The sequence below is a fragment of the Symphodus melops genome (genome assembly GCF_947650265.1).
Source record: "Symphodus melops genome assembly, chromosome: 7".
Classification (NCBI taxonomy): Eukaryota; Metazoa; Chordata; class Actinopteri; order Labriformes; family Labridae; genus Symphodus; species Symphodus melops.
Genome location: NC_136697.1, coordinates 17,926,645 through 17,987,592, shown reverse-complemented (window position 1 = coordinate 17,987,592; position 60,948 = coordinate 17,926,645). Strand labels below are relative to the sequence as shown.

The 60,948-nt window shown below is 39.6% G+C and overlaps 2 protein-coding genes across 3 annotated transcripts; one reads left to right on the top strand and one right to left on the bottom strand.

Moving 5' to 3' along the window:
• Positions 1 to 2,334: 2,334 nt before the first annotated feature.
• Positions 2,335 to 11,460, bottom strand: LOC306826748 (desmoglein-2-like protein). The gene is made up of 14 exons (XM_079348261.1): positions 11,280 to 11,460; positions 10,425 to 10,541; positions 9,839 to 9,994; positions 9,495 to 9,636; positions 9,220 to 9,383; positions 8,774 to 8,908; positions 8,470 to 8,655; positions 8,103 to 8,383; positions 7,848 to 7,990; positions 7,541 to 7,762; positions 6,285 to 6,515; positions 5,984 to 6,111; positions 5,528 to 5,872; positions 2,335 to 4,994 (listed from the first exon to the last, which is right to left on the bottom strand). The coding sequence occupies exons 1-14, from the start codon at positions 11,331 to 11,333 to the stop codon at positions 4,002 to 4,004; spliced, it is 3,297 nt and encodes a 1,098-aa protein (XP_079204387.1). The 5' UTR covers positions 11,334 to 11,460; the 3' UTR covers positions 2,335 to 4,001.
• A 3,282-nt stretch (positions 11,461 to 14,742) lies between these two features.
• Positions 14,743 to 23,157, top strand: dsc2l (desmocollin 2 like). Of its 2 annotated transcripts, none has more exons than XM_079347750.1 (16): positions 14,743 to 15,106; positions 15,313 to 15,403; positions 15,530 to 15,738; positions 15,825 to 15,926; positions 16,267 to 16,422; positions 16,765 to 16,909; positions 16,991 to 17,145; positions 17,274 to 17,408; positions 17,588 to 17,773; positions 17,909 to 18,156; positions 18,322 to 18,464; positions 19,107 to 19,328; positions 19,954 to 20,175; positions 20,455 to 20,570; positions 20,706 to 21,020; positions 21,394 to 23,157. In XM_079347750.1, exons 1-16 carry the CDS (start codon positions 15,065 to 15,067, stop codon positions 21,589 to 21,591), a joined length of 2,685 nt encoding a protein of 894 aa, XP_079203876.1. In that variant the 5' UTR covers positions 14,743 to 15,064; the 3' UTR covers positions 21,592 to 23,157. The 2 variants fall into 2 exon arrangements, with proteins under 2 accessions (XP_079203876.1, XP_079203875.1); XM_079347749.1 differs by having other exon boundaries at positions 15,822 to 15,926.
• The last annotated feature ends 37,791 nt before the right edge of the window (positions 23,158 to 60,948 follow it).

The window sequence follows — 60,948 nt, the reverse complement described above, 5'->3', positions numbered from 1 at the left end:
CTCGATGAGCAAAATCCTAAAACATTCTTTTTCCACAGAGAGGGAACATGGTGCAGCACGTTTGCCCTGAGGCACGACTGTCTTTTTGGGGGATTTCATTAAAGGTAAAAAGGAAAGAAAAGAATGTTTCTAACTCACCTCCTGTACATTTGGAAATATTCGATGCAAAAACAAATAACAGCAGACAAAATGTTGCCATAAGATGTTTCCCATGTAACAGTTCTACTGTCAACTGTGTTGGAAAAGAAAAGGTATATGTTCATAGGATGACATAATATGTGAAGGACCTGGTATAGTCTCTCAAAAGTTTTCATTACCATCAAATGAATGGCAAGATAAAAACTTTGCAGAGGGGTTAAGCCACATAAACTACTGTGTATAGAAAAATGAGTATAGCAATACTTGAGGGAAAAAAACCCCCACATCTATTGCAAAGATTTTGCTCGGACACAAACGGATACTAAAAATACAAACTGGCAAATAAAAAGAACGCATAAAGTAAATCTTCATCAGTGTAAGATGACAGTTCAAACTATGAATCTTCTAATACTCTTTCAATATGTCCTGAGAACAACAGTCCTTGCTTGTTTCATGAAGTTTCATTGTTAACTTTCCCTGACACTAAAGAGAACTCCTTCTTGCCGTGCGTGATACTTTGTATTCATGGCTGACCCGCATGAAGGCCTCAGGAACAGTGTTAGATAACTACTGCCTTGACCTGTACTGATAAAATATTCAAATCAAACAGCCTTTATGACACACTTTCTGTGGATATTATTAACAAGACACATTGGAGTCCTGCAGTAAGCAGTGAAATTCATACTGATCTCTACTGACAGAACGAATCAGCTCAACCTGGGAACATACCCCCATCCCTTACTTTCTCTCCCTCTCTGGTTGAATGCGTCTGAATAGTATCTGAAATACTTGTAAAACACGTTTTTTTCCCTTTACTTTCGTGAATCCTCCTCCAAGTAAAATCTTTCTTGTGCTATTGTGACGTTAAGATCATTCTTTCACAGAAAAAGCAGGTCTTTGAACTGTGTCTCCATTTAAATGTTAAAGATTAAAGATCTGTCTTTTGTCCAGATCAGCTAAAACCAGTCTGAGGCCCCTCTTGGACTGTACCTGCATTGACTTGTGCACTAATCCAACAGGGAAACCTGATATTCTACTTTCTCTTTTTTGTTTACGTGAAGCCTGGATGCATCTTTTTCAGTCAACAGCACAGGAACCAGTTCTATGGACAGAGGAATGTGTTTTTTAGGAAAAGTTTGAAGCAAAAGCCTCTTGTCCTTTTAACCTTACCAAAGAAGGACATTTTTAACTGACAGGGAGTGTAATGAAGGTTTTCGACAGGACTAGATTATATGTTTTCAACCCATCACACACTTCATCGCCTGTTTGTCTAAATGGTTACCATATGAAATATATTTTGCACTTTTTTTTTTCGTCATTTAATAAATTACATAGAGATCATCTGACAACAGAGGTTGCAAATAAATATGCTTTCTCATCAGAGTTTGACCTAATTCACAATCATGCTGATGGCTACGCCTTCAGGAAATGTTTGGGGATTCTGTTTCACGCTGAAGGACACAAAGACATCCAATAGCCTGTCAACTTCAAAGTGAATAACTCGCTTGTCTCCATGTGGCTGGCACCGAAACACATTTTTACATTCAACTCAGCTCCACTAGTTTGACACATCAATTCAATCCAATGTCACTTGTATGTAAAAAAAAGTTCCACTGGGGTCTCCAGATGAAGTTGAAATCAGCTGATGTCATCTGAGTTAGTGTTGGTTGGGTTTAAATAATTCAACAACAAAATCTGGAACAGATCTGGTACAGAAGGAGGCTTGCAAAACCTCTGGAGCCTGCTCCTCATCTCGTCTCTTGGCAAGCAGCTGGAGTCGACAAACTGCTCTTAACAAACAGCTGAATGAAGCATTGCACTTCTGTTGTGATTGGCACAATGTTTCAGAGAATAGATGTCTCTTGTTTTTCTGCATCAATTTTTGATCCCCATGTTTAATTGTGAAATGAGTTCCAGGCAGCTTGTACTGGATTTTCATATACTTTTACTAAACTGTATCCAGTTTAGATTTACTTAAAAATACCTTTAGCTTAACTTTACTGGGCAATAAAATCAGAGCTTTTTCGTAGAGAATTTTGACAAGCACTTTAAAGCACCATAATAATTTCATTAACCTTTTGAAAAGTGTTTGCAAAATATGTAGTGTATAAATCAGATAGTGGGTCATATGCATTTCTGTGTTTTTATCTCTAAATTGTTAGAATTGTAAAAACAGATTTATGGGTCATGACAGTGTTGTTGTTTGTTTTTTTACATTTGATTTTATTATATCAGCAGGTGCAAAACAAAACCAAAAAATCCTTATCATTACCATGGCAAATACTGATATTTTAGTGCACAATCCGTCTGCTCTAAGGCCATACTGTACATGTTGTCTTTAGTTCATACTGAAAAGTAGAGGGCAAAAAAACAGATATATGGCAAGAACAGCAGTTTCAACCTACTCAAATGATCATTAATTTACACAAGCACAAGATAACACACAAGGAAAGCAAGGTATCTGCAGTTTATCTGGTAATTAAAATTTACATTGGTAAAAAAAAAAAGCATAATTTTATACTTTACATAATTGTACATATTTGGCACTTTAATCTTTTGGAGTTAATAGTTGGATTATTTAAAGCAAGATATTAAAAACCAACAAATAATGAGTACAAATAATAAAAGGAGTGCAAAAATATAGCAAAGAATTGTGTTCTCTGTTTCTAAGCTCTTATTTGGTTAACGGGGTGTAATGACTATATTGTCTACTGATAAAAACAAGTTGAGTCCAATCTCAATGATTTAAATCTTTTCGAGACAGTGGATTTGGTTCTTTTGAAAAGGGGCCCTTTCATTGGCTTTACAGTATAAACAGCATTTATCTCCAATCCAAGCCGTTTCCAAGGAAGCAGCGGCCACCCATAAAACAGCTCCTAATTAGTTACCCTTAAACTTGGTTCAACAATCTCAGAGTCAGCAGGACAGCTTGGCTAGTGTGAAAAATATAAAACAAAGCAAGCCAAGCATCTAAGAATTACAACAATGATAATAATAATAATAAAAAACACAGCACAGACCGCTTAATCTAGTGTTCAACATGGAGAAATGTAAACTACATATCGTTGTTTTTTTGTTTTTTTTGCTTCAGTCACTTGCAAAACCACCATCATATAACTACAGTATACATATATTTTAACAGGACTTAAGGTGAAATACTTGGATTATGGAAGAAAAAAACAGCAGTAAACCGGGTTTTAACAGAATGGTAGAATCATTTTAGGGGTTTAATAGTAGTGTTTTCCGTAACAATCAGAGCAGCCTCTGTCTTTTTCTCCTGCCAGGGGAATTCTCTCACGGAATCCTTATCTTGCCACTACATGATAAAATTCTTCTTTGCATTTTACATTATCCAGCATCCCTTTATCCAGGAAATTAAGTCAGTGGTTTGTAATTTTTGTTTGTTGGGCAGATAAACGCTGTAGGAAGAACAGAATTCCCTTCTGTTATGTTTACCTGGCTCTTCCCGTCTTTGATGAATGCTTATTATGTACCAGCAATAATTACAATGCTTTAAGGACTGACATGTAGTGCCTAACTGATCATTGTTGAACCACAGAAGGATCATTCTTTTTTTTCCTTCCTTACTTGGGTGTAACTACAGAAGTCTTTTAAGGCCTATAAAAATCTGTTAACTTTCAATGTGTTAACCTTTCTAAGTGGTCACTTGACAATATGTTTTGCATTGCAATTTTACAGACTCGACTCTCCTTTTACCATTTTTTCCCCCGTTCATTGCAATCCCTCCATCTTTATCAACATGTTGGTTTTGAAACTCTGTCGTGTACTCTTTTATACTTGAGCATTTGTTGCTTTATCACTAGAAAATAACTTTTTTTTCTCTATGCGTATCACATATTGCACTATGCTCTTGTACTTGACTCAACATTCCTCTCAGTCACTGATACCTTCTTATGCTGCACAACCACTCGATGGCTCCCCTGAACCTTTGGTGTTGCCGCCATAAGAACGTCCTCATGAGACCCACTAGAACCACGAGAACCCAATGAAAAAGTCTGAGTGTCAACCTGCATACCTTGACCTCTGAGCTCCATACCGTGCTCTGCAGAACCATTTCCTGTCTGAATATAGCCCTGCGCTAAGTGTGCACCTTGCTGACCTGATGACCCGCTCTCTACCACCAGAACCTTTCTGGACCTGGATGTTGTTCCTTGTGTATGGCCTTGTGCTACATGCCCCGTGACTCCTCCCATTCCTACTTGCCTATCTACAAGGACCACACCCTGAGAACTTTGGATACCACCAACCTGCACCAGACCCTGACCAAGCCCTACAGAGCCCATTTGACCCACTGCCTGCTGAGTGCCTGACACCAGCACCATTTGCGGCTTCTGTTCGACCACATACATGGGTGTAGTGGCGTAGTACATGGCTGGCTGCTGTACGAGCACTGTCTGACTGGGAATCACATACTGGTCCTGGACATGAACCCTGGGAGTTGTGGCTGAATTCTCGGTGATTCGCTCATCCCGGATGAAGGTGGAAGATCCAGATGCTACATTGGAGGTGTTAAGGGTGTTGATGTTGACATGGTCCCTGTCCCTGAATGTTTCTGTGTGGGTGTGGGTGTGTGTGGAGGGCCTGACAGGTGATACTGGTCTGAGAGGAGGGACAGAAACCCTTACATCAAGCGACTCGGTCACCAATGTTGAACCCTTGCAAATCTCAGCCAGGGTTTTAAATTTAGGCCCAAGGTCATCAAGAAAGGCAAGGTCATTGTCGTTTTCAAGAAGGCTGCAGCAACCTACAGATCCTGCTAGGGACTCCCGCCCCTCGTAGTCATAGATCAGCAGAGCATCCTTCTCGTGGGATTGGTTTGCAGCATGGTTGGATTTCTGCGAATGAAGAACAAAATTATCAAGTAAATAGTGTTGGTTTTATAATTAAAGTGTTCATTTATCCGTCAAAACATTTATGGTTATTGGTTATTTTAACTTTTTTGACTATATACGGATGCATTGCAAGAAATAGATCTGTTGTTTGATGGATATTATTTATGATAACATTACTGCTGTTTCTGTTTTTGTGTGTTTTTATTGAATGAGTCTTTTTTCTGTTTGATGCTTTGTTGTGAAGCCAACAAACATTTAAATCTGATTGATAAATTTACTGATTGATTGGTTGATAACGGCTCAGCTGTGACAGAATGAAACAGTTTTGTCCTCAAACAATGCTCAATCAAACTCCCTGATGTTATGTCTTTCAGTCACACTGTTTAAGGGACAGTCTGGGCAAATTATTTTTAAGCTATATAAACTCCAGACGTTTCGGCTAATGCTTGCTGTTATAATGGACTTATCCTAAGAATTTAAAGGAAACAAACAAGAAATACAAAATCACACTTCAAACTGTCACTTTAAATACGTACACTTGAATAATACTCTCCGAGGAACTCTGCAGAAAGAGCCATCCCATCGTAGACCCCTTCACTGTGTCTGGAGTGAAGATGTTCTTGTCCAGTCATCATTCCAGCACCCATGTAATCCATCTCCATTTGCCCACTGTACTGGTTGTATTGATTGTACGTATGCATGTTCTCAGTTGTCCGGATGGAGCCACCTAAGGCTACTCTTCCACCGGCTGCTCCTCCACCGGCTGCACCTCCCAGTTCAACAAGACCTCCTAGGTACCCCTTTCCCCCAAAAGTGTTGACGTTCTTGGCATTTATTGTGCCACCATCAACCTCCACGGGGGCAGGGAGAAGAGGAACTTCCTGCCAGAAAAATGTGAGATCCCGTCAGAGATGCAGCAAATAAAAGCAAATTTGAATACAATAGTCAACATATTGTACAAGAGCCCTTCCCATCAGGACTAATCAAAGTACCTTGTCTTCTCCCTGTCCTTCAGTGTGATATGAGATCAGCTGTTGCTTTGTATCAAATGGAATAGCTTTGAAATTCCCTGCAGCTGCAGCTCCTCCACACAGGCAGAACAACAGCAGAAGGGGAACCACTAAAAAAATCAACATATATGACGCCATGTCTTAAGAAATTACTTTCATTCAAAGAGAGATTAAACTCATGGCAAGAAAAGTAACTAATTATTGTGCGACTTTGAAGGAGAATGTTATTGATTTATATAAAACAAACAAAAACAAGCAGAAAGTAATATCACACTCTACTCACGCAGTAGGAGCAGCAGTCCAAGGAGCAGAAGCAGGACACCTGATGCTCCAAAACCAGAAGTCTTTGTTGAGCGTCCTGCACACAATTTAGTGTCGGCAGTGCAAGTACACACAATAACGTCCATGACTTGAACATCAGTACAGGACTTTCCCTGCTGGTCCTTGACCTTCACTGCAACTTTGTAATTTCCTGGCCACAGGTTGGCTTCGTCTCGCAGAATGGCTGCAGTTTCTGAAGAACGATAAGGCAAACACTATTTTCAAATGTGTTGCACAACAAGAAAAGTATCACATTTAACTGAACGCACAGATAAGGCCAATACAACTGATTGATTAGTTAACACACAATAGAAATCGCTTGAAACTGGAACACTAGATGACTAATGACAAAAGTCATTTCTAAAAATATTTTTTAATAACATATATAATGCACAGAACTATGCAGTGGAAAAGAGATATAAAAAATAATACAAGTATTAGGTGCATTATATGCATAAAACCCTTGAGGTTATAATGAAACTATCTTTGCAGAGACCCTTATAATTCAAAAACGTTTGTGTTATTCATAAAGATTTTGTAACATCAGAAGAAAATAAAATTAACAATTTCAAAAGATTCAAAGTAGGGGACTCAAACCTACTATGAGGAGTTTTTAAGAGGTAACTAAACAGGCTAAACTTATGTACCTGAGGCTCGACGACTGACAATGTCTATTGTGTTTTTAATCATCCATCATCGCTGTCAACGGTCTGATTACAACAGGGTGACTAACAACATGCTAAGTTTAACTGGTATGGTTTCACATAAGTAGTGTGTAAGCCAGTGAAGACAGAAGAATTCTTAAGAAAATATAGTACACACAGATATACAGGACACAATCAGCCAAGGATTTATGACGTACGACTCATCTGAGGGGATAAAATGAACACAAAATTGACATAAATCTAGCTGTTTAAAAATGACGCATAATCAATTTGTCAAAATCTACCTCTTTAATTGAAATTCGTACATTTTCCTTTTTTTATATATATATATTTGACATTTTTAAATTCTATTTTATATATTTGAAATATGCTTCTTATATTGTTTTTCATTTAATCTCTTGTAAGTTTTGTTTTATTTCCTTTGTTAAATATTTTGCACCAATACACCCAGTCATATTCCTTGTATGTGTAAATGTACTTGGCAACAAAACCCAATACGGATTCTGATAAAAAATAAAACACTTAAGAGCAATACCTTTTTGAATAATCTTACCATTAAGAGGCTCAACATTCCATTTCCCCTGGCTTCTCTCATGATTCACAGTAAAATCAAATGGCGCTGAATTCGGGAAGTCATCTTCATCTACGGCTGAGATATAGATGACATTCTCGTCAACGCACATGGTGTGAGTTGTAGCGGTCAATTTGGGACAGTGATCATTAAAATCCTCCACCTGAATGGCAATTGTTCCTGTGGCCGTCTTTGAGGGACTGTCTGCAACCCAGACCAAAGAGAGATCAATATTTAACCAGTCTGGAGAAAATTGGAGAATAATAACTCTGATATTTCCAGAACTCACCAGTAGTGATGCATATAATTTTGGCATAATATGTTCCATTGATCAAGAAATGTGACTCTCTGTCTGGCAGTTTGTTCAGCCTGATATCTGCTGTCTTTTCATCAATAATCAACCAGTTGTCTTCATCGTGGAGCTTGGCATATCTGTTGTTATAAAATCCATGTTTAATCTGACAAAAGCTCGCTGTGCTTGTAAATTTCATCTATTCAGAAACAAAACCCATTTGCATATGATTTTTAAAATTCGTGGCCGTACCTTACGTTGGTGGCTGTTTGTAGTGTGTCGCTGTCGATAGCAGCATATGTGGTGATGATTTGGTTAAGGGACACAGATGTGTGGTCTTCTGAGATTGTCACCACTTTGACACTCGGTTGGAAACGGGGGCCTTCCTTTTGATTGACCACATTTATTTTAACAGGGTAGTTTTTAGAGGTTATTGACCCTCCTGATACGGAGCTGCTGCCAAAATTATATGCTGCTTTGTTGGAAACTGCCACCTTCAAGTCAAGTGTCTTTATTTCCTCGTAGTCTAAAGCCTGTAGATTTAGGATATGGAGATGACATTAGCCTTCAATATGTACAAAAATCATATCCATTCATTTTCAGTCTCTCTTTTTTTTACCTTGTTGATCATGATAATTCCTTCATTGGTCTTTGAATCAGTAGAGATGCTGAAGTAGCCGCCTTCATTTCCTGAGATGATTTCGAAGACAGCCAGCCAGTTCTCAGTGTAAATTAGATCCATGTCCAGAGCTTTGATCCTCATCACTTCAACACCGGCTGTGTTCTCCTCCACACTTCCTTCATACTGCAGGTAGAACATGCAGCAAATGTTTCTTTTAAAATGCTTTCTAAAATCTATGAAGCTGATTTTTTTTTTTTTTTTGATGAAGAAGTTTTGTTTGGTGAAATTGTGTCACACTTACTGATTCTTTTTCCAGGGTCGGGATGTTGTCATTTATGTCCAGAATTTTTATCTCGATTTCTCCTGTTCCTGTGTTTCCTCCTGGTAGTCCATTCAGGTCTGAGGCCCTTATGGTCAATCTATACGTATCTTGTCTCTGAGAAAACAGATTATACAATGCAGTGATTAATACAATGTAGTTCTATGGTTTATGCTAAAACATGTTTTGAGGTCTTTGACTGGGTGAATTCTGTTAACGATGAAAACAAGAAAGTTTACAAAATGAGAGGAGTATAGACTTATCCATAAACTAAAAGCCAAGGTTATCAAAGCAAAGTAAGACCGAATGGAATATGTACACAGGGTGATTACTGTCCAAAAAGATTTTACTTTTTAAAAGGTTTTTCCAACAGCAAGTAGTTGTGACTTATTGCAAAAGAATCATTTCAGGTAAGTGAAGTGCCTCACCTCCCTGTCCAGAGTGTTTTGTCGAACCATGACTTCTCCAGTCTGAGAGTTTATGAGGAACATCCCGGCAGCGGTACTCTGCCCCACGATTTTGTAACTGATTCTAGAGTGTATTGTGTTCTCTTCATCAGCATCAGTGGCTATCACTTTCATCACAACAGTACCTAAAAAAAACACCAGAGCAATGAAACAATACATCAATTTATTGATTACAGGATTAAATGGAATACTCTCAAATGTTACAAGTTTACAAGAACACTAGGAGCACAAAGTACCTGCTGAACTTGATTCATTCACATATCCAATTTGTTGTACTGCAATGATTGGGGGGCAGTCATTCTCGTCCACAACGGTAATTTTAAGGTCAAGATCCTTTTCAGCTATAGTCCCGTCCTTATATTTAGCCAAGCCTTTTAACTACAAAAATAAACATCATAGTTCTTAATATCACTCAAGTGTTTAGCTTCATGCTAGGTCATACAGCTGTGGAAGAAATTAACAGACCATTCAACATTGGCAATCTGGCAATAAAATTCCCCTAAATTTCATTTTAGTTGGAAGTTTTTCCAGAGCTGTATGTCCTTAAGATGTTTTAAATCGAATGGGTGTTTGTTCTTACATAATAGAAAGGGATCTTTTCTCGGTCCAGGATGGAATAGATCCTAACAAAACCAGTCTTACGATCAACCTGAAAGACACCTTCAGGGGCCTGGTCAACACCAGGGCCAGTGAGATAATACATTATTTCTGTAAAGTTCTCCTTATCAGAGCGGATCTGAAAAATAAATGGAAAAACACAACACATAAAAACTTAATTGGATATCTAAGACATGATACATATATTGTAAGTTGAAATGCAGTTACATCAGTTTAAGAAAACATTCCCTTGCTTGTTTTCTATCAAAGCCAATAGTTGGATTGGATCCTACATACCTAAAATCACCTGCGCTATGACTATAGATAAAGAACATAAAACAAAGATGTCATGTTTCGCAATAAGAACAAAGACGTATTCATTGTCATGAATACTACATTTTGACTCATTTTGAATGTGTAAGTTCCCCAGTATCTGTGCAGCTGTTCCAAGTAAAGTTACTCCCTCCTAAATATGATGCCATAAGACAAAGTATTTGGACTTACTTTAAAGCGTTCTTATATTGTTCTGAATTAAGTATGGTTTAAAGTTTAAACAGAAAAGTACACACTCTGGCAATGCTCTGAAGTCCAGTGTAATCATGGTTCTCCTTCAGCTTTCTGGGAGCAACGATCCACTCTCTCTTCTGTCTGTGGAACCCATGTCCTTCTACGCTCACCAAAACAAGCTGCAAAGAAACAAAGGGGAAGAGACCATTTTAATCAGTATCAAAAACAAAGTTATCCAGCTTTACACATTCCTTTTGCATATTTACCTGCATAAAATGAGTTTGACACATTGAGAATCCAAGGGTTTTGTATATTTCCTTATAAATGTAATCATGGAGCAAATTCATTCTCTTTCTGTATTTATTAAAAAAGTGAACATGTCTTGTAATAATAATGAAATAATAAAATACAAAAATAATGATAAATGTACTGTATTCTTCAGTTATTTGTATTAACTATTCAAAGGGGAAAAATGACTTTTATTCCTTAAAAAAACACAATTGGAAACATCTTAGGCTACGTCATCAATAATGTTAAAAACGACATGATAGTGGCCTCAAACTTCTTTTCGTGCCTCTTCATTTTTTTCCAACATCCGCTAATCCGGGAAACAATTAGGAAAAGCTGCTTTGATGGAGACGATACAAAGAAAGAGTTGTTCCGTCACCTTTCAATACAATACATGAGTGTCCATGTAAACAGAGACTGCGCATTAACTTTTCATTTCGTTCCCGTGCTGCATGAACTGTGGTTCAAATGTTACTTCAAGCAACAACAAAAAAAGAAAGAAAAAAAAGAAAGCACATCTGGGCTAAATATCCTCCATGGAAGAACCACACCTGTTTAACATCGCTTACAATACAAACAATAAAGTCGTCTACATACGTCTACAATATGAAGCGGAGACGTTTGCTCACCGTTATGAAGGACGCGAGGAGAATAAAAAGGCAGCCTTTGAGCAGTGGAGTCATACCGGCTTGAAGAAAAATAAAATAGTTAACCCTCCTGTTGAAGTGAAATGGCGTGAAGTTCACACTAACTGTCGTCTACCGTTGGTTTCGTACAGACTTTGACCCTATGGCTGGGTTGGGACTTTTACTGCAAGGCGGATCCCTCCCTCCCTCTGTTTGATTGCTCACAGGCGACTGCTGATAACAGGAGAGAAGGCAGGCATTATGTCCTGTGCTGCATAGCTGTAATACTTGTGTTCAGCAGCCTATTGTCTCTTAGGAGGATACAAAAAACAGACAAGACAGTGGGGGAAAGTTACTCTGAACTTGCAGCAAAAAACATGAAAAGCACATTGACATGATTTATTGGAAATCCATTGGTGCAAATGTGTGAACTGGTATTTTATGAAAAACCGTTTACAAACATTATAATGTATAAGCAAATGAACTTTTGAAAGTTGGGTTAAGATAAAAATAAAAATGAATATGTGGACTATTGGCATCTCTTTGGATCATCTTTCTCCCTCACCTGTTAAACTTTACACGTTGCCTCCAAATTCCAGTTTCTTGGTTCGTCAAGACTCTGAAACACAGCTGCTGAACATTTTGCTGCACACTAGACTGTGTGAGTGTGTTTTGTGTGTACGTGTGTTTGTGTGCCTATAGGCATTGAGAGTTAGTTTAACAGAAAATAGGTCTATATTGGCAGAGAAAAAAGGTTTGTGTTGCCAAGTAACATGCAACGTTTACTCCCAGTGTCGAGGTGGATCAGGATGTCAGTGTAGTATCAGTTTTATCTCTTCTGATGAGGCTATTATTTATATTAGAGGAAGTTTTATGGATTTATGTCAGTATATCAAATTCACCTCTATTCTTGTGTGTTTTTCACTCCCAGTGAGAGGGATTTTTACGAGAGTAATAAAAACATTGTTTCTCAATGTTATCAGTATCTAACAGTAAAAGCTGCACAAAGGTGAATGGGTGGTTTCAATGACACATTATGATAGACAAGATGATAATATTGCACTCTGGAAAGATGCATATGTTATAAACATGCAGAAACTAACACTTGATGTACTGATGGGCTCAAAAATATAGATATATCAGATTAGGTTGTAAAAAAACCTGTCTCGACCAGCACAGGCTGAGTGTTTCATTCATTATGAAAATGCAACAGAGCAAGCCTGTTACCATAGGCATGTTACCTGAGTTGGGTGTGTCAAATTTCTGTCCAGTTTAAGTGACCAAACAGCTTTTGTAGGATGCGTTATCTGTCAACACAGCTCTATGCCAACCTGCAACTGGTGGGACCAGTGGAACAGTGGTCAGGCAACACTACAGTAAAACAACTTTAAGACCACTTTAAGACAACGAGTGAGGATAGATAGAGAACAAGACCATCAAGATTGAGACTGAAGTGGGCCTACTCTATTTTTTTAAATTGAAATTCCTAATCTGAATCAGTTCACTATAACAGCTCCCTCACCTTCATTAGGGTTATAATGGCTGGTTTAGTATGATCTTTTTTTATGAGTTTTAACAACTTTATGGCTGTTTCTGGAAACTGTCATTTGGAATCATGTCAAATCTAATTGTGTAACACTGAGAGGTGTATCTGATGTCTTGTCCACATGAACTACGTCGGTAAATAAACTCTTCTCACTACTGCAGTATAATTCCAAAGGAAAAAAAATAGCCATGAAGTTGTGTGAAGAAATCATATGCAAGAATGTAAATGAGATTGGCTGTCTCCAGACATACTTGAAAATGACATATTTATTGCTGGATTTTTGTGGTTGCGTGCTCCAGATAGAAGTGCCAACTCAAACCAGAAACACACCTGGTAACTGGAACACTTCCCAATGTTTGGTATCAGTGCATCTCAGTATGCCCATGTGTTGAAGAATTACGCACCAATGACCACATAGCTATTAGTCACATGATTTTCTAAACAGACACCAGTGAGCAATTTGTCTCACCCGAATACGAGCCCTCACGCATGACGTGAATGCCCCTCCCTGCTTCTCGCTGGCGTTAATTCAACAGGAGTGGAGAGAAGGGTGGAGTAGTTGAATCAAGGGCACTCAAAACACTTTCTAACCCCCCCTGGGTTGTGCAGTTCATGTCACTGTCATAAAATGAACTGGAAGTGTCTTCTGTCACATGTTGTTAACGCATTGTTTGAAAACATTTGTCATGAGCCCTGTGGCAATTCCTGTCAGCACAAAGGAGACGCTATCGTCATGCAGCCAATTTACATACATTTGATCAGATTTCACAACATGATACACCTGTTGTTAGACAGGAAATATATAGATTTGTCAAATTACAAAGCTAACATCTATTCCAGTTAAAGCTGAATACTATGAAGACATAGAGTAGTGACGCATGGACAACTTTTGGATGTGACAAAATTATGTGTCAAGAGTCTTCCTGAGAACTTAATCACATCTGATTTTCTCCAAACTTTACCACTAAAGCAGAACAGTTACAAAGAAAAGCTTTTGTTAAATCAGAACACCTCTGTTGTAACTTCTGTAACCACAACAAATGGAAAGTGTGGGAGGGTAAAGTCAGACTTAGTGTTGCATTGAGAATAACTAGAAACCTATAGGCTAATCTGTTTAAACCTATACTATGTCCAAACATGAATCCTAAAAGATCATTTATTATTATTTCATCTTGGGAGAGACTTCAGTGTTTTCACTGTTAAGACTCCCAGACTGAAGACTTTTCATTATGCTCACACCCCTGACTCACAGCAGCTCAGTCTTCCTGTCATTTTGCACCTTTCCTGTTGCAGGCAGACTTCCTATGAATGTATAAACAACATCTACTCCATTTCAGTCCATCCAAACTGGACGTCATGTGCTAACAGACAGGGGCCAAGAGTTAGTGGCTCTGACAGCCCTCACTTTTTTTATCAGTATTTTATAGAGATAGTGAATGCTTCACTGTGGGAGCAGAGCCTCCCCCACAGCCAGGCTTTATTCAACACACATTCCAGTGGCGTTAAGTGAGGAGCCCAATTCTGTTCCTCTGAGCAGAATGCTTCAGTGAAGCCGCAGAGGAGAGAGGGAGGAGCAGGCAGGGGTCAATCTCTTGGGAGAGGCTTCTCAGAAAGATACTTCTGACAAAGACTGACAAACCAGTGACTATCTTATGGATGGACAGAGGCATTGCAACATTTTGCATGCCTTTAAAAAACAATAGTCAGCAGAAATAAGAAGGCTATACTGTCCCTGAAATACATATTTCTGCCGTTAAATCTCAGATGGTCCAAAAAATGTCTATTGCAAGGAAAATTATATGGTGTCAAGCTTTTGTTTTAGTGCTTTGCAACAGTCTGAAAGTGATTAAATTATCTGGAAGAATGCTTCCCCCTGCTGGCGGATAGCCTATTTACCAACATCTAGGAATGTCCTTGTTCAGCACAACAGCAGCACACAACACGTAGTGAGCCCTGCCCTGAAGGTGCTTTGCCTGCTGATCCTTCCCATGCAGGGAGGTTCACAGGCTTGGGTGTGGTATCAAAGGTGTGTCTTTCTTTTTTATTGACTCACTGTCGGGAGCGACTGACACTGACACTCTGAGCAAAGTCCGCTTGACAGAAGGCGCGAGTGGACGAAGAGGCGAGGACCTTCAGTTTTGGGACTTTTAACGGCGACACCAATCAATCTCCTGTCACTCCGTGGACGTCAAAACTTTCACACAGCTTCCTTCTGCGGGGCCACTTCAAAGGGCTGCCAAACATGGCGAATGTTTTAATTTTCAACATATTCCTGGCGTTGTTGGTAAGTGCTTCCTCTTTCACTGTGCATGCATTGTATCCTACTCAAAGAAAACTTTTCTGCACTTCAGATATAAGAGTACACTTTCATTCTATCCGTACTGAGGTGGATAATGTACCTATTTACCAAAAAAAGAGGCCGTTTTCTTGAAACAAACAGTCCTTTATTCGATATCTGAAAGTCACTCGACGGTTGATTTCCTATTTCAGATCCTGTCCGGTGTGGAGTCGTGTTACATCCCGAGCTCTCTGAACCTGTACGTGCCACACACAATTTCGGCTGGACAATATGTTACAACAGGTAATTAAACGATTATTTCCTCTGTAACCTTTTTTTTTTTTCTTTCATTACACCTTTAACCAATACCGTTTCCAATATACTACCCTTTGTAACCACATTACACCTTTCCCTCTCTCGTTTTCTCAGTGGAATTTCCCGACTGCGACTCCAAGTCAGTACAGCTCAGTGTACATGATGACAGTTTGAGAATATACAGTAATGGTACAGTCGAAGCTGTAACTACTGTGTCAGTAGCCACAACCGGGCGGATATTTCACGTGTATGTTGAGGACAACACTGGCCAGCAAAGAATGGTTGCAGTGCACCTTTTGGACAATACAATGCAGGGAAAGAAGGTACGTTTTTAAGCAAGATTGTATGCGTTAATGGCGGAGATATGAAGGTCAGATTGATGATGAATTTTTCCTGCATGTTACAGCAGCCAGACCAAGTCTTCCTCAAGCGCTCCAAGAGGCGTTGGAGCCCCCCTCCCTTCAACATATTGGAGAATGATGTTGGCCCTTATCCTAAAGACATTGAAAAGGTAATCATCAAAGCTTCTTTGACATTGCACTTTATGTAATAAGCATTACACTCAATGACTTATAATTCTTCATAGCTTTATTCAGGATCTAAATCCTCAACTTCTCTTCCTTTCTCCTTGCTGTACTACAAGTTTTCCCCCCCAGATTATCTTTTTCACACACCCAGACACACCTTGTTCTTAGAACATTTTTGGCTGACTCTTCGCAAGGATTAATTCACGTGCTTTGTTCTCACTTGCATTTCCAGATCTTCTTTTTGAATGCACCTCTAATTTCTGTCCTCTTATGCCTGTTTCCTTGGCTCAAAAAACCCATCATTAATTGTGTTTTTTGTTCTAGATTGTGTCAGACTCGGCATCTGATCACGATGTGTACTACACCTTAACTGGACCAGGTGTGGATCTTCCTCCAGTGGGAGTGTTCACTCTTAATCCGAATACTGGGATGTTGACTGTGCACAGGAGTGTGGATCGTGAGGTTTACCCAAAGTTTGTTGTAAGTGTGAAATGAGCCGGAAATAAACAATTGACTAACCTTCCAAATAGTTTGAAAAACTGTATAATTTTCATTTTTAATATTTAATTGTGTGTACTGTCACATACAAATCAGAAATATTAGTCAAAAGTTGAAATCCAAATCTTTAGATGATTAAAATATTAATTGTTGGAACAAGTGTGTAACTGTATTGTTAATTGTTTTTCTTTGATTGCTCGAATTTGATATTAAAGTGAAGATAACCTTATATATTTTAATTCATAATCTGACTGTGAATCTTCATTTGATATACTTTGCGCCTTTTTTGAGTCATCCTTGTGTAATTGACGGTATTCTTCACAGGTCATAGTCAGAGTTTTCAACAAATTCACAAATGCAGAGACAGACTTGCCCTTAGACATCGAAATACTCGTTGATGATGTGAATGACAACGCTCCAACATTCAAAGACCCTCTGAAGTTCACTGTGCCAGAGAAAAGCAAAGCAGGTAAGAAATATGAAATACAAAGCTGTCATTTTACAGAGTGTGACTTTAAGGTAGAGTCTAACGAACTCAATGACACCACAGGTACAATCGTGGGGAAGGTGAATGCTACGGACAGAGACCAAGAAGGAACCGACCACGTGTTAATCAACTACTCTCTCTTGAGTAACACAGACCTTTTTGCCATTGAATCAATGTCAGGCGTCATCACCACAAAAACTAACACTCTGGACAGAGAGGTGAGCAGTTATTTTACTCCAACATGGAAAAATGGAAAATGGATAACACAAACGCACTATCCTGGTTTGGCTCAGCTTTAAATTACGTTTTCTTTTTCTTGTCTCGTTTTGTCATACTTTATCCTCAGGTGAAGGACAATTACGCAGTAATAGTACAAATAAAAGATATGGGAGGTGCAGCCAATGGTCTATCCAACACAGGAACAGCAGCCATTACTCTGACTGATATCAACGACCACCCACCAACTTTTACTAAATCAGCTGTAAGTGATTTGCAATGATTCGCTTCACATAAGGATTTGTGACAATAACATTTCAACTGCATATATGGCGTTTTTTTTAGTCACTGCACTGCAAGTTCACAGTGGGTGTTTTATTTTAAACTGTTTTGATTTAAAAATGTAGCTGTCCCGCAATTGAACAACTTCCCCTTCTCTTTCAGTATCAAGCCAGTGTCAAAGAAAATGAAAGTGAAAAACTGATCCTCCGAATTCCCGTGGAAGATAAGGATTTAATTAACACACCAAACTGGATTTCAAAATTCGTCATCACTAGTGGAAAGGAGAAGGACAATTTTCGAGTTGACACTGACCCCAAAACAAATGAGGGTCTTTTGTATGTCACAAAGGTAAGACTCCATGTGATTATCATTATTAGAGGGAAGAAGAAATAATGACTTTTAAATAAGACATCTAGACTTTGTTATAATGGAAATTTAATGTCTTTAACACACACACAATCAACTCCCTTCCTGTTGTTACAGCCCTTGGATTTTGAAAAGTCTCCAAAAGTCAATCTTGAGATTATGGCGCGCAATGTAGCTGACCTTAAAGGCACCACGGCGACATGGCAGACCATCCCTGTGAATGTAGACGTCGCTAATGTCGATGAGGGCCCAGAATTCACAGCTCCTACAGTCCGCTACACCGTCAAAGAGAACACACCAAACGGCACACTGATAGGAACTTACAAGGCAATTGATCCAGAGACCAAAAGCAGCGACGGCATCAAGTAAACAATCTTATTAACATTCGACTAAAAGAAATGTGTTTTACAGAAAATCCTCAAGACCCCAACATACATTTCTGTTGCTCCTCTTTAACACTGGAGGGCAGACTTTCACTGCAAAGTCCAGGGTTATACTAATACATAAGTACTTGTCTCATTATTTCTCAGGTACTTCAAAGTTACAGATCCCGCCTCCTGGATCAACATAAACAAAGATAATGGCGAGCTGAGAGTTGCAAACACTATTGACAGAGAATCACACTTTGTCCAGGATGGAGTTTACAACATCACCGTAAACGCCGTTGATGCTAGTAAGTAGCTTGTTGTTATTGCTGCACTTTTCTATTTCCTCTTTGTGCAAAGATACAGAAATCCAGCAGTTATTATGTCAGAGTAATAATAAAATCGTATTTCCAGTGCTTCCATAACTTGGCTGAACCTTATTGCATCGTCATAAATCACCGGCTTTGACACAGCGTCAGGGTTCTTTACTCACATTTTCAACCCCTTAAAAAACGGTCCATCTGTTGGGTTTGGCAAATTATTCATCATGTTGTTACAAAGGAAGCTGTGGTTTCGAAAGTGTCTCATCTGCATGTCATTTCACCTCAAACCCTTATTGGCATTGATACCACGCCAAATGGCATTAAGAAGTCCAGCCCCACCCTCGCTAGAATCTGTCTCAACAAACTTCTCCCAGCTTTGTCTTACCTGAGAACACCTGTTGACGAGACGAGATGCGATGCGACACGACTAGTCATTCGAAATGACTCACAAGTCTCTGGCATGACAGTGATACACGTGCTGCTTAATTTTGCACATACAGTGGGGTGACTCCCTGAGTGAAACTAAAATGCAGCCAATTAAGTCAATCTTGTATTCTTTTCCTTAGTAGTACCAGCATACCCTCAGTTGTTTAACATATTTACTAATGTCATTCTAATGGGTTTCAGGCAACAAGAAAGGCACAGGCACAGTCATCATTGTGGTGGAAGATAGCAACGACAACATGCCGACAATCCCCGATGGCGAGCTGATAATTTGCGAGAAGGAGGGAGAGTTGGGCTCCGTGCTGGTTTTGGCTGAAGACAACGACGAGAAACCCTTTTCTGCTCCCTTCAGCTTTAATCTGCCAGAAAATAAAGATGGCATTTGGTCTTTGACAAGATATAATGGTAAGTATCCATGTCCTCTACATGTGCATAGTTGAATTATGTTTATAGGGCATTTTGGATAAATATTCATTCTTTATCAGCGACTCACATGACATGTAGATTACTGGCCAAATGTTCAACAGCAGTGAAAGAAAAGCAAACATCAAGACATCCAAGACTCAGGTTTCTAGTCATGAATTCACAGTCTCATAAACATGTTTTTTTTTCTTCATTAAACTCAATGAAACTTGCAACAGATGTATTCATTAGTAAGCAAACAAGCCAGCAGCAGGCCTAACTGACATGTTGTTGATGCTGATACCAATATGAGCTGTGATAGAAAAATAGTTCACATGGTGTATTTCAGAAAAAAAGAAAAAGCAAGACCCCACTTTAAAACTCCTGTATTTCACCTTAAAGAGCTTTTTTTAAAAATCCTATTTTACTTAAATAATAAACATCAACATATACTCAGTGTTGGTGGACTCCAGTTCGTTTTAAAACATTTCACATCAATGGATCTTTATTATTTATGCAGTTTATGTATTGCTTACTCAAGTTTAACGTCCAAGTGTTGCATTGTTATTTTCTTGGACAACTGATATCTCCTCAGAATTTGAACACATGTTTTTTTTTTCCTCATTAGGCACAGCAGCTACCTTGAAGCACCTGAAAGAGCTTCCTAGAGGGATACACAATGTTCCCATAGACATTAAAGATCTGCAGGGCTCTGGCGAAACACAGATAGCCAAAGTAAGGATTTGCCAGTGCAAGAACGGCGTCTGCTTGGCCAAGGAGAACTCTGTGTCGTTGGGGCCACTGGGTATACTGACTCTGCTGTTGCCTCTTGCCCTCCTCCTCCTGCTCTGTGAGTACACCCACCGTCATTTTTTTTTTGCTGAGAGAATTGTGTAGATTAGAAACAGGAATTTTGACCTCATGAATGTGTTAAAGCTGAAGAAGAGTGATAGAAAGGAAGAGGTTTGTCACTGAATGATGCATTGTGCATTAGGCACAGATGTAGCATTCTACGCTGTACAATGCCTTTATGCTACCTCGGATAATGCTCTCTATACCTGCAGAGCTGTGTAGCATAAATGCACTCGTTGTGCACTCATTTTCTGATATTTTTGCATTGTTATCACAGGCCTACTCCTCGCCTTCTTCTGCGCAACAAAGAGAGACAAGGTGGAACTTGATGATGTGGGAGATAGTGGAGGAATCCTTCTCAAATCAAACACTGAGGCCCCAGGGGAGGAAGTGGTGAGGAAATTATGAAAGCAGCTCCTTGGATTATATTTTAGCATACCCCCCCCCCCCCCCCCCCGCCCCCGCCCTTGTCATTTTCATCCTGTTTTTTACAGTGCTTGATATTTCGTTTTTGTTTTTGCTCCGCAGGATGCAAGTCTCATTAATTATCCCACCACTATTACCGATGCAGCAGTGAAGGGCTCAGTCAAGGGATTGAATGCAGGATGGCAGGGGACCGCTAGCAACAGCAACATGGGAGGCATGAGTGCACATGACATTGGGATATATACGTCCGGTGTCAAAGCAAACGATCTTTATTCTGGCCAGTATGAGAGCCAGTACAGCTCACAGTACAACGGGGGACAGATGCTTGGTAGTGGTGTGGGCTATGACAACAGGTTCGTCACCCAGGACTCATCTTTTCTTCAAACCTGGAACACAAATGGACGCTACCTACAACAGGTAAAGTTGCTTTATAATTATTTAAATGAGTTTTGGTGTTGTTTTTAATGTATTTAATAGGACAACTATTTCTGAGATTTGAAGCTGGCAGAAAAAGTGGTAGAAATGAAATATGTCTTGATGTGTACACCTTCTTTTCTCTGAGGTTTAATAACCATGATAGTATCCTCACTACAATTTAATATTTCTCAACTTCTTTGTGAGACCTATTATTTTTTTCTAACTTGTTGGCGAGGTGTTTGTTCTGAGTGTAATATCAGACTACTGTTCATATCCTCACAGCTTTGTGTTTTCACATGGTGTATTTTGGACCCCGCTCATAGCAATGTCAGTTAATAACTAGCTTCCTCTCCCCTTCCTCCCTGTTTTGCAGAAACTGCCCTATCTGGGAATGGAGGACGACGGACGGTTCGCCGAAGACATCATACACTCCTACGGGTACGAGGGGGCAGGTTCTGCGGCCGGTTCTGTTGGGTGCTGCAGTGACTACGGAGACGATAATAACCTTGACTTCCTAAACACTCTGGGACCAAAGTTCAAAGGTCTGTCAGAAGTCTGCAGAAAGACATGAACAATGAAGCCCAGAAATGAGGCTGTTTACTTTCCACGGGACAGGATGCAGAGAGGCCTTGGATCTGAATGCTTGGTGTGCCCCTGAACATGAATAAGAAAAAGAGCAAGCAGGTGGCGTCAATGTGTGCGCACTGCTTGCTTTGCTTTTGCTTATTGCCCCCACCCTGACCCCCGCTTTTTTGGTAAAAGTCATTTGCACTGAAAACTATGCGCATGCAGTGAATTGTACATAGTTTGTGTTGTGTGTGATGTATTACTTGCTGTTAGAGTTGTTTATTCAACCTTCCATACATCAGCTGTACCTGCATATCCTTTTAAAGGGTTGCAAAAGCTGGTTTTACAAGTTGATATTAGTTATTGTTGTGTGTGGAGGGTTTGCAATCAATAATTATGGGTAATTTGATGGTATCGTTGAGTCTTTCATCACCATGAATATTAGTTTTTCCATTTGTTTTAGTAGTTTTTAAATGTTTGCAAAATTTAAGAGCTTTGTATATATTTTTTAAAGAAAGAACAAATAAATAACATGTACGAAAAAAAAGACAAAAATCATTTTTCCATTTTCCAACCAAAGTGGTTCATTTCAAATGAGATGTGAGTGTTGACTATCTTCTCCTGGGTTTTCCAAGTCACACAGTAATTATCGGTGCAAACACATTCCAGAGTAACTCTGGACCGCGTTGGGCGTAGCTTTAGCTCGGAGTGTCACAGAGGTCGTTGCACCATTCAGACAGTAATCCTGTCAAAGTCGGCACAAGGGCGTGAAAGGGAGGAGTGAGGTGTTACTGGCACAGCCTATAACTGTCTGAATACAGTGCTGACACTCAAACAAGAAATTGACTTATTCATAAAAAGTTATTGAGTAAGCCAGTTAAAGGGAATCAGACTGTAGTGTATGTTTCTAATTAACAGAATGTTTCTGTTAACTTCTGCTCAGGCTAAAGCATTTCAAAGTAAAACTGGAGCCTAGGCATATGCGCCAAACGTTCAATTGATAGCTGCAATGTTATAGTGTTATATTTGTATATCATGTTATATTTGAAACATTAACGGGTAAAATGAAAAAAAAAAAAGCTTCGTCGTACTACACTGAAAGGTAGCAGGGGATACTGGAGAAGACACAGTTGTTCATTGTGTTGTACTCTGGTGAATGATTTACTGGGTGTGGCACTGACATTACACAATATCAAGGGCACAATGTTCCACCGATTAGCGCATGTTTACCTCTTCTGCAAAGCAAGTTGGTACACTTTCAGGCAGAGTGTCATCGTGCCCTTTCTGCAATTATCCAGTTCTATCAGTGCCAGCTGACCTACATTTAAAATTCACTGTAACTGTGATTAGCTTTTGTTTTGTTACCAATAAAATCATTTCTTAGCAGTTGTCGCTGTTGAAACAGCTTTTCCACAAGGATGAAATTCATTGAAGTATCCAATCAACGTCACCTGATGAATTATTGATTATTAAAAAAGAGCTGGAATTCTGAAGATAACAAGCGACGTGACTTTATGCATATACCTCCATAAATAAATAATGCTGTATAGCAAATGTATGGAAATACAAATTGAAATTCCAGATGACTTTGTGATCTCATTATGCTCATTCTGATGGATTATTAAGTAGAAAAGAGTAAAAAAAACAAATAATACACCAACCTTTGTAAGGGCGAAGCACACAATGTGCATTATTGTGATGAATCCCAAATGTGAACCTCTATATATAATTATCAGGTCCAGAAAAGACCATCTGCCATGTGAATGTGGTGATGATGAGTATCAAAGATGACAGCAGAGAACGAGGAGAGGGGATTCAATCGTGGAATGAAATCGTCTTCCCAGGCGATCAAACACTGGAATCTTGTTAAAAAATACAACAATGTTATCTGCACAGATTACAATAACACTGACACTGTTATGGGAGGATGTGAACGAGATGTGAACATCAAAAGGTTCTTGCTCATAAATCCCACCGGGGCTAATTAGGAGAATCTTGAAAAGTCACTTAACTTAAAAATAATGAAAGAAAGCAGTTAACCCAAAATTTATCCACCCCGAGCACAGTGAGGGACTTTCTATTAGCCTCTTTTTTCAACAATAAACAGTCTTTATTCCTATTAATTATGATTAATTATCAGCAGAAATAAAGGGCTTTGTGCATGACTGGTACCCAGGACCTAGGAGTGAATACTAGGAGTGAAAAAAAAAAAAAAATCATCTGGCTCCAAGTTTATTTATAGCTGCATTCTATTCAATGGGTGTGAAATGTATCATGTGAGTCCAAAGAAGAAAGATTTTAACAGCGACGCTTTATGTGGCTTGAGTCTTTTATTACATTTAGATTAAACAACGTGGAAAACAAATAATATGTGTATAGTCCTACAGCACCAAACAGCAAGCTCAGTTGTTACACTATATGGTGTGCGTGTGTTTTTGAGTGTGTAAAGAGAGCAGCACAACTAAAATACCTCAGCCACAAATTAAAGGACAACAAAACAGAGTTTTAGATAAATTCTTCAAGGATTATCACGGCCATCCTTATGTAAAGCAATGACTGTGATAAGCCCTGTAATTCAATAGAACCGCTTGTGTGTCCGCCCTTATCAGAGCTGCTTGAGCCATCACTTCCAGTCACTTCTGTGAAGATGCAATTAATTCCAAAGCAGTAGCGTGAAATTAATTTATTGCTTGTAATTAGTTTTCGGCATACTGTGAAAACAATCTCTTCAGATAGGCTGTTTTTTTTTTTTGCCTCCACCAGAGAGTCTAAGGACACTTGGCTCCATCAGAGTTCAATATGGAGTGCCTGCCTTTCAGCTGCCAACATGGTGGAGCACAGAAAACGTTTTAACCCCCTGTTGACTCTGTCCTTAGGATTCATAGTTTAAAATTCATAGTGTGAGATATTTTAGCTCCAAATGACACACAGGATAAAGTAGTTTCCTTTTGTTGGCTTGGGAAAGCAGAAACCAGGTTATCTATAATTAAGGTCGGGTTTCTTAATAATTTAGTCCTTGAGTGTGCATGTTCCTGCTTGCAACAAGTCTTGTGATGGATTCATGAAAGCAACCGCAATTATGCTTCGTTAAGAATGACTCTGTGACACCAAATCATAGATGATAAACATGCACCTCCTTTAATAAGAAAGGAGATTACAAATACATGTTATTTCTTTTAAGGCCACTAGGTGTCACACTTACTTCTTCTCTGAGATAAAGCACGGGCTGTGGGGGCAGCTGGAGGAGCAGTATTTATAGAAGGTGGTGGATTTCAGTCAAGACACTTCTCCTTGTCTGTCACATGTGTAACCAAACACCTGAAATCACTTCTTTAAGCTGTAAAGGCACAACAGCCCTGTTCAAGTGAAGTGATGTGACAATCTGAGGCAGGTGACTCGTCCCACTTTCATGTGGCATATAACAGACTGTAGTGATCACTATCTGTTAGTCAACTTCACTATAAGCTGTCTCTTATCTAACAAGATCAGACTTGTCAACACATCTGCATTCAGGTTATTACCACAATCAAAATGAATGATAGATGATATAAAACTCTCTCGAAAAATGATTTAAATAGGCTGCCATCTTTAATCGTTTCCGAACAGAATAATATTACAGTGATAACAAATTTTAACCAATCAAATGTCTATTAATGTAGCTCCAAATCAAATTAAAATTTCTTTAATGGCACTTTACATTAAAAGAGAGAGAGTGTACTCATTGCTTTACTTTTCAGAGAGTGACCAAAAAGAAATCCACCAATGAGCAAGTGTGTGACAACACTTTCAAGGAAAAACGTCCTTTATACAGTACAGACAGAACCCAAAAAGAGTATCACGAAATTCATATAATGTTATATTCGGCCTTGCTGTTAATCCAAACACTGCAGTAAGTCTTAAGTAAAGGAAGTTGTTAAAGGCTAATCGCTGGCTAAACTCGTGTGAAATACCGATTAGTTAGCCATCAATCCCAGTGATATAAAACTTCGGACAAATAGCCGTAGGTTCCAAGATTGAAAAATCATAATTTTTCATTTCAATTCAAATTCTTATAACTTTATTTAACTGTTAGAAACGTCTTTAGTGTAAAGAAGCATGAGTGTGCACACAGAACATAAGACAAGCAAAACACGTATATCAACATCCAAAGTGCAATCTGAGTGAGTGAAGCTGGTAAGCTGTAACAAATGATGCGTAGCAGATGAGAAACAAATCATGCTGAACTATTCTCTATGCATTAATACAATTACAACACTGGATACTGAAGCTCCTTTTCGTTAGAACATACTATACCAACTTTTTTTTTCTTCTTTGCTGAAGCTTAAATAACTTGTTACTCAGTGTTTGAGGTGTTGTATTTCTTCCAGTTGCTGTCCATATTTTTCACACTCCATTGAAATGTGCAGCTCACATATTAATGAGATAAATCTGTTAAACAGCAGTGAGCCTGAGCGAGACATCTGCTTCTTAATTAGTCAAAAGGATTCAAGTAATAAATAGAGGAAAAAAATGTGTGTCGAAATGCTAAATTAACTCCTTCGATTAAATCCGTGATTACAGACACTGGAATACCTCTGTACAGTGTAATTATCAATCTGTCATGTATATCCTATTACACTGTCTTTGTTTCCTTTAGAGATGCAGATAAATTCATGATTTTTGGTGAGATTGGCTGCATTCTTCGTTTTTCATGATTTTTTGGTGAGATTTCAAAAGCACAAGACACTTTATTGTTTGAAGACCACAAAATGTCGTCAGTGCCAATCAGCCCAGCAAGAGACAAGATAAAAAAAGATAAAAAACACATTTATTAAAAAATACTAACAGCAGATTAAAACAACAGGATAATAAATCGAATGCCGTAATCATAACACAGATCAGACATTGCTGTATCGCTGAAAAGCTAATTAGTGGAACCATCCTTTTAATCACTGTAAGAATAAATATGTCATTATTCCCCCTGGATTTAAGTGACAGTAGCTTCTTTTTGTACTGTATTCTAGGGACATATTGAGTGACACACAGTTTAAAAAGCACAGGCCGACAAAATAGAGGAGGAAACTCACGGTCAGATTTCTTTAAAAATGAAAGTTACTTCCATTTATTTTTTATGTTGATGCGTTTTTTCACTGCGAGCAGTTTTACAGTGTAAAAAATATATAGGAAAGCCACAAACAGAGCAAGATGAAAGGTGGACTTTTCTCTCACTTCTTCTAACAAGACAGAATGTTGGAGGTCGAAGCTGTTCACCATCAAGTGTACACCACAGGGAGAGCCCCTCTGACTCATTACTGCAATGAATGAACGGCTGAGGTTGGCTGCTGCCGAGGCATATTCATCTCCACAGGCACACCTCGGAACTACATCAAAACACTGTATTGGATTATACCTGCGTATGTTTGTCTTTTGAGCATATGTACTGAAGTTCAATAAAACCAGAGGTCATCTTGTTGCAGGATCTGTAAACTATCACTTTGCTTGTTACTCTTCATCCCCCTGAGGTTCACTCACACGGTTAGCTGTTTAAGCGTTGAACAACGTGCTGAGAGAAATTCACAGCTTGTCTCGCTGGTTTAAAACCACTTCTGCAACTACTGCACGTCAAACAATCCTTTTAATGACAACACTCTTTAACAAACAAAAAGACAGAAACTAAAAGATTACAGGCAATACTTGAGACCTCTAAAAGGTGTTGTTGGTGGCATATAGGAGAAAAAAAGAAAAGAAAAAGGTTTGTCACAAGATGTTCCTGTCAGACTAAAAACCTCAGTGTGACGTTATTGTTTGTCAGAAGTGCCTCACATTAGCACAGTGGCCCTGTTACATTTATCTGACAGAAAGAGAAAAAAGGGAACCTGATAAAGTGTTTGCTTTTTATCATAATCAAAGAGAGCGTTGTGCAGAATTCTACTGTCATGTATCACCAACTGCTCGCATTTAACAGCTAAAAAACAAAGATTTAACAGATAAGCATCAGTAGAGTGTAGGTTTCTGGGCATAAAGAAATGAGATTCACAAGGTTAGACGAGCTGAGGGGGGAGGGAGGAAGGTAAAGAAGGTAGATTAAGAGCTTGAGAAGAGAGCCATGAGTGCCTAACACACACTCGCACACAAAGAGGCGAGACCCTTTTCACGTGGGTGTTTGTCAGTTGGTTTTGGGGACTGATGTGAGGTATTAAGCCGGAGCAAAGATGGAGGATCACACTGGCTCTCGGTGTGTAACCCCCGTAGAGAAGATCTATAAGGCTGATCAGACCACCTTCTGCGGGAGCTGCTGCTTTTGCCTTGCCTCCAATCCTTCGGCTGGGTTCAGAGGGAGACTTCGGCAGACTACAAAACGCAGACTCACACAGAGGTTATGCTCTGATAACCACGCAGTCTTAGTGAGGAATTTAATTGGCCCGCTGCACATTCGACTGCAGGGAATGTTTCGACACTGTAGGTGTCAGAACAGGATGAGCCAAAGGTTGGTGCTGCAGATACATCGCATGCAGCCAAATCTCAACCCCCTCAGCCCTCTGAGCTCAATGGCCATAACACAGATTTGCATATTGATGAGGATACTTACAAAGTTTTAAATCCATAAGTTTAGATTCCACTGGAAAAATCAAAAACAGGGATTATTGGACTTTGGATGGAATTACTGGACATAAACATTACCAATTTAAATTAAGCACTGTTTTCTGCTTTTCATTTCATATTTTCTGCACATAACATTGCAAAGCAGACCTGTCCATCAGTCCCTAAGCACCTGTATCACAAAGTGGCAATGTAAAAAGAGCATTCATTGCATGTTTAAGAGAGCACATAGGAATACAACTTCATTATCTTTGAATAAATATACCCTCTGTGGTCTCAAAAAATCCAATACTGCACAGCAGCAAATCTCTTTCTAAGCCCTGTGACCGCTTTGTTGTTTATTTATACCAAAGTGTGGAGAAGTTAAACCACACCGACACCCCTTTACACGGAGATCTCTTTCATGTGCTAAGACTGAGCTCAAAAGACATTTTTTATATCCACCAACACATATGCTTAGGGAATACAATTCATTGATTTGCTGTCAGTCCTGGATCAGCAGGGTCCTATCAGGAGTCTCGCTACATAACAACAGTCAGTGGACAGCAGGCGGTGCACATATAGAGCAGCAAATAATAATATTTAAGCTAAAAAGAAAATAAAAAAAAACTCAACATGGTTTGACCCTTATATCTCATGCAGTTGGTTTGAAGGGAGAAGAAACTCACAAAAGAATCTGTCACGCTCTGATGGGTTCACATGGCTCATATTCTCAGAAAAAGTGTCAGTTGAATGACAGATATCAGCGTACACCTGATTTAACTGGATTTAAAAATAAATCAAGTGTTCCATCACAAAAAGTGTAGCACAATCGCATCTCCAAACAAATACATTCAATTCAAACGTATTCAATCCTAAAACGAAGATACATTACAGTATACAGTAATTGACATGTCAAATAAGAAATTACTGAATAATTACTGATAATTCACCTCAAACCCCAAACTAGGGTTAGAGGTAAAATGAAAATCTGACATGACAACGTAAATATTAACAAATGACTTGCGATTAGTAAACATATTCTTACAACCCCTCAGTGCGTTTGAGAATTTGTATCTTTAAAACAGTGATTTACCAAGAAAGTATCATCTGATTGTTGGATTAAGTGCATTGTTACAAAATCAAGCATTGTGTGGCAGCAGCGGTTGAGGTAAATTCAATATCTTTGTTGGCTTACAAAATGAAACAAAATGAAAGATTAGATTTTGGGCCATGCTTTGTCAGTCTGAACACTAGTGCTCACTGTCACAGTGCTTTATTTTGATACCTGCTCACAACCCACATCTAATTCAGCGAACAGGAAACCTTGACCTATTTGCTTTACATGCGGGATCACCTGTTCCCCTGCTGTTCCCCTGCTCGCCGTGTGACAAAGTCAGTTCAATGCTTCTCCATTTAAATGAGGGTGAGATTCTTTTTTTTCTTTTACTCAGCCAAAGCACGGCTTCCTATTCTTCTTCTCTCATTGATTGTTGCTCAACATCCCAGAAATCACTCCGTCTATTGTGAGTGGCAGGTGAAGGAATGATGGAGGAGAATAAATCGATGCGAGTGCATTTGGCAGTCGTTCCCTTCTCCTAACCTTTCATCCTCTCCAGCAAGAGGTCAAATCAAAGTCCCAACACCAGAGATAACAACAAGGTGGGATGAAATGATGGGTGTTTTTTTGGTTCAAATTCTTCTGAATAGTGTGATATATGTCTAGACTTTATACATAAATCCAAATCTGACCTTTTTGGAAGAAACAATGGTGTCCTTTTTGATGTTCCTCCAGCATTTCTAGCTGTCTAAATCTGCATTTGTTTTATTGAACAGTTAAATCATAGACATATCCTATGATCTAATAAACGTATTTTCCTATCATAAAATGACTTGTATCGCTACAGCTATCACTGCACATTGTTATTGTACATCTGAGCCCATTCAAAGTCTTTCTGGACGATTATTCATTTAAAATGTGCATGGTAATTTGTATTGACTACAGGAGCCCCTCATTTGCCCTGCAAATACAGGTCTCACAGCTTGACCAACACATGGGGGGCGGGGGTGTTAACCTTTCGAGGGTCACTGTCCAGCCCGATGAATCCTTCCATGATCAGATGAATGTATTACCATGCGCCTGTGATTAATTACTAACAGGGCCTGCAGCAAATTGCCGCCACAGATGACAGCTTGTGTGATAACATTTCTTATCAGTGACCTCCATCACCCCCAAGTAATAACTCACATTGATCACACGGTGCAGATTTAAAGCTTCTTTTATGGACGGTATTAATGGAGCCTTTGTTGCTGAAGGATTCATCCCTGGAGAGGAAATGTAACATATATTTTTCAGTGTAAACTAAATTGCTATGCAAGATGAAGGTAGAGGATGGAAACATTTTTGAGAAGATAGTTTACACGTATACATTCTTTTTACAATCTGGGGAAAGTGTTCTATTCAAGATCTCTGATTATGTTCTTAAATTCTAGGAAAAGTGTTTGCATTCTTTATGTATATGTATGTACTTATATATACAATGCATACAGTAAATTTCCTACTTTGGTGTTGAATGTCAATGTAGATCGTAATAAACAATTTACAACTGCATAGTGTGTGTCTGTCAGTCTCATATATTTCACATTTTTCCTGCGTATTCCTTGACATCTGGACAGTCTGCTTCTTCACTAGAATCTAAATTGATGTTTTGTAGGTTTGAGCAAAGTTTGCCCCACACTGTCTGTATTACAATGAGAGAAACACAGTCAGGTCGATGGGGGTGAAGACGAGGAGACAATGCAACCAAATTGAGCCTTAGGCAGAATCTCCATCTTTAAACAAATAATGGCAATACAAATTGTCTGCCCTTGTTCATTCTAACTGAAGTAAAAGACAATGTTGACTGTCTATCTGATTCAGGGGTCTAAATGCAAACAATTTATACATATTGTAAGTCCCCATCTTTGAGCGTTGAAGTACTCAAAATGGTCATGGTCTCAAGGCCACTTTAATGGCCTCAGTATCGTCTCAAATTCAAAAGCCTTTCAGACATATTTATGGTTTTGGTCTTGACTAGGTCTCGATCCTGAAATGTTTTTGTCTTGTGTCGATTTAGGAGCACTCTGGTCTCAGAGTATGTATCTTGGTCTAAAGTTTGTTCTAGTTTGTTCTCGACTACAACATTATCATATATATCAAAGTTTGGTTAACCAAACTGGGGAAAAGCTTGTTTATCATCAACATAACTTTGTAAACTGCTTTGTAATATAAGGCTGGAGGATTAATGGGTGAAAAAAAACACCACATGTATCCCCAGCTGTGAACAGGATATTTATGAGCTCAAGTATTTCTCATTAATAACCTGGAGACTAATGGCGGGGTTGTTGCCAGGTAAAACCTTTTATCGCTCTGATGCTTTCAGCCTTCACAAGTCATAAAGGTTTTTTTTTTTTTTTTTTTTTTTAATTTTCAGAACATGCTTTTAAAACTAGACTACTAGAATACAATCATGCAGTGTTAAAGTTAAACTTGAATGAGCAAAAGGTGTGCAGGCGAATTCTCTAAGTAGTCACACTTGAAAATGCTGCTCATCTAAAAAACACTAGACACATTGAATTATTCATCTTGATAATTATTTTATAATTTGCCATTAACAAACCAACTGAAGAGGCTTTAATGCGGTCTCATAGACGATTGCATTAAATTGTAAAGGGTGAATTAAGGCAGCATGCCAGCCAAGAAATACCTCTTTCAAGCTTTCTTTGTCTTTTTAAAGTCACAAGGCTAACACATTGAAAAGTCTCTGGGCGACAGCAGCATCGGCACACACTGACCCCATCCATAGGCAGCAAGTAGCCATAACAATAGAGAACAGGGCAGATGAAGGTTGCATGTAATTACACCTACCCTCCGGCTTAATTAGGTCACCCTTAAGTGAGTATTGTGTGAGTGTGTGTGTGTGTGTTTTTTTTGCCTGTGCATAAATGTGTGTGTAAACACAATCTCCAAACAGACCAGGGGTTCGTGAGTCACAGGATCAGGATGAATTTACAGCAGGCTGCAGCAAAGTGCCTCTCTACTCGGCTGAGAGCAAATGTGGCAAAACATACTTAGGCAGTGAGTGTGTTAGCATGCAAACATCTGGTTGTAAGACAAATGTTTTTTTTTGTTTTTTTTTTAATATAATTTTGTTTTGGGATACAGAATGTTGTAAAGATATAAGACTTGTCTACCGGCATTTATACACAATCTTTGAGATTTTTGATTGTTGGTTTAATACTGAACTTCAAAGTCTTAAGGCCTCCCGACGTTGTCTCTACAGCTGAGCATGAAGGCACTGTAGTTTATGTCTGCAGAAACACTGCTGCATTGTAATGCAGTGGTGGGATTTTGGCGTTTTTCATCTTATCACTACAGGAAGCTTATCATCATATTGCTTGTTTTTCTGACTTACTACTGAATGGCTCCAGTTGATAAAGGTTGGTGCAGATAACGGACAGTGATCAAACACTGGGACAGAGGCTTCCACAAGTGCTTATCTTTGTATAGTGTAGCATGTAGCATGTACTGCATAGACATGTTGTAATGCAGTGGTGGCATCGTTGCAATCTTGGAAATGTATTCTGTTAGAGGCTCTCTTGTTTTCGCCTTCAAACATGACGTGTTGTGAAACGTCTGGGCCTGTTTGAAGGCTCAACTTTTCTCACTTGTCAAAAACTTCGCACCTAACTACTTGGGATTCGGATGTATTGACTCATTGCAGATACTGTCTTCACAGAGGAATGAATGCAGCAACTCATTTAATCATTGTGAAATTATTCCAAGGTGACATTACTGTCTGCATTCCACATGTTCTGCTGTTTTTTTTTCTTATACTGCTTCCATTTTTCATTGTCATTTTAAACTGTCAACCTTTTTGTCCTGCACTCCTTCTCTCTCTCTCTCTCTTGCTGTGTCCTTGATATAAGTACCCACTGTGTCTGTCTCGGAACACCATTATTACCATAAATGGCTGTTTGCTTGAAAAAAAAAAAAAAAAAAAGAGAAGAGAGAAAAGCTAATGATGTTGGCTTGAGCTCAGAGCTAATTAAAATTCTATAAATATGGTGGAGGTAGGCGGGGGTGATGGATGTAGTGTGTCAGAAGTCCGGTGAGCAGGGAGGCGCACGGAGATGTCCGGACGATCAATACCTGCATAGTTAATGCATGACACTGCATATGCATTTAATGAACCAACAGTTTTATCTGTTAATTACACACCAGGACGCACACCTTAGCATTCCTCACACTCTGCTAAACCTTCCTGGCTGTACAGATAATGGCCATCTATTTCACACAACAAATCTGCAAACGGTGGGCACATTCCTCTATATTTACCCGCTCGCTTTATCTCTCCCTCTCCTGCCTGCGCTTTCATTTATTGCAGGTAATTCTCCATGCAACACACTCCACGCTGTATCAGTAAATGTAATGCATTTCTTCTTTTGTCCCCTGACCGCCTCGTTTAGAGAAGCATCAGGCATTTATTCTGAAAACATTTATATCTCGGAAAAAGCCAGTGGTTCCTCAACGTGCCGGGGTTATTGTAAGGCAGGCAGAGGGGGAACAGGTTAATTGGTCTGACAGGCAAATCAAGAAATAAGCTATGATGTTTAAAATCACATAGAATGCACCTTTAGCTGCTGAAGCTTCAAAGACTTGTGTCTTCTGGGAAGACTAATGTGAAAATAAAACATTTACTGGTAATTCAAACGCTTCTATTTGGACATCTAAACCAAAATCACAATGAGATGATTACTGTAGGAAAGAAGGAACATATATGCCTAAAGGGGTTAGGGTTAGGGATATCAATACTGATAGTCTTTCTTTTCAGGGAACTTTGTGCCATTTCAGTGGAAGCTTTGGTATAATGTTGTATTAGAAGAGAAATCCTCAGTAATGCTGAATTACTTCGAGTGTTACATTTTGAACATTTTATTATCTGATACTCAACGGGTCTGACACCAACACTATGTTATATTTGTGTGTCAAAGTATTTCTGTGTGACAAGGTTTTCTACCTCTCTTCTTTATCATTTACGGGAATGTCCTTCTCTGAGCTCTTATCTTAGATTGGTTGAATCCACATCTAAGTACGATGTCCTTTTGAGTGATCTATGCTTGTGATGTAAGCTGGGGGGGGGGGGGGGGGGGGGGGGGGGGGTTTTAGTGGGAAAGTGAGTGTTTCCTGTGTGTTCGTGAAAGAAAAAGAAAAAGTATCTGCTGTAGATAAATGTACGGGTCCTTATGTTACAGTCGTGTCCAGATACAGTAAGCTAAGTTTCTGGCCTAGTCACAGTAAAGGGACACATTCATTGTTCTCACTCTTCAGTAAATAAGACAACTGTTTTGTGCAACATTAGCGCAACGTCTTAATATCATTCCCTACTTGTAAGTGAGAAAATCAATCCGGCTGTGGATCAGTGGTAGCTGGCTGTCTTTCAAATACAGGGTTGATGGTTTGATTCCCACTACAGCAATGCAAATGTGGATATTTCCTGTATTTGGTGTTACGCCAGCAATGTGAGAATGTGTTTTAAAGAGGCGAGTTAAAACTGAAGGACACATTCTCTGGCATATGACTGTGAATGAGCGTGTGTGACATGAAGTGAAAAAGCAATTTAAGTTGTCAGAGGATCAGTACAGTACTATACAAATACTCTCCATTTACCACTTATCCATTTATTATAAAAGCTCATAGAGCAGGTTAGCATTTCTCATAAATGAAGTTCAGCATTAACAGAATTGTTTATGATTTTATGCCTTAGCCTTGGAAGTCGCAACACTTTCCCTACCCTGAAAACAAAATATATAATGCTTATCAAAATGTAACTGTTTACATCTCTGGTCTGAAGCTGCACTGATAAAAAGAATGACAGAATGAGTTCTTTTCACCTAATGAAGTTGCAAGCACGCTAAAAGACAACACTTTAACCACACACTTTTTGAGTTATCAAATGTACTCAAACAGAGGATGCACTGTAAGTTATTCATACTGTAGTTTACACACACAGGCTCACTCAAACACATACACACACACAGGACTAGACGAGTTCAGGTTTCTGTATCTGGGAGGCAGAGCAGGGAGCACAGGGACTGTGGGACAGTGACTCAGCTGTGTGCTGACTCACAGGCTCTTCTGTAGTCAAAGAGCAGGGGGCCGGGCTGGTGAGTAGTTACTATTCTTAGTGCAATTCTTCCAACATGTCTGCCTCGTCTCTTCGGCTTATCACAGGAGTATCTTGACAGCTGCCAGAATTCCCTACTGTATGATATAAAAGCTTTATTCCAAGTTTTACATCAGCACACAGCAGTAGAATCCTAATAAGACAAGATAAAGACTTTTCTCATTTATCATTGAATCTTAGTTGGTATGCTGGGACTGGAAGAGATAAAAGGCTAAATAAATGAATGCTGTCATCATTTTTTGAAAACACAAGATGTAGTGTAAAATATATTCATTTAATGAGTTTAATGATGGGGGAGGCTGTATTTTAACAAAGCCAGCAGTTTTGGCTCCAAATCTAATTTTATCTTTTTGATGGAAACGTTTGCTCAAGACGTACGAAATTCTTTCCAAACCAACCCTCCCTACATCCCTTTTTTTTCTTCCCTTTTTACACACTCACACACACACCTAACAAGTACCATGACCTCTGGGCCATTAGGTCAGCCTCTTGAAGTTGTCTCCAAAGCATCTCTTCCCGCAAGTACAGTTTGTTATTATAACTCCAGCAGCTGTAGCTCATTGTCTCTCTCGCTCTGGTCTAAAACTCAGATGTATGTCCAGGTGGGCTCAGACGGAGGAGGCAAAGATAACATTCCTCAGTACACTAGACTCCTTTCCTAAAAGAGAATACAAAAAATAAGAAAGAGAACATGTTAAAAAACAAAAGAAAACCCTGCGTCTTCGTGTAAAAGCAGTGGGGCTGGAGCAGGTTTCTTATTGACAGTACAATCTTTATGTGACTTATAATAATTCCACAGTAGAGGTGGGAGTGTTTTCTTCTCCTACTGGAGATCATGTGTGACAAAAGGTTGACCACCATGTTCCAACTGTATGATGTGGGTTACACTTACAGTAATGCACTAGAGTCTGTGGCTGTCAAACACATTTAAATAGGAAGAACAGGTTTGTCAGTTTAACAACTGAAGATTTTCAACCCTGGTGAGATTATATTGCTATTTTTAAATCTTTATAAGTCAATTATTAAGCAGTTTAGACTTTTTTTCTGACTTTTGTTCAAATGTATGCTTTTTGTAGGTCACATGCACCATGACTCATAACAGGAAATACATTTCCTCAAGCCTGCTTTTGTAAAAAGGTAATGTGTAGTCTACAAAGAATGAATATGTCCTATATGTTTTATACCTTTATATTGCATGCTGTGTTTTTGTGGATCTTTTGCAAAATGAGTGATGTATGTTATGTTGTTTTGCATTGGTATTTTTGAAGTTGATTTTCTATTGTTTTTGATGATAGATTCTAGTTAAAGAAGCTGAAAGGTCGGCAGCACGTATCGTATCATATCTTGATACAACATTTTGTTTTTCAAACACTTAGTTCATTCAATTAACAAATCCAAAAAGGAGACGTATACATTTATTTAATCCCAATCCTTCTCCATTAATCATGAATCATCTAGTCACTATGCAATCAGGTTCCAATATGAACACAAAACAGAATATGTCAAAGTGAAATGAAAAAGGGGAAATTTGTCCTGCAAGTTTGAAACTTCTACCCACTGACCAGGGCTACACATATTGTTTTTGGCAAGACAGTCTCTCAACAAGGTAAACTCTTCCCACGGCAGAGACACTGCCCCATTTTTAGATCCCATGAACATGCAGGAATCACCAAATATGGCAGGCATTGCACCCCAGCCGTGGAAAATCAGTCTGCCAACTCAGTGGGAGGAAAAGGCTGTGTATCAGTTGGCCAGCAGCAGGCCAGTACTGCTCTGGTTGGCAGGTAATTTTATAAAGAGGCAGGGCAATACTTTTGGCACGGAGGGCTATTTCTACCATGCTGGGGGATCCTGTCTGCTTCACAAGTTGTTTTTTTTTCTCGAGCTGAAAGGAATATTTCTGCTGTCGGAGGCACCTCTGCGTGGTCAGCAGGTTGTTCTTCCAGAGGCAGAGAAGAGGGCACGAGAGTCTTTTTATGGTTCTATTTGAAGGTTAATTTCCAAAAAGTGTTAGGAGGACACAAAAAATGGTTCAGCTCTGACACTTACTGTAGCTGTCTTCTTGACATCATGCTCCCGCCTCACAGGGATTCTCACTTAAAAATGATAGTCAGTGGAGTCGGTAATTGATACAGAAGGCGACCTGCAGGAAAAAGAAAGCCACGGGCAATTAGGAGAGGTGCCAAAGAAGTCGTACTGCACTCCATTATGTGCAAGTGTGGTCCAAATTCAAATCTAATTTAAGGTAGCATGGAGATTAGAAAAAGTGTGTTTCATTTCTTCAATTTGCACAACTATTCTATTCTATTAGACATGTAATTTCTCCTCGTCAGACAATGTATGAAATTGGTGCCCCAAAGGAGAGGTTTTTTTTTTTTTCATTTAAAGTAATTAGTCCTGAGAACAGGGATGTGCAAGCATGCATGAATGAGGGTGTTTTAAACCATGTAGGAAAGTGGAGGAAGGTGGTGAGGTAGAAAAATTAGGGAAGGAGGAGATTGTGATAAGGAGGCATTTATTATTTATACAGTATTAATTTCAGACTTGAAAATCCAAACAATCAAAGATATCTTGACTATTGATTCCAGCCTGTGTTTTTTCCCCTCTTTTTTTAAGCTCTGCAGCTCTCACCTGCCTCTTTTGTACGCCATCACAATCACTCACAGTTGACACTAGCAGAACCTTTAAATGACGCTGTACTGTCAGCGTCCCCACGGACAGAGAGAGATCAAAGGCACAGGATTGTAGAGCCAAAGAAATGAGGCCCTGCTGAGATGACCCTGACTGCTGCCTACTCACTTACAAAGCTTATTAGACTGACTCACCATGTGGATGTCATGCCCATTTACCAGCATCCAGAGGCTACCAAGGCAGGGTGATCATGGTGGGTGGTGGTGTGCTGAGTCTTTGTACTCGACCCAGCAGCCTCAACACTGATTGGAATGATTGTGTTCGGCTCTGTATGATATTTTCACTGATCAGGCCTTGACTTGTGACTCATATTTTATACAGGGATAAGCCAAAAATATCTAAAACATAAAAGCTCAGCTCTTGTAAGAGCCTTGCCAAAGAAAACTCATCCTTGTGGATTACCAAGGCTCACATCAGTAAATGTCCCATAGAATAATGATAAGAAGCTGTAGAACTACCCCCAGAATTATCCCATTAAGGAGGGTACCTGTGTTAAGCAGCCAAAATCTGAAACCAAAGGAATACCGTAAATTCCGGACTATAAGCCGCTACTTTTTTCTCACACTTCGAGCACTGCGGCTTCTACTCCGGTGCGGCTAATGCATGGATTTTTTATGGGGGACAATGAGCTTCTGCCGCAAAAACATTTGACTTCGTCACGTCGGATCTTAATATCAGTCATTTTGCGCTTCATGCACGCACCCTCATCATGGAAAACACACGGAGAAATACATATGATGCAGCTTTCAAGTTAAAGGCGGTCGACCTGGCTGTCAAAGAAGCTAACAGAGCTGCTGCACGTTAAGATGACACTGACAGCGACAACAGAGACTGAGGAAGTGAGTAATGAAGTCATTCTGAGGCAGTGAATGGATGGACTTTTTCTTGTGAAATATATTATGGTCATCTTTTTCATCAGCCGTGTTACAGACACCGTCGGCTAGGCTTCGTATTGTAACGGTTCATGTTGTAAAGTCAGTAGTTGATAATGTGTTCATAATTCCGATTATGTGGAGAGTCAGTGAATGCACCAGCGAGAACGTGTTGAGTGGCTGTATGAGAGAACGCTGGGTGAGAGAGTTGGATTGTTACGGCAAGTTACGTGTGTTGCTCTCTGCTGTAAACGGCGTGGTCACGGCCGACAGTGATCGGGTTAAGTAAAAGTTATTATTTGAACGCTCTCGTCGTCCTTTAACGTCCGTACGGACGCTACAGTATTTGCGGATGTTACCGGTAGCCTACGTCTGTGTAAATAGCTATTGTTATAGCGTGGACACCTGCGGCTTATAATCAAGTGCGGCTTATATATGTACAAATACATTTATTTACTTATTTTTAGCCGGTGCGGCTTATATCCAGGTGCGCTCAATAGTACGGAATTTACGGTATTTAGAAATACTACTTAGGCAGCTGCTCGTGCACAAAAACAAAATAAATATATACATTAAACAAGTGTAAAACAAGAGTGTTTTCTTGTCAAGAAAGACTCAAAAGCAATTGAGATAATAATGTTTAAATATTGAACTGGATAGAAAAAATTACAATATGACAGCTCCCCAAAAGTGAAGCCAAAAGTTCTATAGCTCCCCCTAACTTTCTGCGGTGAAGGTCACAAAGCCCCATTTTTCACAAAAACTCTTTCAATGTTCAAAATGATAAGCTGTCTTGTTGTTTGTACAGATGCTTTCATTCTGCCTCAGACTTTATAATGATGAACTATGAAGAGTAGGGTGAAGTGCCTCAACTCTTAGCTCCACTTCTCATCTGTGTTGGGTCCAGCCAGGATGGCAAAGTTCAGGCTGTGTATGTTTGGAGAACTACAACAAAAGACTCTTTATCCCAGCATGCCTTGCAGGTACTCCCAGAATGCTTTGCCACACCTAACACAGAGGTGTGAAGTCTGGGAGGTATAAAGCCGGCCATGTCTCATTGTTCTGCCTCTTTCAAACGTTGTCTGCCGACGTCCGAGGATACCCAACTCTGTTCCTGTTTCAACACGCTGCCCTTTGTTTAAAGGTTTGGGCGTGCAGCTAATCCAAAGGCCTTGAAGCACACCGACGTCCGAAATTCCGAGCTTAGATCCTCCACTTGAACGCATCTCAGAAGAAGAGCGTTTTATTTTCTCCCGTATTAAAACGGTATTGAGAGAGACTGTAAGGATTACGTCTCGTTCCGTCCTTTAAAGAAAGGACACCCACGGAGATCACCTCGCTCGACGGAGGACACGACGGCCCTGCTCACCCTCTGGGACGCGCCGCCATCACCAAACAACTGCAGAAAGGCTGCTCCAGGACCTCTTTTCTTCTCATCAACCGTGGACAAAGCGGTTCCAAGTGAGGCTTAGCTAGGTCTGGGCAGTTAGATATAGAGAGTGTGTTTAATAACTGAGTTATTATTGTGAAACGGTGATAATATTTGCTTGGTGTTTGACCACTGTGTCTTAGATTTTACCAGAGTAAAATCTCCTTTGTTCTCTTTGTTTGACCACTGTGTCTTAGATTTTACCAGAGTAAAATCTCTTTTGTTCTCCTTATTTGTGCCGCTGTGTCCCGTGTGTTTATCTGTGAACTCCCGCGTCATAACCGAGTAATAGACTCACTATCAGAAAGACTAGTGTGAACGCCGTCTGATACAAACCCGGCCGCTGGTTTCTGTTAGCGAAGTAAGCTATGCTCTGAGTTGTGGTGAGCTCCAGTCCGAGATTGAGCTGTTGAGGTGCGTTGTTTTCTCTCGCTCTCTCGCCTTTACACACACACCTTTCGGTAGACGCACACACATAGAGACCTGTGGCTTTCCAGACGCTGCAGAAACGTAGATCACGTTCTGTGTCCGCCATCACGTGACCACGTGTGGTCGCTACCATTTCGTCTGTCTCTGTCTGTCTGTCCCCCCCCCTTTTCTCTCTCTCTCTCTCACACACACACACACACATGTGCCACGCTTGTTTGTTTTGTTTGTTACTTGTAGTTTGGCTTATGATGGTTGTTTGTTTGATTGAGTTTCATTGATTAACTTGATGTTGCTTTGTTAAATAAATTCTATTATATTTTACAAAGTCGTTGTTTGTGATCACTGTGAATTTGCTTTGTGACTTAGGCTGGGTGAAAGGGCTTTGTGTTCGGATTTCACACCTTCAATTAAATACAGATTATTAATTATTAATGATATTGGTATTTAATTAAATAATTTGAGACTGATATTGGTAATATTTTGGTTGTTCCCTGTTTACAGGGTGGTGCCCCGAGGTTTATTAAACGCAGTTTAATAACAATTATTGATTTAGATTAATAATTAAATAAACTTAATTATTAATTTATTTTGACAATCAAATTTTACTTCATAAAACCCAACATAGCAGTTGGTCAGGTATTCGCTCCTGAAAATTCCCAACATAATGGTGCAGCCCGTGTGAGGTCCTTAATAAACCAGCTTTGTTACATTGTTTGTTCACAGTGATCCAAACTTTTAATCCTAAAGTGATTCTTCTAAAAGAAATTCTTTTCTTTGGGAGATTACTTTTTGTTGTTGTTTTTTTTAAGCAGAGCAAACATCAAGTTGTGTGTTAGTTGTGCTGTTGCGTGTTGATGAGTGAGTAGTTTAATAATTTTTTTGTGCTTATTGTTGTTGGAGACAACAAGTTAGCCATTTGTTCAGTCAGGAGTGTAACTTTAAAATTGTTACAGAGCCAGCTGCCTGAGAGGTGTGTCTTCCCCCAATCCTCAAAAGGACTTGAGGTGTGAATGCTCGCACCTAGCTGCCAGGACAGACTGCACTGATCCGGTTCAGAACCATAGATCAGAATTGCCTCCTGCTGACTTTTACCTTGCAGCTTTGAAAACAGTAAATCCACTAAGGTATTCTGTTTTACCACATTAAGATGTCTACCAAGACTTCTTGTGAGCCAGGAGCTAAGACTCCTTTTGGATCAGACCACCACACATCACCAAAAGAAACTGTTGCTGGTCTGACGCAGCTCTCCTTAGAGGGGATTGCCAACCTGAACAGCTATTTCATTAGCATTTGTAAGGACACCTTGAGAAAGGTAGGTGACCAGGCCAACCCCCGAGCCAAGATCACCCCCAACAAAGACAGAATGTCTGCGAAAGACATTCAGCAGTCAGGGACCAAGGCCCCCTGTGGATCACACAATCCACCCCCTCAGGTTGGAGTTGCAGGTTTAAACCACGTCCCTTTAAAGGTCAACAGTCTGAACTCCTCCACCCTCAGCACAGGCGAAGATAAATTAAATGAGTCGGTTGAGTATATGACTCATCGAACAGGGAAACCACAGTACACATCTTCGAATGTTCTCGGCCAACTTCTCCTCCCTTTTCAGCGCAAATCATATTTGCAGCAAAAGAGACACCAGGCACAGCTCGCCCAGGTGCAAGAAGATAACCAGATCCTAAAGGACGGCTTCAAAAGGATGCAGGACCGACTTAAGACCTTGCAAGTCGAATGCAAGGCCCTGCAGGAGGAGAATAAAATACTGCAAGAAAGCTGCAGGTTAGCCAGACGAATGAAAGAAAGTGTCATGGTACCCGGAATTCAGGAGGAGCAGGTACGCACCGCAGCCCCCACGCCAGCTGAGGAAGCCCTACACAAGGGATGGGATACTGAACCAGATCCCTGGAGGAAGGAGACAGACATGGTGGACGACCAGAGGACTTATGAGTCTTCAGACGACTCGGGCAACTCCCACCAGGCTGTAACTCATGGTCTATGGACCAGACAGAGTGTCAGTGCTTCAATGGAGACACTCCAGCCAGAGGTCCAATCCCTGCAGGAAGAGAACAAATCTCTTCGTCAGCACCTACGAACTGCCAAGCAGAAGGTGTTAGACGCCTTTGAATTAATTAAGGGAGCACAGGTAAGCATAGAGCAAGCCACGTCGTCAGGATATGACTCTGATCGTGCACCAAGCCCCTTAGAAGATCAAACGCCCCTGCTGAAAAAGCTCAGTAGAAAACCGAGCAGCCAGGATAGTCTAATGACTGAACAAAGTCTTGTTCCCCCTGTTAATCCTGAACAGAAAGACTTTGACTGTAGAGCCCCTCCCTTTGAGAAAACGCTCCGGTACACTGACAGTTGTCACACTTTTTCACACCTTGACAGGTTTGAATCACCCCATGGGAAGGGGGGTGACTTCTCAGCCCCCACAGGCAGAGAGTACATCAGGCCCTCTGCTGCCACCTGCAGGTTCCCACCACAGGATACACAGCTGGGCAGTTATGGCACGTCTGATGACTCGGATGGCTCCTATGGGAAGGGGGGTGACTTCTCAGCCCCCACAGGCAGAGAGTACATCAGGCCCTCTGCTGCCACCTGCAGGTTCCCACCACAGGATACACAGCTGAGCAGTTATGACACGTCTGATGACTCGGATGGCTCCTATTCACCCAGATATCCAATAATGCGCACAAAGCTCATTGATTCTCTGGTGGATGATGCGACCCGCTTTGATCCAGATAATACAGACTTTAAAATAGTCGATTATCTTAGAGAGATCAACCTGCTCCTCCGTGAAATCCCTGATGCATCCACCTGTGAAAAACTCAGGCTGATCTGGAAGACAACTTCCAGCAGTGTTCATGACTTCATCAGTACCCTCCGGCCCAGGATTAGAGAAAAGTACTCTGCACTCTGCAATGTTTTGTGCGAGGAATACTCCACCTTCGTTTACCCTGCAGAGAAACTTGTTGGTGCTTTCAAAGTCCTCCACCAGGAACATGAAGCCCCCAGAAAGTACTACCAGCGCCTAAGGTCAGCATACTTTCAGGGACATAGGGCTCCAGGTATGGACGAGGATGGAACTCTCAAGTCCATCTTCGTGTACAACCTGCATAGCAGTGTGCGGCCAACTGTTGAGCTGCACTACCGAACTCATCAGCCGAGTATGCAAGAGGTCAAGGAGTTAGCACAGGCAGTGTGGGAGACACGCATACGCCCTGAGCCTGAAAGTCACAGAGGTGGCGTAGCACTTGAAGGCAACAAATTGCCTCGTGCTATGAAGAAGTCCAAGAGACCACGTCACCGGCAGAGAAGACGACAGAGCCAGGGGGGTGAAGGGTTGAGCCAGCCATAGGGTAGGTTCCAGCCTGAGGAGTCAATCACTGACAGACCTGAACGGAACTCTCGGGATGGCCGAAGCCTAAGACAGAAGGGTAGGTATAACCAGAGTTCCCAAGAGGAACTCTCGGGATGGCCGAAGCCTAAGTCAGAAGGGTAGGTATAACCAGAGTTCCCAAGAGCTTCATAAGGAAGCAGGTCTCGGCAGTGAAATGACTAGCACAATTCCGAGGGGGGTGATAGCTGGGGTAAGACAGTGTCAGGCCTCCAGCCCTTACAAAGAACCAGGTTCTGACTCCACTTTGGGGAGGGGGGAGTAGCTCCCATTTCAAAATCCAGTAACTCTACTCACGCTTTTGTTGTTGTTGTTTTGTTTTGTTTTGTGGCCTCACACCCATAGTGAGACTCTACATGTACATGTACATTACGCACTGACATGCCACAAACACACACAGGCTTTCTCCTGCCCAGTCAAGGAGTTAGCCCACACATCTACACATGAAACCCTTCTCTTTCTTTCTTCCTCTTGTTTGTTTGTTTCATGTGTTTTGTCCAAGAATGCACCTTGAGCAGCAATGCTTTGCCACACCTAACACAGAGGTGTGAAGTCTGGGAGGTATAAAGCCGGCCATGTCTCATTGTTCTGCCTCTTTCAAACGTTGTCTGCCGACGTCCGAGGATACCCAACTCTGTTCCTGTTTCAACACGCTGCCCTTTGTTTAAAGGTTTGGGCGTGCAGCTAATCCAAAGGCCTTGAAGCACACCGACGTCCGAAATTCCGAGCTTAGATCCTCCACTTGAACGCATCTCAGAAGAAGAGCGTTTTATTTTCTCCCGTATTAAAACGGTATTGAGAGAGACTGTAAGGATTACGTCTCGTTCCGTCCTTTAAAGAAAGGACACCCACGGAGATCACCTCGCTCGACGGAGGACACGACGGCCCTGCTCACCCTCTGGGACGCGCCGCCATCACCAAACAACTGCAGAAAGGCTGCTCCAGGACCTCTTTTCTTCTCATCAACCGTGGACAAAGCGGTTCCAAGTGAGGCTTAGCTAGGTCTGGGCAGTTAGATATAGAGAGTGTGTTTAATAACTGAGTTATTATTGTGAAACGGTGATAATATTTGCTTGGTGTTTGACAACTGTGTCTTAGATTTTACCAGAGTAAAATCTCCTTTGTTCTCTTTGTTTGACCACTGTGTCTTAGATTTTACCAGAGTAAAATCTCCTTTGTTCTCCTTATTTGTGCCGCTGTGTCCCGTGTGTTTATCTGTGAACTCCCGCGTCATAACCGAGTAATAGACTCACTATCAGAAAGACTAGTGTGAACGCCGTCTGATACAAACCCGGCCGCTGGTTTCTGTTAGCGAAGTAAGCTATGCTCTGAGTTGTGGTGAGCTCCAGTCCGAGATTGAGCTGTTGAGGTGCGTTGTTTTCTCTCGCTCTCTCGCCTTTACACACACACCTTTCGGTAGACGCACACACATAGAGACCTGTGGCTTTCCAGACGCTGCAGAAACGTAGATCACGTTCTGTGTCCGCCATCACGTGACCACGTGTGGTCGCTACCATTTCGTCTGTCTCTGTCTGTCTGTCCCCCCCCCTTTTCTCTCTCTCTCTCTCACACACACACACACACACATGTGCCACGCTTGTTTGTTTTGTTTGTTACTTGTAGTTTGGCTTATGATGGTTGTTTGTTTGATTGAGTTTCATTGATTAACTTGATGTTGCTTTGTTAAATAAATTCTATTATATTTTACAAAGTCGTTGTTTGTGATCACTGTGAATTTGCTTTGTGACTTAGGCTGGGTGAAAGGGCTTTGTGTTCGGATTTCACACCTTCAATTAAATACAGATTATTAATTATTAATGATATTGGTATTTAATTAAATAATTTGAGACTGATATTGGTAATATTTTGGTTGTTCCCTGTTTACAGGGTGGTGCCCCGAGGTTTATTAAACGCAGTTTAATAACAATTATTGATTTAGATTAATAATTAAATAAACTTAATTATTAATTTATTTTGACAATCAAATTTTACTTCATAAAACCCAACATAGCAGTTGGTCAGGTATTCGCTCCTGAAAATTCCCAACATCTGGTTTGGGTTGTACACAGCAACACCACCTGTCCTGCTGGCTGTGACTGCAAAGTTAAGCTTCCTTTTGCTTCTACTCTTGGTTTGTGTCAGCATGTGGCATTATAGATATTTTTTTCATTCCAGTCAACAGGCTCACGACTTCATTTATCACATCAAAGATACTTTTTCTCAAAACCTTTTGAAAAATATAGTTCAAATCATGTTGGACTGTTTTCAGCCTTCAGGTTTAAGCTTTGGTTAACAAAAAGATGCTGGGTCATGGTGGGGTTAGAGAGCAAGGCACTTACTTAATAAGATTATAGTCATTTTAAAGTGATTTAATAGTAAATGTACTGCATTTGTATGACTCCTTTTTACCATTAAGGATTAAGCACTTTACATAATTATCTATTGAAATCACTCGATCACACATACGTACATTCACAGGCAATATAAAAAAGCTTGCAGCTTAGAACATTCTGCTAAATTCACACTGTACAGTAGTTCAGAAGATTCAATGCACGACACGGTTATAAGTTATGAAGAAAAAATTCCAAAACATAATAACGGGTTAAAGGGTGTAAAGAACAGTATTCTCCGAGATTCTAAGGCGCTTTTCCTTTAAAGGCTTCTTCTCTAGTAAGATCGAAGAGAACTCTACCATAGTGATCAAGTCATCAAGGCCACAGAGGTTACTCAGACTGAATATAAAGAACACATTTTTTTCTATTTCTTTGTGATTGCAATCATTTTTTAAAATCAAGTTTTCACACAAATTTGCTTGGTGCCACACAAGCACATTCCCAAGGTTTCACCGCCCACTTCACAGGCAACAAGTACAACCATGTACAATTAAAATTGATTGTTTCCATTGGATCACAAAAGTCACCTCAACAGGAGTCAATTTCCTTTTTCTTACCACTCAGTTTTTATTAAAACAAAATGTTATGAACTCTAATCAGTAAGAATTCTTTCAGCTGAATAATTGTTTGTTATTTAAGGGAAAATGTTTTATGAGCTGGTTGTTTTCACAAAATGAAACCTTGCCAGAGTGAGACAAGAGACAGTGCAAATTTATAGCAAAGTGTTGAAATCAAAATCCCAATAATAGTCAAAATAAAATGACTTTAGAGGGAAAATTATGTTTGCCAAAGTTGCAAACCAAAACTCCCAACATGTAGTTGATCAATTGTCTAAAGTAAAATACAATGTATTTAGTATTTTAGTACAGAGTATGCTATCTTCAAATACTGCAACTAGCCTACTGTATAGTATAGTAATAAAGTACATGTATTGTACTTTATTACTATATTACAGTTATACTATAACTGTATTCAACTGTATACTTTCTACAAATGATTCTTACTGACATTGTATCTAAGTATTGAGGCTGATTAAAAGCCTTTATTGCAACCAGCCACTGGCAGATAGTTGTAGACCCCTGTTAACAGTAAACAGTTCTTTTTATTAAGTCTTACAATAATTCGGATCAGGACTTGGTGTCGGCTGCAACTGAAACATAGCTGCTGAAATTGGTAACAATAAAGGATAAATGACATTGCACAACTTTCATTTCCAATGCATGGTTGAACTAATATTTCAGAAAGTTTGTACTCGTGATGAACCGGCATAAAAAAATCTTGCAATGAACAGATCCATACTTAATTCAATAAAAGCATCACAGTCTTCCTGTTCCTGACTTTGGAGTAGTCTTGAATTTGGAAGAGTCTTGTGCAACTTTTGGGGTTTATGCACCAGAAAACAAGAAACATGGTCGCTCTCCGTTGCACTGTTCACTGACTCCCATGTTAAGGGAAGCAGAGAGTGGGACGGCAAGCCACAGAGAGCAATGTGCTCAAATAACACGGCCTGTCAGCACAGGCAGCCCTGCCACTTTGATTAAACTATGTACATCAACAGGCCTGAACCCCAGAGGCTCTAGCTAACAGAAGGGCATGGCTCGGTGGAGTGAGTAAAGGGTGTGCACTGCTGCCTTTTACCATTACTTTTTTACTTCAGGGTTGTGGAAGAAAAAAATACACACTCAAGTGAGAGGATCTCAAGTGTAAGTTTGTGGCGTCAGAGCTGTGAGATTGTGCCAGCTGGTCTTTGAATGTTTTAGACCCACTGTGCTGATGATGAATCTCTGCTAGGCTGTTTTAACAGAGTGTTTTATCTACGGCGGTACACCTGCGGAACAAGATATTCGTAAAAAATCTATCTCATTCTGGCCCTTGTTGATGCTAAAGAGTCGTCCCTGTAGGATCTCACATGATGCCTGAACCAGGCTGGGAGGCCTGACCCAGTTACAGCGTCCCAGCGTCAAACACAGCAGCCGGCGATATCACTCTCATGCTTGCATGCAGCTTCTTTCATTTCCCATTCCCTCCTCCAACCCCCTCCTTTCCCTCTTTTAAAAATAAGTGTTGAGCTATAGAAAAAGGAAAAAAGCTCTCCAGGGGAATGAGAATGAGAAGTTGGCTAAAAATGTTAGTGCGTCTGAAGAAAAATGTGCAAGCGTACACGAAAAAACAGAGAGGCCGTGGAGATATTGCTGCAGTTGTTCTGCAAATTTGTTTTTTTTAACAGCATATAATTATGGTAATTATAGTAATGTTAAAAAATACACTTGGAGAATAATAGCCTTAATTTGCAACAATGGCAATGCTTTAAAGAGCTTTAGTCTCCTTAGTAAAAATGGCTCTGGTGTTCCTTTTTACATGCAATAAATAGCTCCAGTATTTTTCATTTATGAAGGTGTTTTGCAGGCAGCGCACAGTTTAAATTAAATAGAAATACAGCATTTAAAATGTGCAAAGGAGGGTGGAAGTGTTACCTTTGGGTCTGTGAGCTCAGAAGACCTTTTCATGATGAGATTTTCTTGGCTTGTTAGCTCAAAGGTAATGACCTTCACCAGAATTGCAACATGTTTGTCCTTGTGATCAATTGCACAAAGAGAGCATAAAGGTACTGTGGAGTAAGCACCAGTAAATCCAGCAGGGTCACCTCACAGAGAGAAACGTTATGGCTAAGAAGAGGCTAATTTATCAGCATTATGTCAAATAAAGAAGAGAGAGGTTGTGTTGGTGGAGGGTTGTTTTGAGCGAGGGGAAAGATAGTGTGGTGGGTTGGGTACACATCAGCAGCATTTAAAAGAGACGTCAGGAGATAAAGACTTAATTTCCCTTCATCTGCACTAAGTGTACCGCAGCTTTCTTTGTTCCCCAACAGGCTCCTCAGTTTCTTTAAAAGAAGACCACAGGGGGAATAAATGTCTGTACATTGAAGTATGACCGACTTTAACGGCAGAAACATGTTTCATAAGTTCCTCCCTACCATTCTCAATTTTATCAATGGCCTGTTTTGTTTCTTTAAATGAGATTGAATTAAAGCAATCAAAATAGCAAAGAGGACTTAGCATGTCACGCTAGCATAGATTTATTGCTCTGCCTCTCTTACACACAAACACACAGACACTGATAAATACAAACACATGCTTATTGCTCTTCCCAAGCATACATAGACACACACACACTAATGCTCCTCAACCAAAGCAAGCGGACTGTCATTGATAGCGCCGTGACAGATTTGTCGGTAGGCGGAGGATGTGGGTGTCCTGATGCAGTGTGCGTGGGTGGAAATGATTTAAAACACAGTGAAGCTAACCGCAGTGAGACATGATGGCACTGCTGGAGGTACAAAATTGACGACAAAAGATTATAGCTCTTCATCCTAAGCTAGTGTTTATTCTTACATTTTGAGTGCTGTTATTAAGCACCTTACATCTTAGCTCTTCTCTTAAAGCCTTAAAAGGGGTTTAACAAAGCTGTTGAAAGAAACCCCCATGACTTTGAATTTTCTTCTAATTTTCCTGCGTTAAAAATATATTAATGGTCATGTTCTTTAGTGTAATGTTCAGGTACACTTTGAACGGGAATTATTACAGGGTTCCCAACTTTTGGAAATTATTTAGAGTGTATATGTATATGTATAGTTCTGCTTTGAAAATCGCCTTTTTAAACCACAATGGGTCCTTTTGTGTTTTGGCAGCTGGCCTCAGCAACATCACTGTTTTGCAGTGGTTATTTCTTCATTTTTAAAAAGAAGAAGTGTAGCTCAACCTTTTGTGTACCTGCCTGGGTTTTCTTCAGGTACTCCCAAAAATCTCCTCCTTAATTTAAAAGACTTGCACGTTTGATTTGGTGGTTCTTAACTGGCTGTAAGTGTGAATGTGAGTTTAATTGGTTGTCTGTTTCCATGTCTGGCAACCTGTCAAGTTGTAGCCTTATTCTCGCCCACTGCCCAACCCTCCCAAGACCATCTACTGCTAAATGGTAAGGCTAACAGATTGATGCTTTGGATGACTGCCTCTTGAAATCACCAGCAGGACATTTAATAAAAATTATAACCATTTAATTTTTCTGTTCATAGTTCAGTTGTGCTTAGCTTGCTGACACTAATACATTAACATGGCTTTCACTCCTTATGCATACTTTATATTGTTTAAAAGTTCTTTTTACAAATAATATTGCCTTGCCAGCAAATATTATTGTAACCGATTCTTGCTGAACAACATTTATAATGTCAGGATTTAATTAAATGAAAATGATAAATTAAAATAAACTGTAAATGGAATTACTAAAATATGAGTTACAAGGTTTTCCAACAACAGCAGTAATATGAATAACTGTACTTTGATTAAAGGTCATCTCACCTCTGTGTCTGTGATAGAGTCTTCTCTCCATACCAGCTTGGCTTCCTGACACCATCAGAGCACAGTGTATTCCCCTGCTCTGGAGGACAATCATCTTTCAACCCTGTGGCGCTCCTTGCAGTGAGGGCATAGAGGATTAATCACCGCAACTCAGCCCACAGACATGGGAAAGCTGTTAACAAGTTCAAGAGGGGCCCTAGCTGTCTAGAGAGGGTGTCAAGGGCCAAAGTGCACTGCTGGGTTAGTAGGTCAACTCCTGACCACTCACTCTGGCATTTGTTTGTGCCCTAGCCAATTCAATGAAACACAAAATCAAAGAACTGTGAGGCTACTATATTATTCCATCAGCAGTTGTCAGTTAGTGAGGTCATACATGATGAACACAAGCCAACATAAACCAGAAATTAAAACAGTTGTAGGATTTGATGTTTTGTGAAGGCTTTATGCCTTTGAGTTCTGTTAAAGGTACAAATACATGTAGTGTCAGAGGCCAAGTCACACAGGCATTTTAAAAAGCACATTGTTGTGGTGAAAATAAGTCATTATAATACATTTGCAAGGTTAACTGGATATTGAAGAGCAGAGTAAACAGCCATCTTGTTTTTAAAAAGTCTTCAATTTTTGTGAAATCTGGCACACTCTCAAACTGTCAAGAGAAAGAGGAGATCTTGACATTGTTGATTACTTTTTAAGGAAAACAGAAACAAATAACTACTGTTACTCATTAGCTGAGTTGCACCACCAATTTTTCTTCAATTCTCAGGACAAAACGTGAATAAATGAGAAAAAGTGAACAATATAATTGTAGACAGTTATCAATTCAAATCAATTTAATTTGAAAAACTTTAGATAAGATAAGAGTCAAGAGTTATGAGCTAGGACTTGATAATACAAATACTTCTTTTGGTTGAAGCGGAGTGAACTTACTGTCCATTTGACTTGCGCTGAGAAGCATGATAACTAGCATTAGAAATATACTTTGTGCCTTATACTCCAATTACTTTTCGAAGGTGGGGTAATATTTGGGTTTGGTGAAAAACATGTTTTCATGTGTACTGATGTCACTGGGGAGTCCACTGCTAACATGCTAGCCATTTAGAAACAGTAGTGCTGGTCAGTGACAGTATACAAGCCTCTTTCAGTTGTGTCTGAACTTTTGTCCGTACATTTATTTTTATGAGCGTAAACGTCATTTTACACAGGCAAATTTGTAAGGCTGTTAAAGGTCTTTTAGCTAGGCAAGGCAAGTTTTATTTATATAGCGCTGTTCAGACACGGCAATTCACAGCGCTTTACAGACATAAAAAAACAGAAATACATTAAAACAAAGCTTAAGGAAAGACTGCAATTGAAATTGAAAAAAAAAAAAAAGCAAAAAGATTGTACATCATTAAAAGACAGAAGAATGTAAAAGTACTCAAAAAAGTAACAACTATTAAAAACAATTAAGAAAGGAAGAATGAGTTGGTAAATACCAATTACTTTTTGAGAATTTTCTGATAACAAGACCAACATGTAATATATTCATTTTTGGTTTCAGATGTGGTAAACATGTACAGATCATTATCCTGCCTTAACAAGGGGCAAACTTTAAAATGTTTTTTGAAGTTTTATTTTCTTATACATGGTTTCTGTCAAGATGGTTTTATCCTTGTTTTCACTTTTCTTGAAGTTTAGCTTTAATAAGTTATTTTAAGTGAAACAGAGCAGATGTAACATCATGGTTAAAAGCATTGCTTCAACTGGGCTCATGCACCCTTCTCAACCAGTGTACCAAAGAGGTGTAATGGCAAGGCAAATGTAACAAACAATAACAAAAAAGACAGTGAAAAGAATCTGCGCATGTGCTGGCTTCATACATGTATAACATCTTCAGCACAATAGTCAGTGAACAGGTACAGGGGTAGTTTGGCTTCAATTATGCACAACAAGACATGAACTGAGGCCACCACTAAAGCCACCATGAAAGCCTCTGAGCATGGGGCAGGACCTAAAAGATAGGCCAATCGGTGCCTTTTACAACCGCCATTATAACACAACCATGCACAACACAAAAAAAGCATTTTGTATCTAAGCCATTCATTTATAGTTTACTCCAGTCTTGCTGTAGTAAAAAACAACAAGGATTTCATTCAGTAGTAGTCTCTCTTTCTATAAACTTCATGAAAAAAAGGACACATCTTCTTTTATTTCTTTCATGTACAAGTAATAAAAAGTGCAAAGTGATACAACAAAGTCTGTGTAGAGAGGGAATTAAACAGTTTTGTGAAACAGAATTAGGATGAAGGAGGATATGTGAGCATCTGCCCATCCTTTTGTTTACTCAGTGTTTTATTTCTTTGTCAGGAAAAGCACTTTGTGATGCCTCATTCGGATTTGCCAAACTACTGTTAAATGATAAACAGTGACAATAAAGCACGAAAAGCAATGTTAGGGCTTTATTTTGAAATATTGAAATGTACAGATTAGTGCTTCCAGTTCAATTTGACCATTAGATTCTGCCTTTAGACAATAGCCTAAAAGCTTTTACAGATAACAGCACATTTTCTCAGATATTCCAATGTAAGCAATTACCAAGGCCCATACGCTCTCCATCTGCAGTCTGAACAATTTCCAGCCACTCTGCAGTTACTGTACAAACACAGTCAAGTCTGATGTTAGGAAAGCAAAGAGAAAGCCTTGCAAAATTTCTTAGCCACAGAATTTATTTCAATCTCAGGACTTTAATGAAAGTGTTTGAAAAGTAATTCCCAGCATGAACTGAGACCTGCATCTGTTTAATACCCAGATTAACTTTTTTTTTTTTTTTTTTTGGACACAGCCATTTTCCCCCTTTATCAGCACAAGACAGTAGCAGATAATTACACGCCAACGCACTTGATTGCTTCAGCTACTTCAATCAATATCAGTTATGTTGAGATGGATAAACAATTTGCCATTTTATAAAATAGGAAGGGTCTGGTTGGTGTTACAGCAAGTGCAAACATAATACTGTACATTTCAAACTGTTGTGAAAACAAAGTAGTGTGTCTTAATTTCAATTTCAGACAAATCTGGACAGGGCTTTGACACGCCTGTGAAGACTTTTATCAAATATTATTGTGAACAATACAATTCTGGCTCTCTTTAAATTCATATAGTACATATCAAGACAGATATAAATGAGAATATCTGCTTTTGGAAATCACATTTGAGTAAATAATAATGGATGAATTTAATAAATCATAATGGATTAGGACATATCTTTTTCTACTTAACCTTTGGGTTTTTTGACCTGCTGTCTATTACTCGGGAGCGTCCACTTAATCTCCTAATTCTGAACACATGTTGGATCCAGCTAATACATTTAGACTTAAGCGTTGGAGTTTTTGATCAGTAGTGACCTCATTAATTCATGATCAATTGTGTTATCTTACAATGTGTCTGGGCCTGTCGAGCCAACTCCACTACAGCAAATAATAATTCAAAGCATGTCAATGCAGAAAGACTTTTGACACGAAACCTGATCACAATCAGATTCTGAACCTGAACCTTTCAATGATGTGCAGCTTGCTACAAATATTGACACAAATTCTATAGACTTTCATTGATTATCCTTTTATTTCTCACAAACATTGATTGCAACCAAATCAATCTTACAAGGCTAAGTTAAACTATGTTAAATTTGTTTCTAAAACTTACACCTCGTGATGCCTTTTGTAGGCATAATGATTAATGGGGAGGAGAGTTCAAGCATTTTGCGTTACCCGTTTGTTGTGGCTCTAATGAATGCAATTCCTTTACCTTCAGCGAACTGAGTCCACAGTGGGTGGTCAACTTGGACCCAGTGTATGGCACGCTAAGAGGAAAACTGTGTTTTTATAAGACTGCAGTTGAAGATTATTTGATTTGAGGCAACAAATGTTCAAAGATTATAAGGCTGGCACAGTCACAGCTACAGTTTGTTACTGTAGCTCAGTGTTCCTCTTTAATAAATAACACACAGTGTAATTTGATACTGTAATCATATTAACCACGGGTTAATGCAATAGTGCAAGCTTAAAACGTATACTTTGAAGCCAACCTTCACTCGGCTTTTCTGGTTTTCCTAATTAATTAGCACATTTCGTAGAAGTCCCATAAACACCGGATTTAAGTACGGCAGGGAACTCTGGATGCTGAGTGGTGGAGACTGCAGGCATATGTGACCAGCTGGTTTACTCTTGGGATCCGCCCCTGTCCTCCAGCATCCACAAAAGTCCTGCCCCCCTCCCTCTTTTCGACCTGTTGAGCCTCCATCTGCACAACTTTTCCTCTGTGTACTCCTGTTCCATATAAGTATCCTCTCTTTCCTACCATAATCAGGATGTCATAGACATTGGAAAAAATCTGATAAATTGTCCATCCCTCCTGAGGTGAAGAACCTGACTTCTGTGCTGCCACTCTGGACAGTTTTGCAATTAAGGGGACGAGTTGAATAACATATTGTGGCTGCTACAATTACATTTGACAAATACAAAATCCCACTACAAATAAAAAAAATCCAATCTACCCCTTTAAAGCATCTTTGATCTTCCCTGTTGTATTCAGCTGCTTTCTGCTATTTACTTGCGGCTGTATTTAGCACAAATGGCTTTTGCTTTTCTCCTCTGACTTCTCTTACAACAGAGGAGCACAAAATGAATAGATGTTTTTAAAAGCCTCTTCCTCTGCAAACTCCAGAAGCAGAATGCATGAAAATCCCAGGGGCGCATGTGGTCACAGGGTCTCTAAGATGCTGGAGGCATATCAGACTCCTGTCAACATACCAAGTTCAAATCATTTACAGTAGATCAGAGCCAGTACATTTGAACATTCGTCTGAGAAGTAAATGAACCGACCAAACCTGTCTGCATGCTTTATTCTCATGCTTTATTTATAAGTGAATGACTGACTGGAGTTATGAGCTGTTTGTGTGGAGAAAGAGGCTAAAAACAAATGCTAGCCCACAGCAACCTTCATCAATTTGAGTCATTTTCATTGCTTCAGACGTTAAATCAACTCCATTCAAAGCTCAGTAAACACAAACATTTTCAATTGCCTATAATGATGCATTTACAATCTCTTGTCCTCTCCTTAGATGTGCTTATTTTCTGGAATGTATGAATGATGTATTGAATTTGCTGGTGACCCAATGTGAATATAAAAAGGAGTGATCAAACTGCATTTAAGTTGAAACTTTGCTGGAGACAGAGGAGCCATTTTCATACAGAGGACAGCTCTAATACTATTCAACAGTTTTCAGAGAATACCAAATAGCGCCAAGGCATGGATGAGTATTCAACATAAAAGTAACACCTTATTCAAACTAATTAAGCATGTTTCATCAACCAGTTCAACATAAAAGACACATTCAATTCTAAATACTAGTTTTCAAATAGTTCTCTTTGCAAGCTAACATAGATGTCCCAGTAGAAAAAAAGGCATTGTCTTATTACACATTGTAATCATGGGTTTCTCTAAAACTGACTGTAGAGGCCAGCACCGGACAAGTTGGCAAGCGCAAAATCCGTCCTGAAGTCTCCGTGTCTGTGAACAGCAGCACCTCGTTTGAGACAGATTGTTAAGACATTCAACACTTCTGAAAATCTGTGTAGCAACGAAACCGTGACGAAAAATTGGAAGGCAGAAACAGTCAGCCGAAGCCCCTTCAGTCCAAAAACACATGCAGCCTTGGTATGGCAGAGCTATTAACATAAACATTGATAATGACTTCTCGCTGAGAAACAGGGGCCCACAACATGTTTTCTACAATAGCTACACCATCCAATTATCCACAGATGTTAACTTCACAGAATGCTGGTTCACCACATCTGTTTGTTGGTGGGAGATCTCATTATAACGAGCATGTTTTAAACCCCAGCATCAAGCCCTGCTTGGCACATTTTATTGCAGTGTGTTGAGCATTTACAACAAACATTCCTGACTGCTGTAAAAGTTTGCATGTTAGACATGATGACTCCTTACAGTCAGTTAAATTCTCCTTGTGCCTGCTGATTGCAGCAGGCAGTTTCCGTGTCATGTTCCCATGTTTCCATTTATTGTTCATTTTCCTCACTTTTTGTCGTCAGAAACCTGAGCTCCTAACAAACCAGGGCTGTGGCCTACAATAATTGTGTTATCTAAAATAGAAAGAGCTTCTCATATACCCACAGTAATGTAAAATCTACAGTACTGTTATGTTAATAGATACATTTAATGTCAAATTGATCTATAAATTGTAAACTCCCAAAGCAATTTTTACCATATAGAAAAACCCCATTGGAATATTCTCTGCTCCCTTCAACAGATTTAGCCCCTGAAATTGATGCTGGTATAGCTCGTCCCCTGTGGAGAACGAACAACGTTGTGCTATCTTTGAAAATACCCCTCTCACCCAAATTACAGAAATTGCAAAGTAGACATTTCCACACATCAAGCACGCAGTGGGGGCATGTGTGTGAAACCTCTTTTATTTCATTATATCATCAGGACATGTGATGTCAAGCGGTGATCCCATGCTGATAATATAATTGTCTCCTTGTACGGCAGAAGCGAAAGCATGACACCGCGCTCCCTGTGAGAAAGATGAGAAAGTTGTAAGGGGGTAGAAAAGTCTTGTTGGTGTGTGTTACAATGTTTGCAAGCAATGATTGTGTCTACAACACTGAGGAGCAAAGATACAAGTGAAACAAACAAGTGTTTGCAGGGTTATAGTCTTTAACCGCAAACACATTCCAGATACTTGTAATGTCAGTGCACTTTATGAAGACTTCAACTTCTTTGAGTGCACGCACTAAAAACAGGACAGCAGAGATGCCACACTGCATTTTTACAGCCCTATTTCATGTCATAGCTGAGGCCCTCTTTGGTTCACAGCATAAATCACAGTTGAGTTGTAGGTGTGTGATGAATTTACATACTCTGTTTGCAAACGTTGCCCTCGATAAGGATCTTGTAGGCAGGGAAGCAGCAAAAAACATGACCTTTAAAGCTGCTTTGTTGAGCAATCCATTCCTGCACACACTGCAGTACTCGGCCTCCGTGTCCCCTGTAGAATTAGGTTGATTGAGGACGGCCGAAATTGGATCAACCGTATCTTGCATGGCGGAGCACAGGGCCTGTTAAATCGTCTGGAATATGAGGCAGCCAAATACTTGGCTTTTTAGTCAGTGGGACAGTTTCCAATCCAAAGCCTGGACGGGTTAAAGACCAGCCTGACTCTGTGACTGACTGCTGTCAAGCTGCAGTGCTCATTTTAGGTGGGCTGAGAGCTTGGAGTTGTTCTGATACCAATTTTTTTTTCTTTCTGAATCTGATGGTTAGACTTGAATATTGCCTTTAATATTGCCATTGACATTTTCCAGATTTAAAAAAAACATTTGGCTCTTTGCTGTTGATATTTGTTACTGTCACATTATTTTGACTTTTAACTAGTTGATCTTTTAGAGCTAATGGTTTGAAGTATAGGGTCCTGCATTGGCTTGTGTGTTGCATATAACCAATAAAGGTCAGTATTGGAGGCCATTACTGATACTGGAATCAGTGTCAGGACAACCAATGCTACACACATATTATGACCTGCCCAGACGATACCCGAGTATATTTCAGGCCATCCAAGTTTATTTGCCCACCAATTACAACATTTTGATTGTTATAAGATTGCAATGCACAACTGAAAAAAACAAGTGAATATTTTCCCCTGGTTCTGTGCCCCTTGATTTTGGGTCATGAGAATCCTCTCCAGCCATGCTCTGCTGGTGATTCAAGAGAGAGATCTACCAGAATGTCCTTCCTGTTTGTGCACTGATTGAGGTACAACATATCACGGTAAATATGGACCTTTTTAAAACGATTATTATTAATAATTTTAAATCCCTTTACATTTCTTGCGGATGACTTCATAAAATGTACAATTGATGAAGAGAGTCAAAAGAGTCGGTGCATACGAGAAACACAAAGCAGCCATGCCATTAAGAGAAAAGAGAGAAGAAAAACCATTAAAAGGAATAAAAAAGGACAAATATATCAGCTTTTATAAATATGAGACAGTTCTTCAAATACTTTCTCTAAATCACCCCCATCCCTGTCATCACCCTGCCACCAGTTAACCGACGTTATGTAACGAATGCTGACAATGCTGCTTGGTTGCAGATCACACCTGAGCACTCCTATTTCACCTAAACATACTGTTCTTGTTCCATCTGTGCACGCCTTCTGTTGTGTAATGTTTTAGTGAGTATCACACTTACTGTTTTGGTGTGGCTTTCATGGCATCAAACAACTTCAAATCGACATAATCCACAGAATAACATATAAGAATAACAAACCATTAAGTGTACATGCATTACATTTCTGTCGGTCATATATATATATATACATAGTGGCCAGATCAGCAAAGCTGACTATAGTGTTGTGTCCATTGACTCGCTTCACAGAATTACTCATTTATTTCTGGATTTTTTAATGCGCTGATGGACAGTAGCAGTGTATCAAACACTTAACACCTTCAAGACATTTCATGAGGAGACAAATTTACAATTCTACTCGGTGCAGCACTAACATCTGTCTGCCCCAAGAAAAAAGTCTGTATCCCCCCCTAATGTAACCGCTGTAGAAGCTATTAGTATCAATCACGTCTCAGTGGAAAAGGCCATTTGAGAGAAAATGAGGCTCAAATAAGCCTTCCTAAATGAAACTGATGTGAAATATTAAGATTTATTGAAGCACTTCATCCCCCCACCCCCCGACAATCCACACAGATACATGAAATCACATCGACACACAAACCTCTTTCATTCTTTTGCTTTTCTCAGTCCTTTTCTTCCACTCCTTTCCCAAGTGTGCCCTGATACAGCTCGATGCAGAGAAGGATGGTCCAGGCTGCAGATGGAGACTTGCCATGGGAATTAATCTCCAGAGCAGTCAGAGAGCTCCTGAGATTTTAATTAAGCCGAGGAGAAGAAGAAAAAAAAAAGCTCTCACTTTAATAATTTACGAGCAACAACAGAAACATTATCTTTTTTTTCTTCCAGCTTGAGGACAGAGATTTCCCAGTTACAGATCTGTTCTCACTGTAAGGGTTGACTGGGGGAGAGTTATGGTGCATGATAGGTGAAAGTTATTTGCGTATTAGGAGATAAACGGTGCCATCTTTTTTTTTTTCTTTCCAGGTTCACAGACAGTATGACCATTCTTTACCAAAGAACTGAGCTTTGAAAAAAAAAATCTTCCAATTTTATAACCTGTTAAAAAAGAAGAAAATATTGCGTAACATGATGTACTGAAGTCTACAAGTGATTTTGAAAGAGAATATTTATGTTGACCATGTTTGATCATACTTTTTTTTGTGTGTCTGTTGTATCAGAAGGAAAAGGCCAAGCCCTCAGGCAATATACTGTTTTAGTTTGGGATAAACAACGTTAGACATAGCATCCTGAAGTGAAATGAAAAGATGTTTAGACTGCCAGAATACTTTTGAAAGAGTTTTCTTTTGAGAGAAAAAAAGAAACAAGAAATAAGCTGCATTGCTGTTCAGCAGAATGTGCTGGCACATACAAGATGATTTGCAATGTAATATTTCAAATTACCACTGTGTTTGAGGGGCCTGTGATATTCCTTAATTGTATTTTGTTTCAGCTACAGTATATGTTTTTTGATTATATTTTGATCCAAATTAAATAAAAAAACATTTAAATTGGAAAACACAATATGGTGCACACGGCATCTATGCTGCTCTGGGAAATGTTTGTGAAGTGTGTATCTCTATGATGGATGAAGTGCATGAATAAGTGCTATTTTTAATCCAGCAACTTGTAATATTTGAAAGAGGCTTTCAAGTACAAATGAGCCCTTTTGTTTTACCATTGAATAGTTAAAGAAACTGCTGCACACCAAAAGGATGGTGGCATGCCTCTTGTCTTTGTAACGCTATCTGAACCCATTTAGTAGAATGTATTTGGTCAATTACCTTTAACAATTATCTTCATTGTCTTAATAAACCATCACAATTTAGTCAAT

Bases quoted from the DNA above. Each gene is read 5' to 3' on its own strand.
- LOC306826748 (XM_079348261.1), bottom strand. From the start codon at position 11,333: ATGACTCCACTGCTCAAAGGCTGCCTTTTTATTCTCCTCGCGTCCTTC. The intron at 9,637-9,838 runs GTAAGAACAAAC...TTATTTTTGTAG, and splicing joins AAAAGATCCCTTTCTATTAT to TTAAAAGGCTTGGCTAAATA. The intron at 7,991-8,102 runs GTACGGCCACGA...TTATAACAACAG, and splicing joins CAAACAGCCACCAACGTAAG to ATATGCCAAGCTCCACGATG.
- dsc2l (XM_079347749.1), top strand. From the start codon at position 15,065: ATGGCGAATGTTTTAATTTTCAACATATTCCTGGCGTTGTTG. The intron at 16,423-16,764 runs GTAAGTGTGAAA...TATTCTTCACAG, and splicing joins AGGTTTACCCAAAGTTTGTT to GTCATAGTCAGAGTTTTCAA. The intron at 18,465-19,106 runs GTAAGTAGCTTG...AATGGGTTTCAG, and splicing joins CGTAAACGCCGTTGATGCTA to GCAACAAGAAAGGCACAGGC.